The sequence below is a fragment of the Mangifera indica genome, chromosome 14 (assembly GCF_011075055.1).
Source record: "Mangifera indica cultivar Alphonso chromosome 14, CATAS_Mindica_2.1, whole genome shotgun sequence".
Classification (NCBI taxonomy): domain Eukaryota; kingdom Viridiplantae; phylum Streptophyta; class Magnoliopsida; order Sapindales; family Anacardiaceae; genus Mangifera; species Mangifera indica.
In genome coordinates this window covers 12,381,123-12,452,985 of record NC_058150.1, presented here as the reverse complement: position 1 = coordinate 12,452,985, position 71,863 = coordinate 12,381,123, and the positions used below count along the sequence as shown (strand labels likewise).

The 71,863-nt window shown below is 33.8% G+C and overlaps 7 protein-coding genes across 18 annotated transcripts in view; 3 read left to right on the top strand and 4 right to left on the bottom strand.

The window, feature by feature from the left end:
• Window positions 1-5,024, bottom strand: part of LOC123196636 — a 14,220-nt gene extending 9,196 nt beyond the window's left edge. For 3 of the 6 annotated variants that reach the window (XM_044610689.1, XM_044610691.1, XM_044610690.1), the window contains exons 1-6: window positions 4,887-5,024; window positions 4,233-4,685; window positions 3,395-4,090; window positions 2,305-3,132; window positions 542-675; window positions 349-426 (exon numbers count right to left, since the gene is read on the bottom strand). In XM_044610689.1, the coding sequence (XP_044466624.1) occupies window positions 2,629-3,132; window positions 3,395-4,090; window positions 4,233-4,685; window positions 4,887-4,943 (1,710 nt within the window). In that variant the 5' untranslated portion in view covers window positions 4,944-5,024 and the 3' untranslated portion in view covers window positions 349-426; window positions 542-675; window positions 2,305-2,628. Of the gene's footprint in view, window positions 135-348; window positions 427-541; window positions 676-2,304; window positions 3,133-3,394; window positions 4,091-4,232; window positions 4,686-4,886 lie in introns of all 6 variants that reach the window. The other 3 variants (XM_044610692.1, XM_044610687.1, XM_044610688.1) reach the window with 3 other exon arrangements.
• Window positions 5,025-6,221: 1,197 nt separating this feature from the next.
• LOC123195670 (disease resistance protein At4g27190-like) lies at window positions 6,222-8,090 on the bottom strand. The gene has a single exon (XM_044609487.1). The coding sequence runs from the start codon at window positions 8,088-8,090 to the stop codon at window positions 6,222-6,224; it is 1,869 nt and encodes a 622-aa protein (XP_044465422.1).
• Window positions 8,091-27,262: 19,172 nt separating this feature from the next.
• On the top strand, window positions 27,263-28,727 carry LOC123195669 (probable disease resistance protein At5g63020). Its single transcript, XM_044609486.1, has 2 exons — window positions 27,263-28,036; window positions 28,476-28,727. Exons 1-2 carry the CDS (start codon window positions 27,263-27,265, stop codon window positions 28,725-28,727), a joined length of 1,026 nt encoding a protein of 341 aa, XP_044465421.1.
• A 6,650-nt stretch (window positions 28,728-35,377) lies between these two features.
• Window positions 35,378-40,214, bottom strand: LOC123196654. Of its 3 annotated transcripts, none has more exons than XM_044610717.1 (3): window positions 40,021-40,214; window positions 39,116-39,912; window positions 35,378-38,495 (listed from the first exon to the last, which is right to left on the bottom strand). In XM_044610717.1, the coding sequence occupies exons 1-3, from the start codon at window positions 40,212-40,214 to the stop codon at window positions 37,933-37,935; spliced, it is 1,554 nt and encodes a 517-aa protein (XP_044466652.1). In that variant the 3' UTR covers window positions 35,378-37,932. The 3 variants fall into 3 exon arrangements, with proteins under 3 accessions (XP_044466652.1, XP_044466651.1, XP_044466650.1); XM_044610716.1 differs by having other exon boundaries at window positions 39,116-39,937; window positions 40,046-40,214; XM_044610715.1 differs by having other exon boundaries at window positions 39,116-40,214.
• LOC123195668 (putative disease resistance protein At1g63350) lies at window positions 35,511-37,723 on the bottom strand. The gene is made up of 2 exons (XM_044609484.1): window positions 36,432-37,723; window positions 35,511-36,339 (listed from the first exon to the last, which is right to left on the bottom strand). Exons 1-2 carry the CDS (start codon window positions 37,721-37,723, stop codon window positions 35,511-35,513), a joined length of 2,121 nt encoding a protein of 706 aa, XP_044465419.1.
• A 7,507-nt stretch (window positions 40,215-47,721) lies between the features above and the next one.
• On the top strand, window positions 47,722-50,974 carry LOC123196472 (disease resistance protein At4g27190-like). Of its 3 annotated transcripts, none has more exons than XM_044610524.1 (2): window positions 47,722-47,874; window positions 48,067-50,974. In XM_044610524.1, the coding sequence occupies exon 2, from the start codon at window positions 48,081-48,083 to the stop codon at window positions 50,967-50,969; it is 2,889 nt and encodes a 962-aa protein (XP_044466459.1). In that variant the 5' UTR covers window positions 47,722-47,874; window positions 48,067-48,080; the 3' UTR covers window positions 50,970-50,974. The 3 variants fall into 3 exon arrangements, with proteins under 3 accessions (XP_044466459.1, XP_044466457.1, XP_044466458.1); XM_044610522.1 differs by having other exon boundaries at window positions 47,722-47,933; window positions 48,052-50,974; XM_044610523.1 differs by having other exon boundaries at window positions 47,722-47,933; window positions 48,015-50,974.
• A 348-nt stretch (window positions 50,975-51,322) lies between these two features.
• Window positions 51,323-55,649, top strand: LOC123196474 (putative disease resistance protein At4g10780). 3 transcript variants are annotated; one of them, XR_006497701.1, is made up of 5 exons: window positions 51,323-51,453; window positions 52,213-52,686; window positions 53,613-54,428; window positions 54,584-54,924; window positions 55,020-55,649. XR_006497701.1 is itself a non-coding variant. In XM_044610525.1 (4 exons), the coding sequence occupies exons 1-4, from the start codon at window positions 51,433-51,435 to the stop codon at window positions 54,638-54,640; spliced, it is 1,368 nt and encodes a 455-aa protein (XP_044466460.1). In that variant the 5' UTR covers window positions 51,323-51,432; the 3' UTR covers window positions 54,641-55,649. The 3 variants fall into 3 exon arrangements, 2 of the variants coding, with proteins under 2 accessions (XP_044466460.1, XP_044466462.1); XM_044610525.1 differs by having other exon boundaries at window positions 54,584-55,649; XM_044610527.1 differs by lacking the exon at window positions 51,323-51,453 and having other exon boundaries at window positions 52,439-52,565; window positions 52,663-52,686; window positions 54,584-55,649.
• The last annotated feature ends 16,214 nt before the right edge of the window (window positions 55,650-71,863 follow it).

Sequence of the window (71,863 nt, the reverse complement as noted above, 5' to 3'; positions counted from 1 at the left end):
CTGCCATCTGCATTAAAATTACAGCCCTCTGCCATCATGATTTGCTTTCCAGTGTCCTCCTCTGCACGTTCCTTTCTTCTTGCCTTCCCTCCTTCTTTCTTTTTCTTCACATATACTTGGGCCGTAACAGAATTCTAATAAAAGTTGGAGAAAGCTAGCAGAATGTGTCAAAACTTAATTTCAAGATGCAGCATACAACTGAGAGAAAGCTACAGATGGAATAGTATACTATATATTTTTCTATACAGGAACAAATAAGGAAATATTAACCTGATAATAAATTCGTATGAACGACCCTTGTAGCAAATAAATTAGAAGAAATTCAACTACGATCATAATTAAGCTTACCTGCCCCCTTCACCGATAACTTTCTTAAGGGAAAAAGCAGCGTCGACTTTAGCGCTTTGATGCAGTCAGCATTGTCAACTGCAGATTACAACGTTAAATTAACTGAAGATTGAAGATTAAAGGCATAAAAGCCCTAAACATTTGTAGTCGCTACAAAACTAATTGTAAAACAACAAATTGAAAAACAGGATACTTTGACAGGACTGAAGTCGGCCTCGACGTCATTTTTGATGCAATCAGAGTACTCGTCGTTGTCGTTGCTAGATCTCAGCATCAAATGGAAAGATAGCAAAAGTTTCGGAGAGTCAGAGTCTGAGAGTGTAAGAGCTGAGATTAGGGATCAAAGAGTCAAAATCAATACAGCAAATCCATCTACATTGTCAATTAAAGGATGCTAAATGACCTCATTTTGATTAAAACAACTTAAAAAATATTACAGTTTAGTCTAGATTGAATGCACATCAAAATTGCAAACTAAACTGTAAAATGTTTTTTCAATTTTTCCAACTCAAACTGAACTATTTTTTAGATCAAAACAAACTATATTTTTTGCATGGTTTCAACCGAACTTTACACATCCCTACATTTCATACCAATAACCTATATGATGAATAATCTTTTAGCATAATCTGAGTATAATATATACAAACTATTCATTAAAACTGAATTCACAGTTATATATAATTATAAATATACAGACAAACACTACTATGTTTGATACTTTATGCAACAACCATACGCATATTTTGATTCAAGACTTATTTCTAAGTCTTAACACTCCTACTTTGGCTTAAACATTAGAGAGGTAACGTTGGAAACTCCATTCAACACCTCTCTAGACATTAGATCACCTTTTTATGATCTTAGATAAACAAATCCAGCTTAGCTTGAGAAAGAATTGGATGACCACAATTTTCTTGAAAAAAAAAAACCCCTGCATTAACAATAATATAAATACAAACACAAATGCTGATATATAATTATGTGATTGAGTGATTTTAAATTAGAGATTAAATAACAATCAATCACATAATGATACGATTGTATTTGTATCCATGTTTATGTTTATTATTAACGCATATAGTATTACTCATCCTCAAATAAGTATAACAAAAGATATTATAACACCAATACTCATTCGCGAAAATGTGTTAAAGAGGGTAATTTTGCATATATAAAATATCATCTGGCATCATTTATATTGCAGACACATCCAAGGGTCAACCAATCAACTGCTTGCTCTATGCATTAATTTCTCCAAAATTCCTCCAGGTAAAAATGATAGAAGTCTTTGAGCACTAAGTAAAACCTTTCAGTAAAATATTTACTTGTAGTCAAGTCTTTTAACATGTCTCTTTTATACTAATGTTAAAGGATTTTGCATTTGTACCCTTTATTTATATATAACATTAAAAATTTGGAAAAAATATATTAGTCTGCAACCAAGATGTTGCTCTAAACACTAACCCAAAATCAAGGATAATTTTACCACATAAATCCTAGAAATTAATAATATTACTCCATTTCTTAAACTCTGCATAAAAATTGATAATTTTAGCCCAATTCATTTATATTAAGTCTGAAGCCTTGTCGTCCAGCAAAAATATAGCACCAGGCCAACAACTTCCAAGAAAATATTAACGATTGTATAAAGGAAGACTTAGACTATGAATATTGAACAATCTCTTAGATAAGGATGAATTATAGCGTGTCCAGAAAAATTATTTGTCAAGGAATTTGAACCCTATAATTTCAAAAGAGACACGAATCATAATGCTTTGCAAACTACATGTAAGATGAACTTAATCTTTACAAGTTTTGACATTCTGTAACCATAGCAATTCAAGGTGAAACCACGAATAACAGATGGAAAAATAAGCTAGATATTGTCAAAGTTGCTCTAAAGTTCAAAAATAAATGAAAAAAACTGAGTTAGCTCAGGAAATCAATACAAACCATTTTCTTATGCAACTGTCATATGGTTGTATTAAGATCACCGTCCCAACGCCATAGATCTGCTGCCCAACTCTGTTGTACTGCTTGTAGATTTGGTGCGCTCAAAACTCCGTTCGAGAAAAAAGTCATATTGGAACATTCTATTATGAATACTTCTTCTAATAATGGGAATATGAAAGTACAATTCCCAGAACAGAAGCTTCTAAGACTTTCTAAACCAAAAAGTGTTAAGCTCCTCAATTTGCCAAAAGTTAATCTCAACTTCTTCTATTGCATATCCCTCATTTGCTACTACTTCTACCATCATTTAACATCCACAAATCTTCATTCTTTGAGTTGCACCAGGGTTTTGGCTGTTGAAAGTGCCACTAAGTTCTTCAATTTTTTGCAAAACCATATTTCCAAAACTGTTAGATTGTGGAAACATGTCAAGGATGGCACTAAATAATTCAAATTATGGCACCACCATACCTCAAGAAAGACAAGATTCTGAAGTAATGTGCTAAGTTTTGACTCTTGTTTCCACATGTACTTTAGTTTAGAAAGTTCAAACAACTTTATTTCTTTAATCTGTGTCAATATACTGGCATGTCCGTCTTGTTCGTCTACCTCCTCATGTGAGAATATCTCTTTGTATGAACCATGACTTAGGATGAGCTTTTCCAAATTGTGAAATCTTTGAAAGGCATGAAATGGAAAAACATCTGACTCATCTTTAACAACGAGAAGAATTTCAACTCTGCGAAACAGGTGTTCTTGAAATGCCCCTTGCCATATCATTGCAATGACTTTTCCACCAAGTTTCAGTTCCTCCAAATTTGGGAAGACCTGGTAACAGATAAACAAGAGGACGTTGAAGTTAATCCTGTCAACCCCAACTATTAACATGATTTCAAGCTGCAGCAATCAACTCATCTTTTAAAAAGCCTTCAAAAAAAAATGTGAAACATACCGACTGATTGAAGTTGATATAGTATTTTACATCACTTAATCTGGCAATTAAAAGAAAATCATTCTTTTGACAGAGATAGAGGTTCCCATCTTACATCAATTTACTGATTTAAAGGACAAATAGTAAAGGGGCTATTACCTTTTCAACAAAGAAGAGGGGTTGTTTTGCTGGTACATCAAGTCTGTTGCTGAGAAATTTTGAAGTGAATATTTCCACATTGTCACAATCACGCACTTCTAACTTTTTTAATGTCATCCATTCTGAAGTGTGTGTTCCAGGATAGAAACATCTAAGTTGTGGCAGCATTGAGAATTTAAGAAATGTTATCCATGGAAAGACAAACCTAATAGTTGATTCTCTGCTTTCCTCTTTTGAAAAAATCTCCTTCATTCCACAATTAACCAACTCAAGCTCTTCAAGTTCAAAAAGGCTCCTGGCAATGGAGGCTGGAAATAGATTTTCTAGACCCTGACATCCAATAATTTTCACCAAGCAGAGCTTTGGAAATGAAAGCTTTACTTGGGACTCCATTTTCCATATATGCTTCACTTTTGGTAGATCATGGATATACAATTCTTTTAACTGAGCTTGAACATTTAACCTTGGGAGATCAAATATATCTACTAACGAACCACAAGCAGTAACAGTTAGTGTTTCTAACTGCCAGAACCTTTCAAACATATCTAAAGGAAAAATAGACAATAGCTTATCACAGTTCTTGATTTCAATTAGTTTTAGTCTTTGAAAAGGATGCCTAAGGTGTTGGTGGTTCCATATCACCTTCAAGTTATCCATGCCAGACATTATGATTTCTTCTAAGCTAGGTAACGCAACCTATAGGGTTTGCACCAAAGAGAAAGTAAATTATTTAATATCTACACAAGTAATTGAAAAAACTTCCATGCAGATAAATTAATATCTAGAAGATCATAAGACCAGTACAATGACAAATTGAGGACAATTTAATATCTAGTACCTTTTTATTGAAGAAAGGTTGAATCTCCTCTGAGTTTGTGTTTATGTTCATCAAGATGAATGACTTGAACTGGGGGCATTTCTCTATCTCCAAGTGTTTCATGGATGGAAATTCAATGAGAATTTCTGAGCAAAAACTTGTTAGTTTTTCAAGATCTTTTATCACCAGGCGCTCTAAACAAGGGAAGATTATTCCCTCGCTTACTTCTTCACTGAGCTCTTCCACGAAGATGACCTCTTCCAGAATTTCACAATGGCATATTTCGAGGTGTTGAAGTTTCACAAAGCTTTGTAATATAGAAGATGAAAAAATATGGTTTAATTTACCACACCCTCGCAAGATTAAATGTGTTAAATTTTGAATGGAAGAAGACTTTGATGGAAGTTGATTGTGCCAAATCTTCTGAATATTAATTTCAGCCAGTTCCAGTACCTGCAAAATGGGAAACAAAACCTGCAGAAAGTTGTTTGTTTCAGTAATTACGTATAAATCTAAAATGTAAAATTTTTGTATCATGAAACATGTGGCATCCCTAAAGCTTACATTTCTGTTGTTTTTCCCTAAGCAATTTATATTTCCTATATTTGTTAATAAATGGAGTAAAAGAAAATTGAATAAAAATGAAAAAAGGAAAAAAGCTTCAGATTAACTTACCGTTTCACTGAAAAGTGGCAGGTTTGATTCAACCAAAATCCTCCAAAACATCTTCATAACTCGACGTCACTTTCAAGCAAGAGCTTCTGAGTTTTGGAAGTGATTTCAAAGTCAAGGAGCGTATCTGACCAAAATCAATCTTATTCACCACTTCATTGATTTCAATGTCTTCTTCACAGTCATCAACATAAATATCTGCAACTGTTTCAGGAAAAAATAGATGTTCCATATTATTGCATTCATTAAATTCCAGTGTTTGAAGTCGTGGAAGCCCTCTGGCAATAGAAAATGAAAAGACATTTTTTAACTTATCACACTTTTCCACCTTTATGATTTTTAAATTGCAAAACGACTTTTTAGTGAATCGACCTTTAAACATCATCTCCAAGTTCATCAAATTGTGAAGAAACATTGACTCCAATTTGGGAAAAGCATGACCAGGTTCACGATCCGTTGGGTCAACAATACATTGCAAGGAGGAATTATTCTGAATATGGAGATGCTTCAATTGCGAAAAACCCTCACCATCTATTTGATAAAGAACATTGTCAACATCCAGCAATTCATCTAAATATAATTCTTCAATTCCATTCAATTGCCTGGTAATCCAACACTTAGGAAAAATGCTAGTATTGGCCTTGAGTTTCAATGTTCTTAAAGTCCCATACTCACTGAACCAGTCCCACACATCACCTATGAATATCCTATATCTTCTCAACTTAGAAACAAGATCTCTTGGTAGAATATTGGCATCTTTAACACATATTTCTAAAGATGTCAATTCAGCCAAATGCTTCAACTCATTAAGGCTAGCATTTCTTCCTTCCATACTAAGCCCTTCAACTTCCCATCGAAGAAAGCTATTACTCATATACAATTCTTCTAAGTGAGATAAACTTGATATAGCATTTGGTGAAATAACTTCTAGTTTGGAACAACCACTCATATCTAACATCCTCAGCTGAGTCAATTGACCTATATCTTTAGGTAAAAACTTAATATCAGAATGTGATAAGCTGAGGATTTCTAGGTTCTTCAAGTCTCCAATACCAGATATATTTCCCAGTATGCACTGATCCAAACACAACGTCCGAAGGTTTACTAAGATACAAAGTGAGAAAGGTAATGGTGATAAGTGCATTTTAGTCAAGTTTAGAACAGTGAGTTGTGTCATTCCACTGAAAAAACTGTCTGGAATTTTCATAATTGAATTTTGTCCAAGAAGATAGAAAAAACTGAGTTGTGGACATTCCAAACCTTCAGGAAGCTCTGTAATATTACTGTCCCATATGAAGATTGCCTTGCATTTTCTAAGTGCACCTTTATCTAGCCAATCTATGGCCCCCCATTTCTCAGTGTAAATGCATGTTGATCTCTAAATGCAATTGTTAAGGCAACAAGAAGAACAATATCATGAATAGAAAACCATTCATTGGAATGACCATCTAGTAACAAACAACAGCATTTGAGTTCATGAATCAATGTATATGCTCTATTTCGTGCTTCTTCCACACTAGAAATTTCCTTAAATAAACCCAAACCCATTCCATATTTTAACAACCCCATGACGGAAGTATCACCAGAATACTTCATTAGACTACAAAGCAAAAAAGTTGACTTGAGTTCCTCACCTTTCAAAAGATTATAACTCAACTCTATACTTGAGTAAACTCCCGCAAGTATCCCACTGAAGTTATTCAATAACGGCCGTCCCAAACTTCGCAATGCATAGCGCCATGTAGCTATGTCCTTGCCTCTCAGTGCAGTTGCAATTGAAGAAACGGCAAGAGGCAAGCCTCCAGATGCCTTGGCTATGTCGATTGCTAAGGGCTGCAACTCCTGGTCTTTAGCAGAATCGCCTGCTATTTTCGTAAATAGACCAAAAGTTTCTCTTTCATCTAAAACACCAACAGCAAAATTATGTTGACAACCTATCTGGCTTAATACATCACGATCTCTTGATGTTAGCAACACTTTACATCCCTTGTGATCATCTCCAACAGGGATTCCAACTCTCCTCAATTCAAGACTTGTCCAGATATTATCTAATATTACAAGGACGTTTTTCTTTTCCTTCAATCCATCAAATAGCCTAATTGCTCTTCCCACTTCATCCTCCTGACGGAACACCAAACCTAGATGATCAGCGATGTCTCCTTGAATCTTTCTTATGTCTTGATATGGGGTGACCTCTGCAAAAATCACTACATCAAAGAGCTTCTCTGCCTCGGCTCGAGCTGCTAATTGCTTCACCAACACAGTCTTGCCAATGCCACCCATTCCATACACACCAACTATGTTGATATTAAGATCCTGTAATGTGCTGTACAGACCCTGCAAAGTGGACATTCTTGATCCAAAATTCTCATACACTTTGGTAGAAGTAGGCCATACGTTGGGTGGAATGATAGTGTAAGAAACTCTATCGAACACTTCTCCCCGGAGTTCAGCAACAGCCTTCAGTTGCCTCACTGCTTTGTTGCCGAGATTGTAACGGGCTTTCAGATCAGGATACAACCCGATGAAACATCGGCCATTTTCTTTCTGTTCAAAGGCTTCAAAAGTGCTTCTTGTATCATCAACAAGCTCTCCAACACTCATCATCCACTTCGAAACATCTTCATAAATCGATTCTCCGTTTCTTCTAGAAACCTCCATCAAACGCTGCACACGCTCCCTGTCATCCATCAGCTTCTCAACTTCAGTAGCAAGTTTCTCATAGTATCTCTTGTAGTTCCGCAAAGAAATAAAGGGATTTTGGCTTGAAGTAACCAAGCTGGAAATGTCCTCTGGAATGGTACGGGAGGAGATTTCACGGAATTTTTCTCCTTGAGACAGGAGTAAAACCATAGCCTTAACTTCGTTAGCTGCTTTCTTGCTAAGCTGATGGCGGGTTCCCAAATTAGGACATAACCCCCCGAAACATCTCTTCTTTCCTTTCCGTTCATCTCTAAAAATCATAACTGCCTCTTCGATGAGCTCATCGACATGATCCAACCACTCTAGAACGTCGTTATCAATCTCTTCTCCATTTCTTCTAGCAACCTCAATCTTATGCAGCACACGCTGTTTGACAAGGGTAAGTTTCTCAACTTGTGCCTTGAGATTCTCAAAGTTGGTCTTGTAGTTGTGCAAATAACTAGACTGATTCCTGATCAAATCAGTGCGGGATAGGAGAGCGGTAGAAGAATCCGATTCCAACATTTTTAGCCACAAAAGTAAGAAAACTAGCCTGTTATGTTGAAATGATAAATGTTACTCGGATGTGGACACAGAGACAATGGAGAAGAAGAGGGTAAAATAGATATTTCAAAATGAAAAAGAAAACCCATTTCAGAAAATTCCTTTTCTGGAGGTAGCCGAAGACAAAGTGTCCTCCGCAATCAAAAAGTCTTACATCCAGCTGAGGCAACACCAGCACGCAACGCGCCCCCCCCCCCCCCCAAAGGTATTAGTGCTGTGAAGTTTAAAAAACCAAAAATTTTACCCATATGCTGACTTCTGTTGAAAAGATGAAGTCAAAAAAGATAAGGGTAAAATTATTATTTTATAAATAATATTAAAAAATATAAAATTTATTATGTATTTCTTTACAATTTTAAAAACTAACAACTTCACTTTTACGTAAAATTTTCTAACTTTCAAAAATAACATTCTTTCTCTCAAAACCTAAGGTTTATTTTTCAAAAGTTCTCCAACCACCATTTTTGCCCACCAGAGAAAACGTTTCAACCTATCATCTCGTCGGCCACCTTTCATCTCTCTGAAGCTTTCAAATGATGCAACGAAAATGTGTCTTCATCGATTCCAGAATAATCGACAGAGACTCATCTTTGTATACTCCATCAATTCTTCTGGAATCGATAAAGACGAGGGTATTCATTGATTCCAAAAAAATCAACGAAAACACTAGTCTTCATTGATTTGTCAGGAATAGACAAAGACTTTCGTGTTCATCGATTTGTCTAGAATCAATGTGTCTTTGTTGATTCATCTGGAATCGACGAAGACACGTCTTTGTTGCTTCTTCTTGCATCAAAGAGTGAAGATCTAGTGACCAGAGATAATGGGTTGAAGTGTTGTCGTCAGTGGTCAGAGAGAGTTTAAAAAATAATCTCTAAGTTTTATGAAGAAAATATTATTTTTGAAAGTTAGAAAAATTTAAATAGAGGTGAAGTTATTAGTTTTTAATACTTTGAGAGAAAAATAATTAATTTTATATTTTTTAAATATTATTAATAAAATAACGATTTTATCATTGTCTCTTTTAATAGAAGTTAACTCATGTGTGAAATTTCTAATTTTTAAAACCTTACAGATATGACTTTGAAAATGCAATCGACTATGTTTGGGTGTAGGGGTAATTTTTATGAATCTGTACATAGTCATACCATGAATCTAGTTTACGAAACATCTAGGGTGATTTCTAAAACTCGTCAATTTGCCATCCCTCAAATCTGATTGTTGGCAATAAAAAGTCTGTTTTAAAATATGAACCAAAGATTCAGGTGCAGGAAGCCACAAACACGGCAAAACCTGTTTTTGTTCAATATTATTCAGTAAATATATAAACGCAAACAATGCAAAACTTTTGTGTTTTTTTTCAATGTTGTTTGCTAAATATAGGCCAAAAAGTTTTTTTTTTTCTAAGTTTTAACTCAATTTTAAAAATACATCCACGATAAATAAAAAACTTAGGTCAGATTTCAGATGAAAAACTTTTAATTTGTTATTTCACCAAAACTTGTCTGAGAAGTAGTCCCTTGGCCCATAAATATATATTGCAGTAATCCTTTTAATAAATGCAACAATTGACCTTAAGATTAGCAAATGTGGTAGGGCTATAAAATTCTTTGGACGTGAAATTGAATTGTATTAACTGTGAAACTCTAAACTATATCTGATATAATAGGTCCAATCATTATACTCAGGATTTTATGATTTGAACAAATCAAGTAGGTTTCTGTTAAAAAAAAAAAACTACGGTAACTTAATAATGAAAGTGGAAATACCCATCCTCTTATCTATTATTAAAGATACAGAGCAAAAAATGAGGGCTCCAAGCTTAAAAAATGTACCAAGCCAACTTCTATGGAAAATATTAAAATTTGTGTGAGAGCACCAAGCCAACAACTTCCTGGAAAATATAAAAAAATTGTGAGAAGAAAGACTTGGATTAAATATGTTGACAAGTCTCTTCAAAAATACAATGTTCCAAGATTAATTATAATATGTGGACTAAAATATTCAGGAGCATCTCGATTGCGATCTAAAGTTGAGATTATGTGCGATCAATGAAAGTTTTAAATTATTACACATAATGCACATTCTTTTTTTTTTTTAGTAGAGATGGAAGGGTAGGAGTGTATATAATTTGGTTCAAGTCATACAACCAATTAGAATGTTTAAAAATTACAGTTTGGTTTGATTTGAGTTTATAAATTTTTAAAAAACAAATTTTATTTTGGGTTACAGTTTATAAAATTTTTAAACTTAACTAAACTGTAAACTATATTTTTTAAAAATACATATATGAAACTATATTTAATAAAGTTTTTTAATAAACAATTAGATATACAACTTATTTTAGATCTAATAGTTCGTGTCATTAGGTTGTGTTAGTTCAGGTTTTGCATTAGAGACTTTCAACTCCAATCTAATTCGAATTAGAATTGTATTGAAATTTTTAACTTTAACCAAACTCTTTAACATTCAAGTTGACCTGACCCAACCCAAATTGACTTAAAGTGTTTTTATTATTTTAATTTCTTTACCAAATTACCCCAATATATTATTAATAAAACACACAGTATAACATTTTATTTTATTAACAAATAGTCTAAAAATTTACATACTAAGACTTTTAAAACATATCGATAATCTAATTAACCAAATCAAATTCTTACTACTTAATAATAAAATAAAATATTTAAATAAAATTAAAAATAATATGAATAATTATAATTATATAAAAATACAATTATATACAATCTATAAAGATTTTAAATTCTTACTATAAAGATACAATATATAATTATAATATGAGCAAGAATTTTAAAAGTTGTCTATCATCTGACTAAAAAAATTAAATTCTTACTACTTAATAATAAAATAAAATATTTGAATAAAAATAAACAATAATATAAATAATTATAATTATATAAAGATACAATTATTTGCAATCTATAAATATTTTAACTACTATTGATATTGTCTTTTAACATTTCTATAATTTATCCCTAGCAAATTCTATTAAAATAACATTTCTCCAAAATATTTGAATTGATTCGGATCGTATCGGATTACTTTTGTGTAAACTTTAACACTATCCTATTTAATTTCAATTCATTTTGGGTTGACCCGAAATAAATTTCGTGTCAGAAAATTTATCCCCAACCCAATATTTTTTGTGTCATGTCATATTAGGTTAATGGGTCGTGTTGAAAATTGTAATCTTTACTTATTCTTTTCATATTTATTTAGTCATTTTCTTTACATGTATATTATAGATATATTTTATATTTATGTTATATGTTTATTAGAGATGGCAATTTGAACCATATTTTAGAGGCTCCGACCCTCCCGGATAAAAACGGGGAAAGGGACGGGATGGAGATGGAAAAAATCCCCGTAATCGGGGACGGGTCAGGGACGGGGATACATATGTCCCCGCCCCGACCCACCCCACTCTGCCCCTCCCCTCCCCTCCCAGCCCCGACCTGCCCCATCCCCTAAATCTAATAACTAATATAATTTTTTTTGAACTATTAAATTCTATAAACTTTTACATTATAATTTATATAAATTGATGTCACATCAATATTTTACTTCATTAACAATCACACAAAAAATATTAATATTTAAGACTCAACTACATGAATTTTTCATAACTATATATACTGTAATATATGGACCCTTTTATAAGTTTTTTTTTTTTGGTTTTTTATGACAACCGACTCACACAAACTGATTATTCTTTTTGGGTTAAGTTAATTACACCATATAAGTAATATTTAAATTTAATAATTGGTCTAGACAAATATAAACTATATTTAATTTGGACACCTCTTAGTTTGAATAAAAAATAATTCAATTCGAGTTTATTAAATTAAAATTAAGTTTAATTTAAATAAAAAATAGTTTAACTTGGTTTATTTTAAATTTAACTTGATTTCATAGTTGTAATCTGATTCAATTTGAATTTATAATTCAAATTTAGAACTCAAGTTTGTGTTTTATTAACAAAATAATATTATTTTATCTAAATAATATTTAAAATTATTAATTTGAATAATAAATTTAAATTAAATTAAGATACAAATTCGAACCATCAATTCAATCATAAATTCTAATTATTAGTTTAAAATATGAATTTAAACTAAATAAATTAAATATCTTTTAACTCAGATTTAATATAATTTAAAAAATAAATTAAATCTTTTAATGTAAATTTATTTTAAATTTAAATTAAATAAATTTAAACTAACCTGCTAAAATCCTATCCAAGCCTAATTGTACCAGTGTTGTTGTAAGAGATTCGTACTACAACATTTGCAAGGAAACCTTAGCTAATGGACAAAATCAAGCTTGATTCTTGTTGGCTGGTCACATATATTACTAATAATTTTTATTACAAAATTGCCACCCATCTTTTAACCCTAAATCTAAATCCCCTTTTCCTTTCATTTTTCCTCCACAGCCGCACACTTCCTCTTCCAGCCAAAGCTTCCATTTTTCACTCCACAGCTGCACTACGCACTCCTTCTCCTAGCCAAAGCTTCTTTGTCTTGTAGTTGGAGGTAAGTTTCTTCCTTCCATGATTGCACTGGCATGCAAAGACTTTTAATATAAATATATTTCCTTCAACATTTTTTTCCCCAAAAAAAGAATAATTTTCAGCTGCTATATTTTTTTATGCAAGGACTCTAATTGTTGTGTTGTGCAATCTATATTTTTTTCAGCTGCTTTGGGTTTTTGCTTGCTGGATTTTGTTTTTATTTTATCTAATTATGCTTACAATTCCTTTATATTATGATGTTACCCGTCTTTGCGATGAGTTTATCATAGAAATTGACAGATTTTACTAACAAAATTGGAAAACAGGTGAGAAAATTGACTGTTACACTTCAAGGGTGGAAAAAGACAGCCTGAGTCATCTGAATTCAGTATTACAAACCTGTCAGTGTAATATTTGCTATACTCCTGTACTTGGGCAAACAAAAGGATTCCTATGATTGTCTTTCAGTGTTATGTAACTATTTAATCCCAACAACAGCCTCCAAAACGTAATGCAAAAGCCCCATTTATTGACTGGCTTGTACATTTTGTACAATCATTAATACTTGAGCGTGAGACTCACCAACTATGTTGGCTTTTTACCACATAATGCATCCAAGCTCTGTTGTTCTATTCTGGAGTCAGCAATATTGGCTCCAACAAAATTTAATTAGTCTACAACATCAGCAATTTTTCAATTATGACATGTATTTTTCTTGAAAAATTTTGCAAAAAAGTAGCAGATAGGTCATGGGATCTAGTTAAGTGGAGTGAGATTGTTGATGTTGTAGCAGCATTGTCTATTCCAGTTATTGCTAATGCCTATGTTTTTGAGTATGCTGATTTTCAACGCATTAAAAGTGCCAGATATTGTCTAATTGTTTTCTTATTTCTTCAAACTTCATAGTGTGATGGAATTGGCAATGTCAATTTATGAAGCAATGATTTGGACATTTTATTATACATATTTTATTTTATATTACAGGAAATTTTGCTTGAAAGATTAAAATATTTTCTATAAAAGGTGGAACATTATACAAAAGTTGTGAGATCTCTTTGATATATTTTTGTTTAATTAATTTCATTCTAATAAAAAAGGTACTCTTTTGTAGTTTCATAAAATTTATTTATTGATTATTAGAATTATTAATAATGCACCATTGAAGAGTGTATATTTATAAAATATTGAGAAATTAAAATTTATTGGCTAGGGTATGGGGAGGGGATTTTTCCCCATGGGGACAGGGAGGGGATTTTCCTTCGCGGGGAGGGGACGGGGATTTTTTGTTATCCCCGTAACGAGGACGGGTCGGGGACGGGGATTGATATCCCCTACAGGGACGGGGACGGGGACGGGGATGGGGACGGGGATATCCCCGCCCCTCCCCGTTGCCATCCCTAATGTTTATATTATGTTCAAGAAAACTATAATTAAATTTTATATTTATGTTACATGCTTATATTTATGTTTATATTAAATAGTATAATTTAGAAGTGAATGATTTTAATAAGTTCAAACCACAATCCAAATCAGACCAAATCATATTTTTTTAGTTTAACTTAAAACCTAAAGTAGTTTTGTTTGGTTTGTAAATTTTTAAACCATTTTTTTCAATTTGGTTTGAAAAAGTTCTCAAACCACACTAAACTGAGCTGTGCACATCCTTATAGGAGGGGAAAGTATGAGTAAATTTCTTTGCGATGATGGGGAAAGGAAGGGAAGAGAAATTTTTCTATAAAGAGGGGACAAGGATTTCCTGTCATCCTCGTATCGAGGACTGGGTGGGAACGAGGATGTGGATTAAGGTATTCAGCCCTACCTGCCCCATTACCATCTTTACTAATTAAGTTGACCAATAGTGCAATTTATTGGTGATAAGATTAGTTCCAACGAGAAGTATATTGAACTATGATGGAGTTCATTACAAGAAGATGAAAAGACATAAGAAGATCAAGAAGACAATCAAGATACTTAATGTGGTTCGTTTTGAAAACAATGATATTACACATGTGATTATGATATTGTCATAGTACTTTAATACAATGCTTGAGTATTAGCAAGTCATTGGAATTGTTTTTCACTTTAGACTTTTCATTGTCTTAAATTTATATTTGTAGAGATTAGGGCTACGTGTGTAACTATTCAAGTAAAATGTAATATTATATGACTTGATAGACATCGTTGTGATTTTGGTATGGTAGGATAGTGAAAGCTTTGATTGCAAGTTGAAATTGCTGAAGTTGTGATATTGGTATGGTTAGTAACTTCTCAAGCGACTATCAATCACTTATGCCAATGCAAGTAACAACTAGGTGTCATTAGGCAGGGGATCCTGAATCCTTTCCAAGGCATATAACATTCTAGGCTTGTTGCCTCCCATTAAGGGCACTCTCAGTAAAGACGACATTAAGGCACTTCCAAGAAATAAGTCTTAAATTCTTATCCAATATGCAACACAAATTGAAATTACGATTATTCAACAAGGTAAATAGTGGGTAATGAGTATGATGTCTCTCTCGTTATCTAAAGACATTATCTACTTAATGTCATGTATGTTGACACCCTAATTGACCAACTAAGCAACCAAACTTATCGAACCCATGGAATAGAATGACAACTTCAGAATACCATTTCTGGTGTAAAGAGTTTGTCTCCTTTCATAGTGACTTGATCTACTTAGCCACCTTGAAACATAATTAGCCTTGATAATTGAAGCAACCCTAACTTATTGATTCCGATGACTAGACTCTCATCACTCCATAGTGACTCAATGTTTGGCAACAACAAGGTGACTTACATTGTCGAACCAAGTATAGAATGATTAACATGACCCATCCTGACCCGCTAGTCTCATAACCTCTGAAAAATACCGTTATGGGCTTAGAAGGGCAAAATGCATCTTGTATCTCTGTTCAAATTTCCTACATCATATAACAACATTCAATTTAATATCCTTTATAGGCCTCCGACCTTTACATGATTTCATAACAAAATGCATATATGTTAAAATTAATATCATAACATAAAACTTTAATCAGACCTCTGGCCTTATCATCTACATAACCAAAAAAATTACATCGTCAGTCATTTAAAAAAAAATCATGAAAATAGTTTAACTAGGCCTATGGCCTTTCAACATTTCATAAGTTTCTTAAAAACAAAAAATCTACATGGATGTGTGCAATGAAGACACCTACTAAGGATGCTATACCATGGCACAACCCAACAAAACATTATCCAACATGATCTAGAGGATGTCTTAGAGGGAAATATTTATAAAAGTGAGCTGAAAGGCTCAGTGAATGGGCAATTTAAATCCATGAGAATATTGAATGCATGTCAAGAATAACAACATGTCATAATATCAACCACACACAATGTTAAGTTTAAAAGGAAGAATAAGCAATCCAACTATGGCATACTATACTTAATCCAAATAATGCTAATTATGCTTTAGACCACATGCTTATCATGTACATTAACTTAAAATGTTCATAAGACAATAACACCACGCAAATTGTCACTACAAGTAAAGTTAACAATATTAACTTATCTCATATGGACATATTCTTTAGTCACAAATTTTCACGTTTAGTTCAATAATCATTATAATGTAACATCCCTCCCTAAAAATACTATCCACCGAAGGAGAAATGTTATGAATTAATATCTGGAGCATCTATTTATTTTTTTTTAAAATACTTTAAAATAAACGCATCACTAAAAGTGTTTAGAAAATATTCTAAGAAAACTGAAAATCTAGAAGCGAACAAAAGATGTATATACTCATATGAAAACTCATCTGAAAGCACTTAAAAACAAGAAGTAATCATAGAGAACTGTACAATCATCTCAAAAAGGCCAAAAGTTAATAAGAACATGCCACTGTATGCATGTAATATAAACTAGAGATAACATGCTCTAGCCAGATCTATCTTCGCTGACCTGACCCTGCCTCGTAGCTACCTCGATCACCTGTACCTGTAATCAAGAAAGAAAAGGAAGTGAGAGATAAAAACACTCAGTAAGGGGAAAGAATTAAGTAAACTATCTCCTTTCCTATTCTAATTCACTCTCGGGACTTAGTCTCACATCATAACCTCTATAATCAAGCGAGGAGATAATCTAGTTCATTCTTTACTATTTGGGTCATATTTTGTCCCATCTAGTGTCTATTTGATACTTTCTGGAAGCTGACTATAAGGATTTGACACTTTTCTAAGCTCGAGCTCTTCTTTTCTCTAACTACACCATTTCTGAATCTAAATTAAGCTCTACTACAAGCATGCTCTATTACGAGCGGACCTTACAATGGATCTATGTCTTACTACGGACATGCCCTACTATGGGCAGTGTAGTGTAAAGTGCCCCCTTATAGTTCATAGCATGCATGCGTGCCTTATATCTTGCTAATCTTGCTTCCATCTAAATCTATTTATAACTCACCAAAACATACTCTTAGGACGACCCCTAAATCTTGAGCCCCAAATTCATTTTCTTCTTATTTTCTTTTTCTCTCCTTTCTTTCCTTTCCTTTCTTTCTTTTTCTTTCCAAAACTGTGAAATACTGTTCACAACCATGTTCATTTGACAGGGCAGCCTTCTTTTTCATACAATTTCACAGTCTAAACGGTTTCTAATTCATACAAGATATATGTTGTTGAAAAGAGGATTCAAAGAGCTTTCCAAAAAGCTATAATAGCACTAATCATTTATTAGATAAGACAGTCAAAACGTGAGATGAAATCAGTGGCAAAAATTGTCTCCTCTATTTTTTTGATAAAGCAATCTTTGTGGTTCATACAATATTTAATAGTCCAAATTATTTCTAATTCATACAAGCTATATATCATTGAAAAGAGTATTCAAAGAGCTTTCCAACAAGATATAATAACACTCATAACTTATTAGATAAGATAGCTAAAACATGGGACGAACTCAGTGGCAAAATTGTAAATATTATCCAACTCTCTGCCATCAACAAAATCACACACACAAACACCCCAAATGGCAAAACAATATTTCTCAACTTCAAAATCATCATTTATAACATAGATCCAAGGAACCAAAAACCTAAAACATCCAACATATCAAGGATGATACCCCTTACCTTATTTCAAGCCAATTTTTGCAAGTTGGCTTCCTTTTCCTTGTCTTGCTTTCTTTATCACCAAAATCACCTTAAATCAACACCAAAACATACTAACATATTCATATAATATGTATCCAATACATATATAAACATAGGTAAAGGGAAAAAGAAGAGATCTTTTGGTTACCAAGTCTTCCAAAGTGCTTTCTTTTTTTTTCTTTTTTTACTTGTCTTCCAAAACTCCTTTAATTCCTTTCTTTATCTTCACAAAACAAAAGAAAATGGCATGAAGAGGGCTGGCTGCTAGATGAGGCGGAGAAGATGATGGAAAAAGGATAAAAGTTGTCTTTTTGACTTTTTCTCTCTTTATATAATTCTTATCTCATTTCCTTTTTCTTTTCTCTCTTTCTTTTTTTTCTTTATGTATATCTATATAATATATAGATATATATAAAAACACACACACATGCATGTGAACATATATATATTTAAAATTGAAAATATCTAGAAATAAGGTTAAAAGGCATAAATGCCCTTAAAACGTACTTGAGGGTATTACATATAATGTAACAACCAATATACATCTATTAGGAAAATTTTATATTGAGGAAAATCTGTCATACCCAAGGGCGTCTCCACATAGGTAGAGCAAAAGGAAAACAACTGTCATACCCAATATATTATAATCTCACACAAATAAAGCACTCAAATCTGTCATACTCGATATGAAATAAAGTACAAGCAAAGCATTAAAATCTATCATACCTGGGGTAACTATTGTACAGGCAGAGCATTTAAATTTGTCGTACCTAACATAAATATCACACAGGCAGAGCACTAATCGCATAATAGATAATAACAAAAAACATTTGAATGATACAATTTTCTTATCGCCATATATACAATAAAATGACTTGATATTATGAATTTTTAGGACAATAATCATCGGCAAATGCCACAACCACCATAAGCAAATGTCAATCATATATAAGGCTAAATTAACATTTCTAACTTAGCTATAACACAAAACATCAATTTAATAAATCTCTAGAATTTCACTTAGTCACCAAATTGAAAATTTTTCTTCTTCTTCTTTTTTTTTTTTAAATTCATTATGGTCATTAATTTCACACAAAATAACTTAACTAAGCATTCTGAATCTACATAATAACATAACCTTTACTCTATAGCCATCCATAACCTAAACCCATAATATACATAAAGGAAACTATTATTTCCTCTTTGTTTTATAAGAGATTTCCACCAAAAATCTATGTTACCATTTCCAAGGGTTCACAATAAATACTATAAAATTTTATAAGCCTATAATGCAAATTGCACAAAAGACTTTGGAAAAAGTGTTATTCCCACTCACTGATTTAGGTAGTCTCTATGCTGATGTTGAAATCTCTTGCTATTCTTCCTTCTTCTTCACCTATTCAAATCAATTTGAAGTAACATAGTTAGAATTTTGGAAATCCCTAAATTGAACAATGAAATCAAACTCTAAAATTATTTAAACAAAAATTGAATACCCCATCCTCTTTTCCTATCAATTTCTTTTTCCCTTCCTTCTCATTTTCCCTCCTTTTCTTCTTTTTCTTCTTCTTTCTTTCTTTTCTTCTTCTTTTCTCTCTTTTTCTTTCTCTCTTTCTCTTGTTGACGCTTCTGGTTCTTTCCTTTGAAGAATAAAAGAAAACAAGCCTAACGGCTTTCTTAATATTTACTAAAAAATTTCATTTAAACCCATACTTATAAAAAACTTTCACATTGCCCCCTTAAGTTTTCCATAACTAATTTTTTTGGGTATTTCAATGACAATCAATAGATAACACCTCTTAACATACAAAACATGTCTTCAATCAAAGGATAACATCTGCTTAATGCCCTACACATTGGTGCTTTAAACTTTGATAGTGAGATGACATTAGTTACCACGCCTATAAGTCAAACATGTAAGACCACCTGAATGTATGTTGACACTCTTCAAAGAGGTGGTTCGATACAACCACTAGAATCAATCTCGATATGCTAGACTACAATTTCCATTAATAGAGGTCTTGTCCTTTAGTATATAATGCATGTCTTAAGTATAAGTAGCATCGAATAAGTAGAATGCACCCTGTGTCTAGGCGGTCAAGACACCAACGTTCGATGGTCAAGAGATAGTTGACATTAGGTCAATGTCGCCCTTAGGCATGCTATAAACTCATGTCATGAGGTGAAGGTTTGATATTAGATGTACAAAAATAACTTACCACCTTGTAAGTGTAAACATCTAACATTTAGAATTTAATTCTTATCTAATTGGTTACGTCGATGTTTGTGGTACAAAGTATAACTAGCTCCAAGGACGATTCAACCTACATTTGCTAAGCAAAACTTATGCAAAGAGAGGATTGTGTAAATTTGTGATATACAAAGGTTACTCATGCCAATAAAATTTTGTCTGTCATGAGTATAACATCCAAGGATATAACTCATGCTAACTAGGGGCATATATATTTATGTCATCATTCTGGCGTGTTAATCCTAAGGGGATAAGTAGTCAATAAAAGTGAGCAAAAGCTTGAAAGCTATTTTGTAGCCCATCTTGGCAATTAACTTTCACTAGTCTCACCCACTAACCTAATGCAGATTGCTCTACAACAACACTACTTAAAAGAGGGATCATTATGGGTTTTGTCACCACTTTGGTGACCACATGCTTTTATTAAGCCATGTTGTTGCCCTCGTGATCATAGGCTCCTCACAAGATTTGTCGTTGCTGTAGTGACCGTAAACGTAACATTTAACAACAAAAAGATTTTTACTCAAAAAATTATAGAAAAATGAAGCATCGCGATGACATGCCTAATCATAGTTGGGGGTCATCATAACCTCCCCAAACTCATTGACTAAGTCTAAGCTTTTACAAACACTCGAATCCTAGTATATACATTTTAAAATATTTGCTTCTTGTTATTGTATGCTAGTCACCAAAAGATGTAGGTCAAGATTCTTTAGTACACATGACAATAATAAATAGAGTGCACCAAAAAAACTTGTAATTGTAAGTTTATTAATTGTATCGTTTTATAATGATAAGTTATGAAAACATACCATGAAAGAGGAACGAAATATGGCATCATTAGACTTCTTTTTTTTTTTTTTAACTAAAGAAAAAAGACAGTTTTCTTCATTAGAATCAATAACCTACACCCTAACAGGTTTGAGCTTGAGATTCGACACAATGGACATTTCTTTAGTTTTTATTCTTACTGATTCCTAAAAGACTATCTCGATATGGAGATGACTCTCTATCACAGCCTTTTTCACACAACTCTCTCATGAAAGTAATATCTTGGATAGGAAATTGAAACAAAAGAACAGACTGAGAATCTTAGCTCCAATTTTCTCCTCAGTGTCACTTGCCTTGTCCACGACCAACTTATCCTTTTGTTCCATATCCTCTATAAGAACTCCCTCAAAGGGTGATTACTAGATTGTTCTCATGCTTCAATAAAATTTAGAGTACCATTTTTCTTACTTCAGAAGCCCATCCTACTTGATCAATTTGGACTGTGATCATTTAACCCCATGGTCTACCTTATAACTTCTTGACTTGTATAAAACGAAGATTGAAATTCTTCTATCATCAATCTCCAATTTGAAAAATTTCAAAGCAATTTACACAGTTACTTAAGAATTGTCATCAATTAACAAAGCTCTGTGCTGAAGTATGAGATCTTCATAGTCTCGAAATCTTTGACTTACATAAATTGAAAAGTGGTTGAGATTTTTTGCAAGTGAAAACAGCCTTTATGCAGCAATGAGCTTTCGGTTGAAGCTTTTCCTGGTGCAATTTTAAAAATATTGAAGCAAGCATGCTCTTTTGAGCTAATTGATGATACCACTTTTCATGCAATTGTTGCATGGTTGTTTTTTTTTTTTTTTAAATAAGCTTCTCAATAATAATCTATCCATTGCCCAATATGAGGCATTCTAGTATAAATAGTTCTTCCAAAGACTGGATTTTGAAAGCATAATTCCCTAAGCAAAAAAGCATATAGAGCTTTCTAAATAAAAAAGTATTAAACAGTTCAATTTACTAAAGGTAATCTCAATTATTATTTTATTTCTAGAGACCTATATTTCTTTTTAAGTTCACCACAGTCTAATAAATCAATTTTCTGCATTCAAGATTTAAAGTATATTTTGAAATTGTGATTATTTTGATGTTATGATGTATAAATTTTTATGATTAAATACTAGTTTGAAAACAAGATTTTTATTTTTTATTTTTTTTGAGTTAGGGGTTCAGTTTTATATGTTAAATTTCTTGGATTTTATTTGTGTTTAAGGTTTAGGCTATTGTGATTGTTGTTGAGATTGAAGTGATAAGTATTTTAATGAAACAATACTACGCGTACATATTTTAAAAACATAACTAGATACATATTTATGTATGTTATCACGTGATTAGTTATTATTTTATTTTTAATATAAAATCTTCTACTTACATAATGATATATATGTACTCATTTATATATTTAAAATAGATATATATATAATTTTATTGATTTTAATGTATCGTTATGTGATATTATTGGTACAAAATTTTGGATACTAACATTAATGTATCATTATATGATTATGTTATTTTATCTCTAATTCAAAATATATAATCATATAATGATAAGTCAAATTTTGTACCCACCATTTTTAATAAAATTATGTGTAAAGACTTTGAGCACACAAAATAGATACACATATGATGTAATATCATAAAATTATATAATTGTAAATAAAAGATAAAATAATATTCAATTATATGATTATATATTATCTGTATATTCATTTTATATACATAAATATTTATATATAATATTGCTCTAGATATTTTCATTTATTTAAAAACTTGTAAAATTAGAACCAAGTCAACCAAGATAAAAAGTGGGGTACTAACAACAAAACTCTAAATCTTTTAGCCTTGAATAAAATTCATTTTAACAAAAAATAATTCAAATGATTAGCTAATAATAAGGGGTTATAATTGTCTATATTTGAGGGGCTTAATAATATTCTTAGTAGGGTTTATAGTAATTTAATTTTTTCTTAAGAAAATATAGGGTTAACTGTTTGTAACATGACTTGTTAGCTGCACATAATATGTTGAAAGAAAAAAAGTTTGGATTAATAAATTTTAACATGAATATAAAACGAGTCATGCTCACAACAATCTGTTTGCTAAATAGATTGTGTTTGGGCTAACCTCTCATAACCTAAACAAACCTTGTACAAATAAAAAATATGTTGTATCTTGTCAAAACAAATCAAATTAGCTTAATGGGTTTAAGTCAGGTCAAGTTATGCCACAACATGACCTATCTCTAAAATAGGTTAAATGAGTTATGTAATTCAACTTACTCACAAAAAAGTTGGTGTTCAGGTTTGGATATTGTCAATACAATTCTTGTTTGGGTTGAATGTTTCCGTATTTGTAACACAAAGACATATGATACCAACACAATTCGATTATGCATCCTGCCAGCGCTCGGAAAATACAACACACTTTATGGATTCCGTCAATATACAGTGGATAGAGGAGGTGAGAAAGAAATTTTTAAATCAAATGCGAGATGAGGGATGCTATTTTAAACTCGTCGAGTGATTTGAAAACTGAAATCTTAGGGGACATTTGGGATAATAACCTTTAAATAAATATATAAAGAAAGAAAGACGGGCTGTTCATGGCCGGCTTGGAAGTGAAATTTAGAAACACTGGTTGACTTACTCTGGTTTTTAGCTGCTTTCCATATTTTGATGGCGAGGAGAGGGCTGTAGCCAGGCAATTTTCCAGGTTGGAACAAGAGCAATATTCTCTTTTTCTCAAAAATTTTCATAATTAGAAACTTCATTATGTTGTATTATTACATCTGTTTGATTGTTGAGATTTGTAGTTACTAATCAGTTAATGCTGAAGATTTAATGCCATTTTATTGTGATTTAAGCTACTTTTGAGTTTTAAACACATGGTTGAAGCAATTAAAGTTGGACAAAAATGTAAAGTCAAGACTTTTTCTTTCTTCTTGTCTTTCGATCATTTTTAACAAAATTTGAATTAAGAGTAAACTTTAGCTTTTAGGGTCCATAGGAGTATTTTGCTGATTGATTTGGTTTTGAGAAAAGGAGGGAACTTTGTAAAAGTGTCACATATATTTAGTGCTGTGTGGTTGGGTACCAATGATGATTTGTCTTGATGTGATTGGGTGTTATTTTTATCCTTAATTTAAAATTAATTAATCATATAACTCATTATCATTGATACCTAAATTGTAACTCATTATAAGTGTACATAGTTTTATTTTATATTTTATAATGTAATACTACATTGCATAAACTGCGATTGTTAACAACTATAAACAAACCAACGTGTCATCTTGTAATTGGGTGATTTAATTATTTACTTTATTTTTGATTTAAAATCACCCAATAACATAAGGACACATCAGTTTATTTATACTTGTTAGTATCATCGTTTGTGCATGAAGTATCATTGATATTCTATACATAAGCAAGCTGCAAAACTCTATAAATGGATGCTTACTGCATGTAATTCCAACATAATATTGAAATAATTGTGTTTAATTGAGTGAAAACGGAACATTTTGTTAGTTGGAAAAATGGATTCAAAAGTACACAAATAGGATTGGATCCAATATGAGTTATGCTTCAATTTGAACAAGTTGATTTTGAGCTGGAATTCCAACTCGATTTGCTCGCTCGAGATTGACTTATTTCTTCATTTGACAATATTGTTTATCCCAATGGCAGCCCTTCAGTGATATTGTTCGCAACCACAAACGAGCTAGAACCCAAGTATTAACTTGGCATTTTGGCTTCAATCCAAGATCAAGCCGGCCCCAAGCTCAGCCTAGCTTGGATCGAATCCGCCCTTACATACAAATATAAGGTTAGATTAGCAAGCAAATGTTTTCAATAAACCCTCTTAAAAACAGAATATGCAGCTGCCTGGGAATTTAAAAGATTATATGGATAAAACGGGCTTGTTGATCTTGGTTTCACAAACTGAAGTTCTCACCATTGTGGTGGGGACTTTGTTGTTCCAAAATTAAAATTAGTTTACTCATTCCAGTGCCGAATAATTGTCTTATTTATATTTTAGTTTATGTGGATGACATATCCAGGAGATGTTTTTACAGATAATCTGCTAGTTTGGTTCGAAGACTCTAGGATTAACCAGCTAGATTATTATGTTTGAATCTCATAGGCATTCTGCTTGCGTTTTCACTAACTTAAATCAATTTAATAGGCAATCCAAAGTTATCTGCAATCAAAAAACCTTGTGTGATAGCCCATTGTATTATTAAAAGGCTGCAAAATCTCAGAATGATGACACTGAATATTTCTTATTTTGTGAACAAGCTTAGTCCACTCTTTCATGTCCCCAATAATCACCTTTGGCAAGCTTGAAAATAAATTCTTAGTTATTGCAAAGGATAGCAATCTATGGCTGCATTTCTCTCCTGCAAATGCTTTAGCTGTTGAAGGTTTTATAGATGTTAATTGGGCTGGTAGTGTTGATGATAGATGATCTAGTTAAAGATATTGCATCTTCTTAGGTTGTGAATTGATTCATTGAACAGAAAGTGGTAGCTAAATCATGCACATAATCTACATAGATCAAAGATGGTGGGATACATAGTGTTTTTGCTAAAATGGAGATCAAAGTTCTTGGTTCTCTGGTGGGATAAATTAGGTGCTTCAAATCTAAATTTGAACAGAACATAAAGTCTGCTATGTTCCAACTTAATATCAGTTAGCAGATATACCAGGTCTCTTGCAACTGCAGATCATGGAGAAAATTTGACTGTCATAACTTCTAGTACAGCTTGAAGGGACCTTTTTGGCTAATTCTTATCTGCAGTTAGTAACACTAGGAAGTTAGTTAACCAACTCATCATCTGCTCCTGGGTCATCAATTGCTTTCTAGCTTTATTTTTCTTTTATATGCAAAACTCATGACATTTGTTGATAGATAGATCATTAATCATTTTCAATAATATTTGCAGGATGCTTGTTGATCCACTGACAGCAACGCAAACAGGCGTAGCAGCAGCTGATTTTGCAATTAAACAAGGTACAGGCATATTCAACTATCTGAAGCGTAATTATGGTTATGTGAAAGATATGAGCAAGAACCATGACAAACTTATGAAGGAATATAGAGAGCTATGTGGTGAAGAGGATGATGTGAATGAAGAAGTGGAGAGAAATGAGATAGAAAAAGAGAAGACCAATGCTTGCAAAGACTGGTTGAAAAAAGTACAAGAGATGAAAAAAGAGGGATATTAATTAAAATAGGCAAAATTTTTCCGCTTAAACTTTTTTAGGCAAACGCACAGTAGTTTTATTTTTATAAGCAAATTTTTTTGTAACCCCAAAAATACCCTCCCAGCCTTGTATACGTAGGCGTTGGAAGGAAAACTTGAGTGCGTGAGGAGTGCACGCGGTGCGTTCGTGGTGCGCGCAGTGCGTGCGCGGTGCGTGCAGTGCGTGAGCAGTGCGCGCACCCTGATTAATATATATAAACAAAGTGTGAGGGTGCGCGCGCAGTGCGTGCAGTGCGCGCACCCTTTCTTTTAAATATATATATTTATATTAAATAATATAAAAATATAATAAATAAATAAATATATATATTAAATATTATAATATTTAATATAATATATATAAATAATAATAATAATAATTTTTAAATATATATTATATTATTATATATATAATATTATAATATAATAAATATATATAATAATATAATATTATATATATATATATTGTGAACAGTGCACGTACTGTGCACAATGTACAGTGCGCGCACTGCAACGCACTGTGCGCGCACTGTGCATTGTACACAGTGCACGCACTGCACACGCACCCATGCATGCACCCACGCACTCCGCGCGCACTCCACATGCACCCACGCACGCACCCACGCACTCACGCACTCCACACGCACCCAAGCACTCAAACCTTTCTTCCCGTGTCTACGTATACAGGGCTGGAAGGGTATTTTTGGATTTACAAAAAAATTTGCTTATAAAAGTAAAATTACTGTGCGTTTGCCTAAAAAAGTTTAAGCGGAAAAATTTTTGCCTATTTTAATTAATATCCCTGAAAAAAGATGTCAAAGAATTGGAGGCGAAGTATAAAAAGTCCTTCAGCTGCATGTGTGGATTATGTCCATTTTGTTGTCTTGTCAAACTTGGTGGCCAAATTGTCAAGAAGACTGAGAAGGTAAAGAATCTGAAGGCTGAAAGTAGGACTATAAGAAGTTTAATGGTTCAAAAGGCTCCAACTCCATATATAACGAACCCTACCAACAAAATTAGTGCCTTTCCATCCCTGGAAGAAAATGTAAAAGAGCTCCAAGACTATCTAATAGTTGAAAATTGAAAAAGGATTTGTGTTCTTGGACCAATAGGAGTTGGTAAAAGTACTACAATGAATCATCTCCACCAAGCAATGAAGGGATCTAAAATGTTTGAATTTCTTTTCTTGATAGTTGTAGGCAGAAAAAGAGATGGAAGATACATACAACAAGAACTACTAAAGCGCTTACAAATCAAACCGAAAAAGTTCAGTGATGAAGAAAGAAAGAGCATTATTCATGAACAGCTGAAGAACAGGAGCTATTTATTGTTACTTGATGAAGTATTTTCCAAGATTGATTTGGAACAAATTGGCATTAATGATGAACATAAAGGAAAGATTGTCTTTGCCTCCAGGTATTTAGATGTTTGTGAGCAGGCAGATGAACAAATTGAAGTAAAGAGATTGTCAGACATGGATGCACAAAATATGTTTTGGGAGAAAGTGGGCATGCATTTGAAGGATAATCCACACATCAAGAGAGAGGCAAAATTGATTATCAAGTTCTGCAGTGGCAATCCACACTTGATAAAGTTGATAGGAAACCACCTGGCAACTAAAGCGAGAGTTCCTACAACAAGTGGGACAGATCCTGCAATATGGCGGAACACATTGCATGAATTAAGATCACCAACTGGGGAACCAAAACAAGATTTGGAAGAAGTTTACAAGTCCCTTGAACTTGAAGTCGACAGGCTACAACCAGATGAGAAGTCTTGTTTTTTATATTTGGCTATATTTCCAACTGGTCATGAACTTCATCGGGATTACATAATTGAGTGTTGGAGAGCAGAACAGTTTTTGAAGCGCTTCGAAAAGCTTGGGGAGGCACGTGATCGTGGGAATGTTATATTATGATATTTTGTCGACAATTCTCTATTGGAAAAGGAAACCAAGGAAGAGAGATATAAGATGTTTGAGTTTTATCAACAAGTGGCATTTAGATTTGCCAAGCACAATGAGAACAATTATGTTCAAGACAATGAAATGGTCAGAAAAATAAGATGGGAAGATGCAACTAGGATCTCAATGATTGGCGATTCATGTCTCCCTCCATTGCCTGATGAGCCCAATTCTAAAAGAATCTTAACACTGTTACTCCAAGAAGTTAGTTGCTTGGTGAAATTTCCAAGATCATTCTTTGTGCATATGTCTACCCTACAACTTCTTGACTTCTATAAAACGAAGACTGATACTCTTCCATCATCAATCTCTGGTTTGAAAAATCTAAAAGCAATGTTCCTTAAGAATTGTGATCAATTAACAGTGCTCCGAACTGAGGTAGGAGATTGTTAGGGCAAGGGTCTATGTAAGGAACAGGAGCAAGAAGAAGGGGACAGCAAGAGAGGTCCCTGGGGACCAGCAGACTGGAGCAGAAGCCATAGGCCAACTTCAGCTGAAAACAAAAACAGCTAGCGTGCGCCAGAAGCCAGAGGAAACTATAAAGGTACCCAAAGCTGATGTGGCAAGGGAAGAGCGGGAAAGCAACATTGAGGAGCTTGATATAAAAGGAGAGGAGGAAAGAAATGGAGGCTAGCAATTAAGAAGAAAGAGAAGAGCAGGGAGAGGTAGCCTCTCGGGGAAGGGAAATGTGAAGGGATTTATTTGTATGTACTTTTGGTTATATGAACAGAGAGAGAATTAATGTAATTTAAATGCTTGATGTGCAACTGTAGATGAACATTGTATTCATTGCAGAAAATTGAATCAATACAAATCTTTTGCTATTTGTGTTAGTAACTAATTCTCTGAGTTTATTACATTCAGTTTGTCTCTATTGTGTGGTGATAATAAATCTTGAACACTGCTGCATACTGGAACTGGGTTTCCTCTGGGGAAGTTTCAATTGTGTTATTCTGGTCTTGCTGGGTGGAGCATCATTCCATGAGAGTTGCTGGAAAAACCTACAGGGACCACCAGGTTCGTATCAACTAGTATCAAAGCATGACGAGAATGGAATCGAGAGTAGAGAGTTTGGAAATAGAAGTGGGTGCAGTAAAAGAAGGTATCGAGACACTAGGGTCGAGCATGAAATACATGACAGGTAGAATGGAGAAAGTGGAAACGAGCATGGAAACAATTAGGGAATACCTGAGGGAGCTAAGGGAATCAGTGGTGGATAGGGAGGGAAACGATAGGAGACAGACGCTGAGAGGATTGGACCCGTCGCCATCTTATTCTCCACCAACGAAGGATAACTCAGCGATGCCACAGGGTCGAGCAGAAGACGTCATGGAAGAAATGGGGGAAATGGCAGTCGAAAACAGAAGGGATTGGCAATACAAGCGACTGGAACTACCCTGTTCCATGGAGAGGGGGCTCTCGACTAGGTGTCGAAGGTCGAGCGGTACTTTCAGGTCAACCAGTTGACCGAACGAGAGAAAATGACAGCGGTAGGTATATGCATGGAAGGAGACGCCCTACACTGGTTGTAGTGGAAGGAGAAACACCAACCCTTTGACGGATGGGAAGACTTTAGACGTGAGGTTTTGGAGCGTTTCCCTCCAACCGACGAGCGAACGGCGCAAGAGGAGTTCTTCGCTCTTTGCCAGACAGGGTCGGTACAAGAGTTTCGAAGTTGATTCGAATTGTTATCTGCGGCCGTTGAAGGGCTATTGGAAGAGACGATAAGGGTGATCTTCATGAACGGGTTGGTTGAGGAAGTCAGGGCGGAGGTGAGGATGTTTCAGCCTCGAACGCTCATGGAGACGATGAACTATGTGCGCCAAGTGGAGAAGAAGAATGCAGTAATAGATGAAAGGTATTCGGGTCGACCCGGGAGAGGATATCCGAGACCAGTAGCCCAGCCTGCCCGAACCTATTACTATTCCCACCCCAGCCCAATACTTATCACCCCACAATCAGCCACTCCACCCATAAGCAATCGGCCTAACTCCGGGCCCAGTAACCCCCAACCCAATCGAAGCTACATCAGCCCAGCAACCGAACCGACAACTAGCCCAAACCGTTTCCAACCAAATATACGCCCTCCCCTTTCTCAAACCCGAACAGATGCCACATCCGCCAACTCCAATTCTCACAACGCTCCAAATGTGCGACCAACGGCCGGTTCCAACGCTTCCCCTTTTCCATCAAGACGAGACAGTAATTTCCGACAACTTTTGGACGCCGACTTCCGTGCGCGAGTAGAGAAAGGATTATATTTTCGGTGTGACGAGAAATTTGTTCCAGGGCACCGTTGTCGATTCCGCCAGCTAAAGATAATGATTTCTGAAAGAGAATCGGATGAAGAAGGAGACGCAATGGAGGATGAGAGTCGGGTGGAAGAAAACGAGGGGGAGGCTAATCTGAACAGTAACTCGGTAATGGGGGTTAATTCGTCGAAAACAATAAAATTGATAGGGGAAATTGAAGGGAGAAGGGTCATAGCATTAACTGATAGTGGGGCGACTCACAATTTCATCTCCAAAAAATTAGTGGCTGAGCTCAAAATTCTGGTGCACACAGCAAGGTATACGGTAGTATTGGGCGACAGTAGGAAGGTTTCGGGAGTGGGAAGATGTGAAGGGGTTCAGCTGATTTTTTCGAAGCTCATAATCCAACAGAACTTTCTTCCGTTCTGTCTGGGAGGGATGGACATCATCCTAGGAATTGAATGACTGAAGAGTTTAGGGGAAGTCAAAATCAATTGGGGTAGACAAACTATGAAGTTCTGGTGGGAGGGAAGAATGGTCGAATTGAAAGGGAAATCCTCGTTACGAAGGGTAGAGACGTCCCTCAAGACCCTGTTTAAACTGATCAGAAAAAGGGGGGAAGCCTTCTAGGTGGAATTGAACGCAGTTTCGGAACAAATTCTTTTGGGGACTGAAACCAATATGCCTGAAATTGCCAACCTGCTGGAGGAATTTGAAATGTTATTCAGGGAGTCGTAAGGTCTCCCACCCAAGAGGGAACAAGACCACACAATTTGTATACAGAGGGATTCCCAGCCGCCTAACTTACACCCGTATCGCTATCTGTATTACCAAAAGAACGAGATCGAAAGAATAGTGCAAGAAATGTTATTGACGGGGGTTATACGACCTAGCATTAGCCCGTTTTCAAGCCCGGTAATATTGGTTTGAAAAAAAGAATGGAGAGTGGCAATTCTGTGTAGATTACTGAGCCTTGAACCGCATCACCATACTGGATAAGTTCCCTATTCCCACTATTGACGAATTTTTAGATGAGCTGGAGGGAGCTAAATCTTCAGTAAGTTAGACCTCAAGTCTGGGTATCACCAAATCAGGGTCCGTGATGAAGACATCGAGAAAACGACTTTTCGAACACACGAAGGGCATTACGAAATTTTAGTCATGCCCTTCGGATTGACCAATGCACCTGCCACCTTCCAAGGGCTGATGAATAAGATATTTCAGCCGTACTTACGCAAGTTCGTCTTTATATTTTTCGATGACATTTTGGTGTATAGTAGGGGGCTCCAAGAACACCGTGATCACCTAAGGTTGGTACTGCTTACCTTGCAGAGGCACCAGTTAGTGTTAAATAAAAAGAAATGCTTGTTCAAGCAGAGGCAAATTGAATATTTGGGGTGGTGGAAACAGATGCGTCGGGAACGGGCTTAGGGGCGGTTCTGATGCAAGGTGGGTGACCTATCTCCTATCTCAGCAAGTCTCTCTCTCTCAGGAACCGAAACAAGTCTGTATACGAACGAGAGCTGATGGCGATAGTCCTGGCGTTCCAGAAATGGCGGCATTACCTCCTCGACAGGCGCTTCAAGGTACGGACTGATCAGAGGAGTCTGAAATTCCTTACAGAGTAGAAGATATCAGGACCTGAGCAACAACGCTGGCTGGTTAAGATGCTAGGGTACGATTTTGAGATTATCTATCGGTCGGGATGCGAAAACAAGGCTGCTGACACTCTATCACGTAACCCCAACTTTACAGAGGCACTGCATGCCATTTCGGCCATCCAAACAGAAGGATACGGGTGGGTACAGCAAGAGGTCGAAGGAGATGAAAAGCTGAGGGAGATAATTCAGAGGCTACTGTGCAAATCGCCGTCATATCCGGGCTTCTCTTTGAAGGGAGGTGTCCTGTTCTACCGAGGCAAGCTGGTAATCTCTAGGCGCTCCAGGTACATTCCTCAACTCATCTCCGAATTTCATTCTTCATCTTACGGAGGCCACTCTGGGTTCTTTCGGACCTATAAGAGACTGACCTCCATCTTATACTGGGAAGGCATGAAACTGGATATTAAGAAATATGTGGCTGAGTGTGATGTGTGTCAGAAAATGAAATACGAAGCAGCCTCGCCAGCGGAGTTATTACAGCCATTACCGATTCCATCGAATGTATGAGAATATTTGTCAATGGATTTTATAATTGGGCTGCCGAAGGTGAGGGGATTAAGTGTGATCATGGTGGTAGTGGATCGATTGACGAAATACGGGCATTTCATGGCTGTGCAGCACCCGTTCACTGCCAAGGACGTAGATGAATTGTTTATCCAGGAGGTTGTGCGCCTCCACGGGTTCCCTCGCACCATTGTGACGGACAGAGACCGCGTCTTTATGAACATCTTTTGGAAAGAATTATTCAGAGCCGCAGGCACCACGCTGAAATTCAACTCGGCTTACCATCCGCAAACAGATGGTCAAACCGAAGTAGTCAATCGGAGTGTCGAAACATACCTTCGTTGTTTTTGTGGAGTGCAACCGCGAAGCTGGCCATGCTGGTTGGCGTGGGCTGAATATTGGTATAATACAACATACCATGGTTCAGCAGGAATGACACCGTTTAGGGCAGTTTACGGAAGGCATCCACCACCGCTGCTTGGATGGGTGGAGGAGGGTTTGAAGGTAGAAGCAGTGACGACTATGATTCAGGAGAGAAATCAGATTTTGGATGAGTTAAAGAGCCAATTGAATAAAGCTCAAGAAAGGATGAAGAAGGCAGCCGACAAAAACAGAAGAGAGGTGGAATTTCAGGAGGGAGATAGAGTTTTTTTAAAATTACAGCCCTATCGTTTTCGCTCATTAGCAGCTCGCCCGAATGAGAAGCTTAGCCCCCGCTTCTACGGTCCGTATGAAATATTGGAGAGAATAGGACAGGTGGCCTATAAGCTATGCCTACCCGAAGGAGCCAAAATACACCCTGTTTTTCATGTGTCGCAACTGCAAAAATGTGTCATTGAAATGGGATTCATTGGAGACATTGAGGATTGATTCATGTATGGCACTAAAAACTTTCCCAGCTACTTTCCAAAGGGCTGAGAAATTGATAGCAATCTATTGCACTCTAAATCTGTGGAATCAGGTGGATTGGCTAGATGTTACGGATGTTACAAAAAATCGATTTCAGAATCTGTATAAACACGAGGTATCCCAAAGAAAAACTCTTTCAAATGTATTTCTTTGCTTTTATTTCAGATGACAATTACAAAATTTTATAGGACTAATGTGCTGAAATATTTTCTGTTCTTTTTGCAGGCCCTGGATTTGTGGCTGGGTGTTAGCGGTTTGCTACGGGAAAAGTGTGATTTTCCAATGATGTTTGTTCCATTGCTGCAAGATATCTTTGGAATTTATCACATTACTCGATGGCATAAAACATCGATGTATTGGAAACGTCTCATGGGTTCAAGCTGTGCCACTATAGAGCTGTTGCTGTTGAATTCTCTACCTTAATTGATCTTTGTTCAGAAGTTGTTGTTTTTGACCCTTGGCTGTTGCTGGACTTCAGTTTTTCCAGATTTATGCTTTTGTTCTGGGTATTGCAAAGTTTGTGAGTTTCCTTCTAAGCAGTATTTTCTTGTCCAGATTTTTCAGTTTGACTTTGTGGTAAGAGCTGTATATGTAAAATTATTTTGTCTTTTTTACCACAATTTGTTGGAAATGTTATTTTCTCGTGTGTTTTACTGTATAGTTGACATTTGTACAATTCTCTTGAATAATTTTCCTTTGCACATGATGATAGAAGCTAAAACTCGGGAAATTACAATATATCTGTTTCAAAACTTAGAGCGGCTAATCGAAACCGATTCAAGTTAAGTCGTAAACTCAATTTAACCACAGATGCTAGCATCAACAATACTCAACGTAAATTTTCTTTTGCAATTTGGGAAGACGTGTATCATGCCACCATACTACAATTTTATTTGATTATATATTAATTCAATCCTATGTATATCGAGAGTGTTGATATTCTAATCAATCAAAATAAGAGGATATTCAAACTGAACTTATTCGAATTTCATTATCAGCTTGGTTCAAATAAATTTGAAATACACTTAGCTTATATGAACTCAAACTTAGGGTTTTTATATTGTAAAAGCTTGAGTTTAAGGGATGCTCGGTTTGCCGAGGTTATGAATCTTCAAATCAATTAAAACAACAACATTTTAATCAATATATATCTAAATAATATTGTTTTAATCAATTTTTTATTCAATTACAATAATAAATTAAACTTAAACTCAAATCTTTTTAAATTAAGTCAAATTAAAATTGGTTTGAAAAAAATTTAACCCTTGCAAATTAATTTAAACTTAAACTCAGTTTAACTCAAAAAAAAAAAAAAAAAGGGAAAAGATAAAGCTAGATCGGCCCTACACCATCTGAAACCTTTATTGTATTTATTTATTTTTCGATTGTCCCACCCATTGCTTACACGTAAAAAGAAGTGGTTAAAAAGGCAAATCATTTTTATTTATTTTTAGCTTTATCTACGTTGATATACAATTTTCAACCTTTTAAGAGGACGCTCACCATATCAAATGAAACTTTGGCTTGAATTATGCCAAAAATAAATGGCAAATAAACCTTGATCAATTTCATTCCATTTACATCAATCCAGGAACTAATTTCAAATGATTTGCTACATACCCATCCCCAGTTTCATTTTCACAATGAGTCCCTCTGCTTAAAGTCCTTATTTTAAAAAAGCTCAGATCTTAATATATCATAACATAGTTTAAACAATCAAATCATCTATACTTATAAGTGTCAATTTGAATACTAATGATGATACGTCATATAATTTTAAATTAAAGATAAAATAACAGTTAATCATATGATGACATATTATTTCTAACATCTAAATTAACACTCATAAATAAAATCTCTTGAGCTAAAATTCATATATGGATAGATTACCAGATGCAAGTAATCATCCATTCGAAGCTCAATTTTTGATAATATCTATTAATTCATGCATTTAGCGATTTCAGACTCAGACTGTAAAGATAAAGGTTAAAAAAATGATAATTCAGATATACAATATGTACAACATGGTTAAAACTATGAACTCGTACTGAATCTATGAACTCATTGAAAAAAATAAACCAAAATTTTTACTTACAGATGATCTTGAAAGATAATGGTGGAGTAGTTTTCAATGTGCAACCGCAATTCATCATCTTCCCACTCTAACGCATCCCGCCAACTCTTCTCAGCCTTTATTATTACATCTTTGAACCTGGAATCAGCATCAATCTTCTTCAAGTTTGGGCAACAGTAGAAGCTGACATATTCTAATTGCGGCCAGGGACTACTCGAAATGGTAATCAATCCAGGCAGATAGTGAAGTGTTAACTTCTTCAAACTGGGAAGTGAAACAGAACATGAATCTGTTATCTCATCATCGAATATGATTTGTTCGATGGCTTGACAATCTTCGATAATCAGTTCCTCTAATTTACAGAGATACTGAATCATTGAACTTCTAAAAACATACTCCATCTTTGGACATCCATGCAGTGACAAAATTCTTAACTGAGCAAAACTTCGTTCTGGTAGAATCCCCTCCCAAATAGCTGTTAAATTCCACAAATGATGGATACTTAAGGTCTCTAGGAAAGGAAAAACAGTATTAGTATCTTTTTTCACTTCATCCACATGCACAACCATTTTAACCTTGGGGCAGTCACTTATTATACAAAACTTCAACCCATTGATATTGCCAACACCAAAGTTGGAAAGGCTCTCAATGTCAAGATGATTATCCAAATAGAAAGCAGTGCTGCGAGCTAATATTTGAAGAACTTCATCAGGTTTCTTTTCACCATTTACAAATCTCAAGCATTGACCCTGCTGATTATAATCATATTCCAAATACTCTGGGACCTGAGAAGAAATACTCTTGACATTAACTCCGTTAAGAGTCTCTTCTTCCATGGTTCGCTTTCTGTGAGGAATTCTTGGACATGCTCAACTTCTGGGAAATGAAAACAGAGAAACTTCAAATTTTTCAACTTGCTGACTTCAGTTTTGACATACTTGACATCCTCATGCCACCTTTCATCCCCTGGATAAAGAACAATACTCAAGGTGTCCAAATTACGCAACTTTGATATAATGCCACTCAAAATCAAATGACATGGCAATTTAACATATTCACTGTCATCGATAGATCCATAGAAGGACACTGCCAAACGTTTCAGGGATGTCAATTCACCAATCTTATCAGGCAAAACTTTAATTTTAGTACCTCGGAGATCAAGCACCTCAAGACAAAGAAGAGATCCAACATCAGAGGGAAGCATAAACAGACGTTTACAATCACATACAATGAGAATTAGGAGGTTTTTAAGCTTAAACAGTCTCTCTGGCAGGGACCTTATTCTAGTCTCAGATAGATTCAACACTTTGAGAGAGGTCATGCAGTCAAAAAAGGATGGAGGTATCACTCTCAGCAACCGGTTTCTTTGTAAGAACAATGCCAAAAGTTCAGGGCAATTTGGTTTCTCAGGTAACATGGATAACTCATTATCACTCAAAAACATCATTTTGGCCTGTTTCCACTCTTCCGTCAAAGGAGGTTCTGTTAGACCTGCTCCAACTCTCAACAGAAATTGATTACCTTCTGGTATACACAATCTACTGCTTTCAAGGATGTTCAATGATCTTGATGATGAACTACCTCCCGCATTAGGTAGTTCGATTGATCTTGAATAAGCACTCAACAGAAACTGAATTCCTTCTGCTCCCAACGGAAACTGAATATCTTTTGGCATTGAAGATATGATTCCTAATGCTAAATCTCTGATTAAATCATGCATTTTGATGGAACTTCCACCTTCAGTAACTTGTAAAAATGAAGCATGTATAAGAATATCAACTATATAACGACCCCTTCTATGTGCATCAGCTTGAGCACCAGTGATTAAACCTTCTTGTATACAATATTCTATGAATTTATTTATACTGACCTCCTGAGCTTCTGAAAATAGAGCACAGTGGAGGAAACAACTCTTCACATCATTATCACTTAGTTCGTCAAAGCTGAATTTCAATAATTGGAGCACATCTTCAATTTGACATTTTCTAGAAGTTTTATGCAGTGAGAATTTTTTTGAAGCATCCTTCCATATGGAAACATCATTTTTCTCTCCTAGGGCTCTTCCAGTAACAATAATCAGCAGTGGCAAACCACCACAGCCCTTAACTATAGTTTCAGCAAAGGACTTGACATCTGACAGTGGAATGTCTCTACTCACTTGTTCATAGAACAGTTCCCTAGCTTCCTTCCAAGAGATACTTTTTACTTCAACCACCTCAAACAAATTCATGTCATGACAAACATCACGCTTTCTGGATGCTATTACTATCTTGCAGCCATTTTCTGAACTGGGACCAGGAATACCCAGTGCCTCTAAATTAATCTGCTCCCAAACATCATCCAAAATCAACAAAAACTTCTTCCCCTTCAGAACTTTATATAATCTTTCTGCAACTTCAGCATCAGTTTCAGAATACTCACAACCTAATGATAACTGTCTTAAAACCTCGTTTGGACCTTTCTTGTGTTCCAATATCTAGAAACAGTCACTGAAATTACCACATCAAACATACCTTTTGTGCCTGGGAAGTTGATCAAGGCCTTGAGCACAGTAGTCTTTCCAATACCACCAGTTCCAATAACAGCAATTTTTGTAGTTCTAACACTATTTATGTGGCTGAAAATCTTCTGTACAGTTGTCTTAATTGATTTCTTTGCAAATAAAACTGATTCTTGCAACAACTGATCTTCCATTGAAATTTCATTTTCTACAGTGAGATGTTCTACTGCAACTTCAATGGCTTCTTTTGTGGCAACCGTAACTGATTGCTGGGCACTTGCCTTCAATCTGCACTTCATCTTATGCTCTCCTTCAGTTTGAGAAGGTATAATCTCAGATTCCATGTTATAAATAGATGGCATCTTTTCTCTTGCTTCAAGAGATACAATCTGAATTTCAGATTTACGAGCTGGCGGTGTACCCATTTGTGGAGGAAATGGCACCACATCTTCTTCCACAATCTGTGAGCTGGGATCAAGATCTTGTAACAGTTGGACAATTGCTGCAACAAAAAGAACAATTATTAGAATGACACCCCAGTCATGTAAGAAGATAAAGTTTTGCCACCAGTAATGTTTCTCACAAAAGTAAAGAAAAACCATCTCCATCATCCTTGAAAAAGAACCAAGGACAAAAAGAATGGAATCATAATCTAAACTCCACTAGCAGAGGACAAGATATCAGTAGAAAGACACCTTTGCACATTTTCTAATCATTAATTATAACAACTTATAACTTTAAATTGTACCATAGCAATTAGCGACCTCTCCATTAATAATTGTATTTGAAGAGATATCTGTCATGAATTTTCATAACAGAAGTACCATAGCAATTACTAACCTTTCCATTAATAATTGTATTTGAAAAGATATTAACTATGAATTTTCAAAACAGACTAACAGTCTTTCCCCCATCAACCATTAAGCTACTTATCATAACTGATAAGCGAATAACTGTATAAAGTCTACAAAATGTAAACCAGCTAACACCTTATTGTTTAAAATACCAAACTCCTTATGACACAATTAAAGCTCAAGGCACAATTAAACCTTTCAACCTTATGCTATTTTAGAATACTCAAATTTCCCATCATAAAGTAAAAGCATGGAATAACAGAATTACCATGATGCCCTCTGGTTGCAGCAATATGCAAGGGATCAAGCATGGACTTATTCTTCCTTGTAAGACCCTCTTTGGTCAAATACTTCAACAACTCCTTCACAACTTCTATATGCCCTTTATCAGCAGCTGTAAAAAGTGCAGTTTCCCCAAAGTCATTCACCTCATTCACAACTGATGCCCTTATCTCTGCAACTTCTGCATCAAAATCAGCCCCACTTAAGGTATCCACCATTTGGGAATCTATGTCAGTAAGAGTCTGTTTAACTGCTCCTAAATCTCCACGCTGAGCAGCCAAATGCAGCTCAGTGTCACTGTGATGACCTGTTACTTGTTTCACATACTTCTTCTTTTCTGCTTGGTCTATGTTTTTACCTGAGTTGGAAAGGACCAAAGCTGGTGCTGTTGCTGAAGAACGTAAAAGGGATGGTGAAGCTGTCGATGACCTCTGCGAAGGTTTACCTATTTGTGGAGGAAATGGCACCACATCTTCTTCCACAATCTCCAAGCTTGATGTAGGAGCCTGATACCCAAAGGTCAGAGATGTTGTATCTGAAGCTTTTATTTTCTCATCCCGAACCTCAAAGTGACCTGCCACAGCAGAAGTTGGCTCATATTTACTTCCACAAGATGAAGCCCACGCGACAGCTTCCTGTGTCAGAGATGTACCTGCAGCTTGTACTCTCTCACTTTCAGCCTCAAAATCCAAAATAGCAGAACGCCATGGATCTTTACTTTCAGAAGTTGAAGCCATTACCACAGGTTCTGGTGCCGGAGATGTTGCGAGAGCACTCAGCAATCTCTCACTCTTAACCTCAAAGTGACCTGATACAGCAGAAGTCGACTCAAAAGTTGAAGCCATTACCACAGGTTCTGGTGCCGGAGATGTTGCGAGAGCACTCAGCAATCTCTCACTCTTAACCTCAAAGTGACCTGATACAGCAGAAGTCGACTCATCTTTACCTCTGGAAGTTGATGCCATCCCTACAGAGTATAATACCACAGGTTCCAAACCCTGTTCATGTTCAAGCCCTGGAGCTGGACGAAGCAAAGGAACTTCAATTGAAGAATACGACAAGTGCTGCTCTGGTACTGTCCCCATGACATCAGCCACACGTCTAAACCGAGTAGTCACTAAAACACAAGATCCCTCGACTTATAACCACTTCTTTAACCATGATTTTAATTTCTCCAATCTTATATCATCTGCTTCCGAAACATCATCCAATACAAGCAAGAATCTATTATGCGGCAACACATTCTCGCTGCTTCGAGCATTGACTATTGCCTCTACAATTTTATCGATTTCAAGATTTTCACCAACAGAAACCCAAGCCCTAGATTGGAAATAAGATTCACCATCTCATCATTGTAAATTCTTTGAGCAAGAAGAGTACTCTTCTCAGCTCCATGTATCCCCACAAAAGGAAAAAAACGCAAGATTTGCTCATCGTTCCGTAATAACAAAGAAATTATAGTATTAAAATGCAATAATTCAAGATCAACAAAATCTCCTAATCCTGGAAAACTCACATCAGGAATTGCACTAATTTCTTCATCTTCACCAGCAATAAGTTTATGAAACGATTCCAAGACACGTAACAATCGGACAACGATTCTCCGGACCTGTTGCTCGATTTTACCTTTTGACTTTTCAGATTGCTCCCAGTCATCAATCAATTCATCGACTCCATATGCAATTTCTTCAAGTTCAGAGAATCGTGAGGCCACCGACGGAATTTTTTCGTCAAATTCAAAGAGGTGTCTGTCCTGATTTAGCAGATCTTGAACTTCTTCCAGTTTTAGACGCAGCAGCTTCCGTTGCTTGGTGTTCCAGAAAGCTTTAGTGTGGGAGTCCAGTCTGTTGCAGACCGTCTCGAAGACAAGCGCCACTCGATCGGCCATTGATGACACCAAGAGTTTACAAACGAACGGAAGAAAACTGGTTTGAAGTGTTTTCCCGACTATGATGATGATGGGAAAAGTCAGAAGTTTCGATCTTTGTTTTGGAATCTAGTGAACCATGAAAAATTGACCGTACGTGCTCAGAAAATTTAACTGTTTAATTTTGAATTTCGAATTGAATCATATTCCTCTCTAATATTATTTATGATATATCTAAAAATAAGTAAATTCGAATATCCTATAAAAATTTAAAAAATTGGAATCAAAATTGACTAATTCCTTAAAATAGACATTGAACCTGGAATTAATAATATAATATAATATTTAAAAAATATAATATATATATATATAATGAGTACGTACAGATGTGCATATTTCTTCTCACTTGTGCATACCTTTGCACACCTGAACGTACCTATATGTATCTACCTACACTTGCACGTAATTGCATATATTCACATGCATCCGAATACATCTACACACACTTGTACATATTTGTGCATACTTGCACATACTCACATGTATCCGCTCGCACTAGTATCAATTCTTTACACTTATGTTTATTTTTTCGTTTTGATTTATATTATACCAAAAATTAATCTATTTGTGATTTATATCATGATTTATCAAATATAGAGTATGCTTTGAAAGAAAAAATTGTCAAAAAAATATATCAAATCTAACATAATTAACATTGAAAACAAAATTAAATTTACTTAGAAAAGTAAAATTACTTAAAATTTACCTAAAATATTTAAGCAAAAATTTTTGTACATATTTTAATTAATATCCTCCTATTTTTACGGGTTTTAGATAAATTCTTAAAACTTATATCAAATGACATAAGAATTTAACATTTGTTAAATATTTGTTAAGATAACCATAAAAGTTATTACTTAAAAAAAAAAAAAAAAACCCATTAAAGTTATTGCTTCATTTTGGAATTTAACATTTGTTAAATTTTTTTTTTAATAAGTACCTATTGTACAAACAAAAAGCAAGCAAGAACATTTGTTAAATATTTATTACTATAACCATGAAAATTATTGCTTCATGAAATCAACTATATTTGACCATGCTAACCATCCACAATCCATGAAACCAAATAAGTAAATGTTAATAATAAAAAACATTTACAATTAGACCAAAAGACCTATTCTTATATAATGTTTTGTCCATTATCAAATTTTATTTATTAAGTTTTAAAAATCTAAATATTCATTTATTAGTTTTTAAAGTTAACAAAACTTATTCAATTTAAGAGTATAATTATAATTTAATTAATAATATTTAAAAAACTAAAATTTTATTTTGTTTTCCCCTTTGTATTTTAAAAATTAATAATTTTCTTCAGTCTAAATTTTAAAAACTTAACTTTTTTCCTCTTGAGAATTTTTTTCTTCCTTCTTTAACAACTAGATTTTGATTGGTCGACTTTGTCTTCCCACACATCTTCTTTGTCGGTTTTTTTCTCTCTATTTTCAATTTCATTTCGTTAAAACTAAATGTGTCTACTATTCCCCCAAACAAAGATGAAGTCGATGCTATTCGTCCATTGGCACTCTCCCCCCAAACATCTACTCTTCATTTGAATTGAGAGTGACACATTTGTTTGCTCTTTTGTCAACAAAACTAGAGCATTGAATTTGAATAAGAGCGTTGAACATGTCACTCTTGATTCAAGAGAAACCAGAGCAAACGAATGTCGAACTGGACGAAAGCACTGTCTTCGTCTTTGTTAGGTGGAAGAGCAGACATGTTTAGTTTCGAAGGAAAAAGAATATTGGTTGTGGTCGAACAGATTTCAATTGTTGGAGAAGGAAGAAAAAAAAGCCCTAAGGGGGGAGTTAAGTTTTTAAAACTTATGTTGGACAAAATTTGCTAGTTTTAAAAATTTAGATAAGAAAATTAGATAAATTTTATATTTTTAAATATTATTGGTTAAATAACAATTATACCTTTAAATTTAACAAATTTTGTTAATTTTAATAGTTGACAATTAAATATTTAAATTTTTGAAATTTAGAATGTGAAAGTTTGACAATGAGTGGTGTTTGGTACATAATTAATGTAGAAGGAAAAGATTATTTTTTCAACCATGTAAAATATTGAACAATTTGAAAGAATAAGTATTAATTTGAACAATATTTGAATTTACCAATTGAGTAAACATTAATTAGAAGACTTTTAATATTTATTTATAGGTTTTGGTTTTAATTCCGATTTTTTATGAGGTGGAATTAGAATCGGGTCAGAGTTGGCCGATTCCATAAATTGGGAATCAAAACCTATTCGAGGAAAGCCATTTCCAAATAGAAATTGGAATGAAAAATCAAGCACCGACAGTTTTGGTTTTGGTTCCCTTTCTTTCGCTTACCCTATGGTAAAATTGTTTTAAAGGATTAAAATAGGAAAGTGATCTCATGTGTATTCTAGGGTATTATTATAATAAAAGCATGCAATATACAAAGTAATAGTATATGTATGAACAAAATTTAATAATTTAATCGTATGTAATCATTTCAATTTGTAATTCATGATAGTAGAATTGTGTATTATATTGTACATAAAAAACCTAATTTTTTATATTGTATATCGTATCATATAATATATATTTTTATAAAATAAAATAATAGAAATTTTTTAATTGACACGTGATTATTTTGGAAAATTTCATAAATTCTCTTAAAAATTTAAAATATGTCATATACACCTTAATATATTATCATTTTCTCTATAAAGTGTATCAATCCACATTTGTAATTTGTATTATACTGTAAAATATGTATCATATCATATAATATATTCACTGTGTTATCTGTATCGTATCATATCGTATTATAGGATGTATATTGTATATCATAAAATACTGATAACTATAATTTGTATAGATAAGTTAGACTAGTTAGTAATATTTGTTTGTACACTTAATTATATATATAGATACTTAGGACTACAGATGAGACAAGTAGCTCACGAGTTGCTTATGGCTTGATTTGTGTTGAGTCAAACTTGATTTAATTATTTACTTGAGCGGAAGTCAAAGCAAGGTATGTCTCTACTTGATGAGCACACAAGTTTAGGCAAGCAATGCAATATCAGTAAATTTTTAAAAGTTTGAATTATTACATTTATACTCAAAAGCCGACCTAGACCTTTGTTAGGATAGCCCCAAGCGCACACTCAAATAAAAATAAAAATGAAAATTTGTCTCTAGGCCCACCATCACTTAAAAAAGGCCAAAAGACTTATTCTCACCCAGGTTTTAGTCTAATCCCAAGAATCAATCTGTGGAGTTTCAAAAACTTAAATATCTATCTATTATCTAACTTTTACTAAAGTTTTCGGTTAGTTATCAGGGTAAAATTATTATTTTATAATTAGTATTAAAAAATAAAATTATATTTCATTTTAACCCCTTAGATTAAAAAACTAATAATTTTTCTTTATCTAAAAATTTAAAAAGTTGTATTTTCCTCTAAGGGCTTGATTTTTCTCCATTATAGTGACTACTCTAGGAAGGTCATTGATTGACCTTCCCACCATCTTTCTCTCTAATGGTTTCTCGATATGAAAATAATCAAAAAGTCTATTAAAATGGTTGGCCACATTGCACAAATGCCACATAGATTTGTGTGACATTGTATGGATTTGTGTGATGTTCCACCATTTTTGTGTTGGTTAGATGATGCATAGACATGACTCACATGTTTGTGCATTGTTTGACCAACACACAAGATGATGCACAGATGACCAAATGTCGCACAAATCTGTGTAATGTTGTATATATCTGTGTAATGTCTATGCGATATCGTCGACAATTTTAGTCTGCTTTTTGATGATTTTCACATCAAGAAACCATTGGGGAAAAAAGTGATGGAAAGGCCAGTTGACGACCTTCGTAGAGTGGTTGCCAAATTTGGAAACATCAAACTCTAGGGGGAAAATGCAAGTTTTCAAACTGTTAAGTAGAAAAAATTATTAGTTTTTTAAACTACGAGAAAAATGAGATGTAATTTTATTTATTTTAATATTAATAATAAAATAATGATTTTATCTATATAACTAACTAAAAAATTTAATAAAAATTGAATAATAAATAAATAGTTGAGCTTTTAAAACTTTGCCGGGGGTTTTTACACATGGAGTAAAACTTCGTTAGGACTAAGTCTTTTGACCCTTAAAAAAAACATATTCCTCTCATCTGATCTCATTGTAACCCACTTCAATTTTAAGATAGGACCAAGCCCTCCTGCCATCTTAAAGATTATTCCCAACCCAAATTGGTGGAGCCCACAAGCAATTTCTTTTAAATAAAAAATTTGAATAAAACAGCAAAAATTTAAAAAAAATTGAAATAGAATAACAAAAAAAAAAAACCCTAATATTCCTATAAATTAAACAACAGAAAAAAAATGAATTTGAATGCCCCAACTCCAATAGAAAAAAAATTCTGTTTGATTATTAGGAAGATTTTTAATTTAATACAGTTTTAGTTATTATTGGAGATTTTGATTTTAAGTCTTCTAAATTATGTTGATGAATTTGTTATTATAGCAAGTTGTAATATATATATATATATATATATATATATATATATATATTGTATTTAGTTTATTAATTTGATAAATAAATTGATTATTTTTGGACTTGTTCTTTAATAAATGATGTGTAAAAATATTAGAAAGGTTAAAGCTCACAACTGTTTGATATTGCAACATTTGATTGATATTTTTGGTATTTATATTATTTTTAGACTTTATGTGTCTGATATATTATAAGTTGAATTAGAAAATTATATTTTAATTTGAATGGTATTTTGGCATAGTTGTTAGTTGATTAATGTTGACATTCATTTATAAAATTTTTCATTTAAATGTTTTTAGCTTTGTGCTTGCAGATTAAGAATTTGTATTTGCTTCAACATAACAAAAACATATATATACAATTTGCTATTAATTGTAAATGACTTTATGTAAGTGTCACCGAATACCATATAGTACAGTTAGTTTATTAACGTAAATGTTTGAGAATTAACAAATATATTACGAAATAGACTCTATTTTTAAAAGTGAAAATAACATATAAATCCATTAACAAATTTTATAGCTCTCTTCACTTTAAAGAGGCTTTTCCATATAGAAAATTACATGGGTAATTACATTATTTCCTTTCAATTTTTTTTTTTGATATTGAATCATTTCCTTTATTTAAGATTAGATGATTTTTAAAAATTTTTCACTAATTGATTGACAAACAATGATTAAGGTTACACCTGAATCGCACTGGATTAATTTCAAAAGTTATCTTAACATGTTTTGTTTAGTTTGAATTTGTTTCAATTGAACTCAAGTTGAGCTCGAGTCAGAAGAGTCAATTTATTTTTAAAACTTAATTAAACTTGAGTTAGAAAAAGTTCAACTCGATTCAACTTACAAATTGGACAGATAACTTGATTTATTTTAAATTTGACTCGTGACTCGATTGAAATTATGTCAAATAATTATCAAAATGACGTCCATTTATTCGTGATTGGATATAACAACATCATTTTGTCTATGAACTATGAACTTGAATTATGAATTCAAGTCACAAATTTGAGTCATGAGCTTAAGTCAAATGCTAACCGAACTATTTTTTATTTGAACTATTTTTAACTTTAGTTCAATGAACTGAAATCCAACTATAACCCAAAGAATGTTTAGATTTGATTCGATTTGTAGCTATCATTAACAATGATAGAGTTACAAAAACCCTGTTTTCAATTAAAATCCTAGGTCCCGCCACTATTTATACCTTCAAAATCTTTTATTTACCCTTAAACTGTATAATTATCCTCCAAAAGTATGACTTTTAAAATTTGCTAATACAACCAATGTCGATTTTGAAATAAGAATATAAATTGTGAGCTTTTATTATAATCTTTTGACTGAAGTTCAAGTCAACAATTCTTACAACTCCCAAACTCATTGAGCTCAACTCTTGCAACCTATCAAATTAAGTTCAAGCCAAAAAACAATTAACTTGATTCAAAACCCATTACAATCCTGCAATAACAAGTATTAATTACTCGAAACCCTTTAGGTTTTAAAAAGCCTTCAAATAGCTCATAACCTTAGCATGTAAAATTTTTCTTCTAAGAAGTTATATAAGATATGTTATTTTTAAGATAACCCTAATATTATTATTTTATTCTTTCTTATTTAATTTTTAATAAATATTACTGTTTTTAATTAAATACTACAAACCACCCAATTTATTATGATTATTTTATTTTATTTATTCAATTTTTAAAATAGAATGTCCCTATTTTTAATTAAAATAACAAACCGTCTCACCTTCATTATTGTACAAAAATATTATTGAGTTTAGAGTAATTCAAATTCATTTAAAAAAAGAGTTAAAACTCAAATTTATTTTAAATTCAGTTTAATTGGAAAAAATAAAAATCGAGCTTATATTTGATTTTATTTAATTTTTAATTTCAATATAATTTTAGTGGTTAAACTCGAATTCTATTTGAATTCATCTACACTATGGGGTTTAACTAAAAATTTAGTTTGAGTCCTATAAAAAAAAAAAGTGATTAATCAAAATAAAATTAGTTTAATCATTTAAAATGAGTTTGTTCAAACTGGCAAGTCTACCGAGCTTAAGTTTGGGCTTCAGCTTGTCTAAATTACTTCACTCAGCTCCAGCTCGCCTAGGATTCTCGGCTCAAATCCAGCCGTCAACTCTATTCTTATTGTCAACGAAGCCCAAAACGCCATTTCTCCGTCGGATCCGGATCTCTTTCCTCCACCAAGAACCGCGTATTCTACTTTTGGAGTCAGAGGTGATTCGGTTGCTGCTGGAGCTGTGAGTAACCCATTCTTCGTTTGGATTTTAGTGGAGGTCTGAGGGACTTATTAAAGAGGTAATTTAAGTAAATATAATTGAAGTTAGTTGTTTCAATGACTGCTTCTTGATTTCTTCTGTTTGATGATTGTGGTTGTAGTTGTACTCTTACTGATTAAGGCTCGAATTTCCTTCAGATTTGCATATTGTTGTGTTATTGTTGACAATGGTCGACGCTGGGGTTGGAACTGTTGCCAAGAAGTTGGAAGAATCGACAAGACTTCGGTTGAGTTATTTGTGGAATCACAAAAGCAACCTTGAGGAAGTTAAGAAAGAAGTTGAAAGGGTGAGGGATGTTAGAGCTGATTTGCTGAGTTCAATGGAGAGAGCTGATCGCCGAGGGGAACAGATAGAAAATGATGTTGAGAGGTGGCTGAAGAATGTTGAAGAGTGCATCAATAATGCGACGATGATTATTGAGGACTTTGAGGGGAGAGCAGGTATTCGATGTTGCAAGGGGCTGTGTCCAGATTTGACAACCCGGTATCGGCTTATCAGGAAATCGGTGAAGGAGTTGAAGGCTGTTAGTGGACTCTTGAAAGATAGAAATTTTGATAGAGTTTCATATGTTATCCATCAACGGGACATATGGTCTAGATATTCTAAGGATTATGAGACCTTTGAGTCAATATTGTCCATTTTTAATGATATATACAACGCTTTATGCAATGATGATACCAACATGATTGGAGTGTATGGGATGGGGGGCATTGGCAAGACTGCACTGGTGAAGCAAGTTGCCTGGCAAGCCAAGGAAGACAAGTTGTTTGATGAAGTGGTTCTGGCATTGGTAAGCCCGACTCCAGACATAAGAAAGATCCAAGGAGACATTGCAAATCAGCTAGGTCTTCAATTCCATGAGGAGAATGAATCTGGAAGAGCAAGGAGGCTACGTGATCGATTGAATCAAGAGAAGAGATTCCTTTTAATCTTTGATGATATCTGGGAAATTCTTGATTTGGAGAGAGTTGGAATTCCTTTAGGAAACGATCATCAGGGATGTAAAATTATGCTGACATCAAGAATTCATGATGTATCAGGTAAGATGGGTTCTCAATGTAATTTCTTGGTTGCTGCTTTGAAGGAAGAAGAACCTTTTAGTCTATTTAAGAATATAGTAGGTGATTCAATTGAAAGTTTTGAGTTCCAATCCTTGGCAATTGAATTTGTCAAGGCATGTGGAGGTCTGCCTATTGCCATTGTTAATATTGCAAATTCATTAAGAGGCAAGAGTCTATTTGAATGGAGGGAGGCATTCCAGACTTTGAGCCATCCTTCATCAAGGAAATTCACTAGAATGCTTGAGGATGTTTGTTCAACAATAGAGTTGAGTTACTATCATTTAGAAAATGAGGAACTCAAGTCAATATTTTTGCTTTGTGGTCTAATAAATTATACTGATGAAGCTTCTGTTATGGATTTATTGAAATATGGAACTGGTTTGGGTTTGTTTAAAGGCATCATTACTCTGGAAGAAACACGAGATAAGTTAAATTCATTGGTTCATGAACTCAAAAGCTCTTGTTTACTGCTTGATGGTCATAACCGTGAATGGTTTTCTATGCATGCTATTGTTCGTTATGTTGCCTTATCAATTGTATATAGAGATCAACATGTTTCTGCACTGAGAATTAAGACTATCCCCAAGGATTGGCTAAATAGGGATACAGTAAAAAGTTGCAATGCAATCTGCAGTCATGATGGTGACATTAGTGAGCTTACTGAAGGATTGGAATATCCAGAAGTTGAATTTGTCTATTTGAATCTGAAGTATTCTATTTCCAAAATCCCTGACAACTTTTTTTCAGGAATGACAAAACTCAGTGTTTTAAGTTTGACCAAAGTGCATTTAGTGCCACTACCTTCCTCACTTCATCTCTTAATAAACCTTCGAACACTTTGTTTCAATCAATGTGTACTGGGAGACTTAGCTGGTATTGGAGACCTGAAGAAACTAGAAATCCTTAGTCTTGTCTGTTTGGATATTGAGCACTTGCCAAGAGAAATAGGTCAATTGACGAAGTTAAGGTTGTTTGATTTGAGCAATTGCTCTAATCTAAAAGCTATATCATCCAATGTTATATCTAGTTTATCACTATTAGAAGAATTGTATATGGGTAATAGCATTGTTGAATGGGCGTATGAAGGAATCAACAATGAAAGAAATGTTAGCCTTCATGAGTTGAAGTTTTTGTCTTTACTAACCACTTTAGAACTTCATATTCGAGATGCCAAACTACTACCAGTGGGCTTGTTCCCTAAAAAGCTGAAAAGGTACAAAATATACATTGGAGATGAATGGGACTGGCATGATAAGTATGAGTACAAAAGAACTTTGAAGCTCAAACTCAATACCAACATTGGCCTGGAGAATGAGATTGTCATGCAGTTGAAGGAAATCGAAGAACTTTATCTAGATGAAGTCCAAGGTGTCAAGAATGTACTTTATGATCTTGATGCAGGTGGTCTCCCAAAATTGAAGCATCTCTCTATCCAAAATAATCCCTACATTAGGTGTATAGTTGACTCAGTGGAGTGGCTACCTTGTGATGCCTTCCCACTCTTGGAGTCATTGTTTCTTCGTAATTTAATTAACTTGGAGAAGATATGTCATGGTGAACTGACAGCAACATTTTTCTCTAACTTAAGGATGATAAAAGTGAGAAACTGTGATAAATTAAGAGATTTCTTGTCGATCTCTGTTTTTAGAGGCCTCCCAAAACTTCAAAATTTTGAGTTGATTAAATGCAAGAATATGGAAGAGATTTTCACAATTGAAAGAGAAAGTGAAAAGATTGTGATAGGTACCTGGGTAATCCGGCAGCAGCAAAGCCTTGCCTGGTTACTTCCTCAGCTCTCACAGCCTCTCCTGTGTACCGATCTCAGCCACAACACAGCATACACTGGAACAGGAATGGCAACACAAACATACAAGACAATGAAAATATGTATTGTATTGAATACTTTTTCCAGGAATGAATACAAATTAGTTCTCCAATACAATGACTATTTCCATCTATTGCACTGCTTAATCAATTACAATTCTCTTCACTAATTTTTCCAGAAAGCTACACAAAAACCCAACTAAATCCCCCCAGTAAATACTCAGCATTCGAGAGAACCACTCTCGCCCCACCTTTTCCTTAGTTTTTTTCACCCCTCTTCTTTTTTCCACACCTGCTCCCTTTTTCAACTCTTTCCACAGCCATTTCATTCTCTCCTGCTCTGCCACATTTCATATTCTTAGTGGTTGGATTTGCAATAAGGTGACAGCCTTCCAATTTTGCCTTTGGGTCACAGCTTTTTTTTATTTTCTCTTTTCCTACGGAAAATATATATATGAGTTCTAACAGATTGACTTTCATCAATTATGCTTCTTGAGTCTAAAATTTCTTCCACAGCTCACAAGCTTTTACCATGAAGTGAAGTCACATTCTGTTGTACAAATTACGCACAAGGAATTGACAACTGATAAATTATCTAATGAAGTCATTTCGGGGGATGACTTTGATGCTCCTATGCCATTTTTTAGTGGAAAGGTAGGTTAACAATAATTTTGTTCTTTATCATTTTATCTTTCTTGTTTGCATTTTTTTGTAGATATATATATGAAAAGGAATTCCTTGGAGAAAAGTAAAAGTAGTCCTACACATTCTTAAGGATTTGCACTATTTCTTTCTATTCCTTTTGGGTTTTGGTCCTTTTCATTCTTTTTTTTCTTGGTAAGTAATTTTTCCAGTGATTCACAAGTGTGATAGAGATTCGAACTCAAATTTATTTGAAAGTTCTAATGCTCCACTAGTTTTGCTAACCCTTGGTTTTTATTTGACTGAGGTCCTTTTATTCTCAGTCTCCGTCAATTGTCAAAGACTTTTCTCCTTAGTAGTTCTTATATGATTTTGGATGCAAAAAGTGCATCACAGTTCAAGAGCTTGTGTTTGCATATTTACTGTGTTATTAATTTCTTTGTGGCTTTTTTTTTTGAAGTTATCTGGATTACAGTAAACCTCAGCCTTCTATATGCTGCTTTTACTCATTAATCTAAAGCTACAATTAGGCATGCAATTGGTATGTTTCTATGGTGGTTTTGCAAAATGAATATGACCTTCTCTACATTTTAAAAATGAAGGATTCTAACTTGGATGTCATAGGCTAAACTTTATGGTTGATGAAGTTAAATATTTGCTTGTCTCAGTAGAAGGTTTTCAATCCTTACGGCATGTCATTTCTCCATGATGAAAAGGAATATTTTATTTTATTTTATGGAAGAGTGTTAAAAAAATTTTTTTTCTCTGCAGGTTATGTTCCCTAACTTGGAGGCCTTGGAACTTTGTGCAATTAATTGTGAAAAGATTTGGCCTTGCCAACCTCCAGTACTGCTTTCTTTTCAAAATTTTACAAGCTTGATTGTGCGAGGCTGTGATAAACTAAAGCATCTTTTTCCATCCTTCGTAGCCAGAAGTTTTGTCCAGCTCCAACATCTTGAGATAAGTAACTGCAGGGTTTTGGAGGACATTGTTACACAGGAAGACGAAGCAGAGTTTACTAAATTTGTCTTTCCACAAGCAACCTTTCTGAAACTCTGGGACCTACCAGAACTTAGAACTTTCTACCGTGGGAGGCATACTTCAGAATGGCCATTATTAAAAAGGTTGGAGTTAAGTGGTTGTGACAAAGTAAATATATTCACTTCAGAGCCTTTTAACTTCCAGGAAATTAACGAGGCCCTGCTGACTATTCCCGTGCAGGAAGCTCTCTTCTTGGTGGAGAAGGTACAAGAGTCATTTTCATTTTCTTCTTCAATTGACTGTGATTAGATATAAACTGAAAGGTGCTGCACTTTTGAATTGAATGATTTGTCTTTTTATTGCCATACTTAGATACCTAATATTTTAACATAACCACTTCAGCAAGTGTGACTCTGTCCATATTAAATGAAGATTTCTTAAAATTAAATGATCTATTGGTGGTACTTGCTGCAAATTTAGAGACATTTTAGCCTTAGTCAGGGACATTGGTTTGCATTCAGTCTAGAAGTGGCCCTTAAGGGTGTAAATTTTGTGGCAATGAATTCTGCTAAAGGCTCAATCTGATCCAATTTTCGTCATTTTATTGAATTTCATCCATATTTAGATTAGTCAAACTAAATTTATTCCAAATTTAACTAGATTGAAATCTCTTCCTTTCCCCTCTAACCAAATTGAGCTCGCTCTTTGCTTCATGAATGGTTTGGTTCATACAGTTGCTTGTTATATGTTGCATCCTTTTTTTTCCCTATTGGTTTGGGAGGTTTAATAATGGAACTGATAAATTTTGATTTCAAAAGCTCTGATCCAATCGAAATATATTTCAGAATAGGCTGATATCAAGTCTACTTAATTTGAAAATCCATTTGATAACAAGGGAAGTGGTAAGATTCTAATTTTCTTGTCTCTTCCTTTGATCCTCAATATGGCAGTGGAGAAAATTGAACTAGGACAGTCTAATCACATATCTTTCTCAGGCATTTCATATTTTTGTGTAAAGTTTGGGCTGGTCCTGGCTCAAACTTTGCCACATTAGTTGGTCCACGGTCATACCATCAATTCTACTTATTCCCCTTTTTTCTGTTGGTGAAGTATTAAACAAAACCACTATAACTACTATATTCTATGAAATTGAGGGAACTCCAACTTATTTTTTTCTGATTGGTGTTCAGGTTGTTACCAACTTGGAGGAATTGAAATTAAGTGGCAAAGAAATTACGATGATTTTCCAGGGCCAATTCCCAGATCACCTTTTTCGCAATCTTAAAATGCTTGAGATCATGAATGATAGGTCAGAAAATTTCCCACTTGGTATCCTTGAGACATTTCGCTGTCTGGAAAAGCTTGAAGTAAGATCAAGTTCATACAGAGGGATATTCCCTAATGGAGACGCTGTGAGACATACTCCAATGCTTGAATGCATAAAAAGTTTGAAGTTGTGGATACTTCCTGATCTGAAGTACATCTGGGAACAAGAATCTGAAACAGATTCTATTCTTCAAAATCTTGAGATTCTGGAAGTATGGTGGTGTGATGATTTGATTAATCTGGTGCCATCCTCAGTTTCTTTCCAAAATCTTACAATTTTGGAGTTATGGTGTTGCAGAAGATTGAAAAGCCTTCTAGCACCATCCACAGCCAAAAGTCTTGTGAGACTTGAAAAAATAAGTATAGAAGGATGTGAAATGATGACAGAAATAATAGCAAGTGAGGTAGATGTGGGAGAACGTGAGATTATTTTCAGAAAATTGAAGTTTTTGTCACTTGAAAATTTAGAATGTCTCGAAAGTTTCTGTTCTGGCAATAGCACCTTCACATTCCCATCTCTGGAAGATTTGTTTGTGATAGAATGTCCCAAGATGAAGATTTTCTCTACAGGAGTCTTAGAGACACCAATGCTAAATAAAGTTAGACAAAATCAGGAAGTAGATGAAGGGTTTTGGCAAGGTGACCTTAATGCAACCATAAAATGGTTAAGCAAAGAAAAGGTATGAATCAAGTTTACAAAATATTACATTATTTTTATTCAAAGATACTTAGGACGTTAAAATGCCCATGACACTATTTTAATTTAAATAGTATGAAGTAACACTTTGGTAGTTCATAGGTGCGCCCTAAAATGTGTTATCTTTTGTGGTTACAGAATGTCCAGAATTTTGAGGAAGGTTGTGATCATCCTTTTATTTATCATGTGGAGTAAGGCCATTTTGCAATTTGATTTTCGAGCGAGTGCCACAATTTGCTTTTGTTCATCTTATGCAGCCCTGTGGCTTGGCACTATTTGTATATGTAGTCCACATTTGCAAACACTGAGCTTTAGACTCAAACATGCTGAAGAAAGATAGGACCCATCATATGTACAGCTGAGATACGCAATGATTTTCTGAGCAAGGCAAGCAGAAGTCTGTAAAGAAACAACATTCTAAAGAATCTTACTGCCAGAAGCCTTGAAGTGCAAAAATTTCAGCTGGCCATGATAATCAGGTTCTGTAATTGCAAGATGAGTTATTGCTTACTATATTTCAACTCAGAAAATGCACCAAAATGAGACTTCTGAATATGGCAAATTTACTGTCCAGCTTTAGATGCACTAAGTGCTGTTTGGAAGATGGTGAAAGGTAGGGGTGGCTTTGAGCCCAGCTGGCCTCAGGCTTGAATCCACATTCGGATTGAACATGCTGAACTCAAGCTGGAACTTCAGTTCAACAGCTTGGCTCAAGTTCGGATCGATTTGCCCATCTGACAACACTGTTCTCTCCCCTAGCAGCATAGCTCATCCCTCCGATGACATTGTTTACCCTTAGTTGGCGGTACTGCTCACTTTGTGGTAGGCCTAAGAAGATACGATACATCAGCACAAATGAGCTCGAGCTCGACCTCAAGCTCAAATACGAGTTGGGCATTATGGATTCGAACCAAGTTTAAGATGGGCCCTTGTTCAGCTTGGTTAAACTCAAGTCCACCCCTTGTTAAAGAGCCTTTCTGTATGTGTCAGCTGGAGGGATTGGATTTATAGTATACTTATTAAACGTAATGGTCCCAATCTACCATATTTATGGGCTCCTGTATGACAAATTCAGTACCATTTCTACATTTGTTCTGGACTTATTTGGTTATGGCTTGACCTTTTTTTTGGTTTATCTGATCAGAGTGAAAAACATCAGCTATGCCCACAATATTGATAGATTTTAGTTCTTTTTATTTGTTCATGATCTATGATTTCCATACAAACCTTAAAAGAGTCTGTTGGTTAAGGCCAGAAGAGAGCTCTGAGTTTCAGCTTTAACTAAAATTTGGACAATATTTCTATATCATTATATAATTTTTTTTATAAATGTTTTTTTTTATATGTTTTTTTAATATAAGAAAAAAGGTTTTTTTCACATCTTTGTAATAAAACTAATAAATATTAATAAAAATTCTACCTTGACCAGCCGAACTTTCATAGGCTCTATCAATCAGATCTAGGACATCTAGTCTACTAACGTTAGGAGTGTTTTTGCTATTTTCAAAACCTTGGGAGGGAATTGTAATATAACCTTTTTTTTATAAACCGGAGCACGCTTTTGAAAAACCCCAAGAGCCCACAATCGTCTAGACCCCTAACTATGGATCGGGCAAATCAGGGATAATTTTATTGTAGAATATTATACGGATATCATTTGAATCCTAGATATTTTGCGAATAATCTTCGACCCTTTAAGAGTTCTTTTATCTGTATTTTTTAATTATACAATATATGTTAAAAATGATATGTATTTTAAGATAAATAAAAAATTGATATAATATAATATGATGGTTATATTGTGCAATATGATATATCTCAATTTGTATAAGTAATTTTACTATTCTCAATACATATTTTTAAAGAAGTGATAACATGAGAAGGGCACATTTATAAAATTTTAGAAAAGGTATGATATTTTCTAAGACTATTTTGTGATCATTGAAATATTATTCAAATAGGTTTTTGTGATAATTAGGTTTTTTTTTGTTTAAACACAATGTCTATGGAGATGTCTGAATTATTCAAATATCTCCCAAGATACATGCCTAAGGAGGTCTGGGAAAGTCAGCTAAAATTTTACATATAAGATTTCAATATGAGATGTAAAATTCCATTTTTAGATTTCATTATTTTTTTATTGACCTTTTATATTTTTAATAATATTACGTGTATAATTTTTGTATATAAATAATGATGTGTTATTATATGATTGTGTTGTTTTATCTTTAATTTTTAATTATCTAATCATTTGATGACACGTTATTATTTGTACATAAAGTTGTACAAAAAAATTGTTCACATAACACGACTCTTACATTTTATTTCTTCAAAATTTGATTAACTGGAGAAAATATTTCATGTTCAATCCACTACCATAATATAACCCTTCAACAACTAAAAAACACTTGACATAGAGAACAATGAAGTGTTTGATATGCCTGAATTAACTTTGAAATCTCTTCCACAACATAGGAGATCTTTGAAAGAAATCTGGTCTGGAATGTGGTCAAATGAAGCCGTTTTGGAGTATCACCTATCAGCCACTTAGTCAAGAAAGTGAGATGCACACGGGAACCACTGCCTGGTTAATAGGCGGAGGCTCCAATCTCCGGTGATAAGTATATATACATATTATTCTTACAAATGAATGATATGATAATTTACTGGCAAACACATTCATTATAACGAACGAAGTTTGAAGATATTGATATAATATTCTCCCAATTGATTTGACCAAGACTCGGTGGCCAGTTTGGCCTGGGTGGCAGTCTAATGGCTATGTGGTGGCTATTCTGCTTTGAGTGAACGGTCTAATTGCTCTAGTCATTAGACCACAGGGAACCGCAGTTCAACTTAGTTAACTGCATCAATTCACAGTTGAAGTTGCAAATATTAAGGCTTGAAGTTTCATTTGTGGAACTGCACAAACAAGCTTGATTTGCTAGACATAGGTAGCACCATCAGACAACAAGTTTTACTTGCGGTATATTATAAAATATTTGTATATTTATGCAGTGTTATTTTCCTAGTGTTAGTTGAATTGATCAGATCTGAAAAAGCTAAAACTGGGCCTTCGACTGGGGCAAAGATTGGTCCGGTAATTTAAAATATTAGAGTTCATAAGTTTAGAACAAAAAGTTATTACTTTTTCGATTTATACAAAAAAATATTGAAACAATTTCAGCAGGATGTTTCCAAGTTCAGGGCTCTTGGAACTGCCTGAAATTAATATTCAAAAGATGTCACAATAAATTTTAAAGAATAATTTGAATGATAAAAATGAGATTTCCCGACAAAAAAATAAGGTATGGGTGTGGGTTAGCACCTATAAACAGTGAAAAGGGCAAATATTTTTCTAGTAAGACGGATTTGATTATTGCCACCATTTAGTGAGATATGCAAGTCAATGGAATAGACACTTTGCCAAATTCAATGCGAAGTGCCTATACTAATTTAGTAACATATTAAATACAAAATGATTGAGTCGATCAAATAATGTGTATCACAATATAAAACGATAGCGATACACTCAACTATTTCTAACATGTATTGATCTTGACTATACACATATTTTATTAATTAAATGAACATACAGACTGAGGATAACCTCCAAACACTACTTGCCCTTAGATGATGACAATGTTCTCTCCACTTAGGTAAACCAACCAAGAGGGAGACAATGGTAAGAAAAATTCTATTTATTTTTTTAAGATTATTCTCCTTTCAAGAAAGATATTTTCTAAATTGTGTCTAAGATTCCTTTGAAAATCTGTAAGACTCAATTAACATAAACACTCTTCATTATTGTTTCGGCGAACATATTATAAAAAAAAGAGTAAAAACATAATAATGGATCGAAACATTGTTTTATTGTTTTGTGTTTCTCACACACATGCCCTCTTCAATGCAATTTTATCACAAATCTCACTTATCATCTCCAGATAGCTACACATTACTATGTAGTTCAATTTTCCGCATCAACATACACAACCGTCTATCTATACTTTATAGATATTTATTATGCTGAGTGCAATACATATAATATATATATGGGGGGTTCATGACTAACAATGAAAGTTGGGGTACTTTGTTGGAACAAAAATTGGGCTGTTGTGATATTGTTGTCTATTAGACTTGCTTGAGAAAAACATAAAATCTCAAATCGGTTCATGAGTTGACCGTTGGGTACTCATAAAGCCAAAAATTCTGAAGGCATCCATCTCCATCTAACTCTCGAACTCAGCCTTTCTTCTCAGAATTTCATTTATGTATTGCGATTTGAATCCGCTGAGTTTGAAGAAACGACTGCGTTTGAAGAATTGGGCAACGGTTGATTCAACGGAAACAAATTGTTTCATTGAAAAATGCTAGGGGATTATACGAGGACATTTTGCGAACGCGTAGCAGTTAAGACGCTTCAGATAGAATCTTTTAAAAATGCATTTTGTAATCAATGGAATTAGTTTTGAAAAAGTGCACGGGAAATTCACTGTTTTTCTTCCTCCTCTGTCTCTGGTTTTCTGAATTCGTTCTTTCTCTAGAATTCTGCTTCTCTCATCATTTTTCTGATCTGAATTGTCTGGATAATTGTTTAATTTGTACCACGATGCCAAGACTTTCTGGTAACAGTGGTAAGTTTAAAAATACAAGAATTCCTGTTAATTTTGATTATGTTAATTCAATCCTGTGCTAGAGTATTTTGGATTCAGTTAAACTTTTTTATGTTGTTGATTCCTTTGAATATGTTACAGTTGTTTTGTTAGAAACAAAATGTAACTTTTTGATATAGTAGCCGGGTCCATTGTCAAAATATTTTCCTTTTTACACACATTCTTGCCAAATTGCTGATTAGTAGTTAACAGTCTATTTAACTAATGTTTTGTTATCATCCTCAAGCCATGTGAGATGTCCATTCTCCTAGGATTTGCTTAGGGTTTTGCACAAAAAATTAAAGAAAACTAAGGGAATGTTAAGACTTTTAAGAATGGACAATAGTAGAGCTTGTTGACTACTTTGTATTGTAATTTTAGTTTATGAAGTGTAAGCTTGAGCTACTCAAATCATTAATTTATCAATAAAACTATGTATACACATTTTTGGTACACAATTTATGTACATAGATGAGGTGTTATCATGTGATTGAATGTTTCTTTATTATATGATGACACATGTTTTAAAATCACCTAATTACGTTATGACACATTATTGTGTACAAAAAATGGGTATACATAGCATTGCTCTTAATTTATACAGACCAAAAGATTTGTTCGCACCTAAGATATAGTGAAATCTCAAACTCTTATCTTTTAACTTTTAAAAACTCAAACACTTATCCATGAGTAAATTTTTGTGAAAAATCTTAGTTAGGATTTGGGATAAAACTGTCATTTAGTAAATATTTAAAAAAATTAAAGTTTTATCACATTCTTCTCTCCAGGTTTAAAAATCTCACAAGTTTCCCCTAACCCAAAGTTTGAAAAGTGACAAATACCCCTTAGGGTTTGTTCCTCTCCTCTTTGGTGCTCATTGGTGGTCTCTTACCATCAGTCGTCCTCCCTCCCGCCTTATCTCTCCCTACGGTTTGTCTCCCTTGTCTCTCCGACCGTATTTGGTTGAGACAGATTATTTCATCTTTTTCTTGATCGAAAATGGTTGAAGAGCCAAGAGAGAAGGACTGGAGGGAGAGATAAGGTAAGAAGGAGGATGATCGACGACCGAAGACCACCAATCGGCGTTGGAGAGGAGAGGAACAAACTCTAGGGGGTATTTATTATTTTTCAAACTTTCAATTTGGGGGAAATTATGAGATTTTTAAACTTGGAGAGGAAAACGTAATAAAACTTTAATTTTTTAATGAAATGATGGTTTTATCCCAATCCCTAACTGAGATTTATAATAAAAATTTGTTTATGCATGGGTATCTGGGTTTTTAAAAGTTGATGGGTGGGAGTTTGACGTTACGCTTTGCCTTGGGTGGGAATAAGTCTTTTGGCCATTTATAAAAGGGGCTTTGAATTTTTGATGATCTGACAATTGATTGGCACAGGTACATATGTATCAATCATCTTATTATTTATACCATGTTACATATCATTCGGACACATTGTTGAGATACTTAATAATTGTAATGCATATTATTGTTCAGCTAGCAAAAGCCTAATAATAATATTGAAGAAGTATTGTAGTGCTAATTACTGATATTGTATATGCTTCTCATAGATTGTTCCTTTGACCTTTTTATGAACTTTGTAGGTCACATGGAATTAACTTGGTGTGGGATGAATTCACCTGCAGTTTCACATTGTCAGGGTATTGGCTGTCCTAAAAGGCGTGGAAGAAATTTTGATTTGCTTTTACAGAAAATTGAATATTTATATGATATGAGAGATTCTGTTAAGTGAGAGCAAGTGAAAGAATTGATGCATGGGATGAATGAGACGATGAAATGCCGTAGATGGCTTAACAAGGAGATCGAATAGTGTGTTAATGACAAAGTTAGATTGAACCAAGTGAATACGGGTGTTTCAATGTTCTTGAATGAAACTACCCAGTGGCAACACCGTGAACACACTTAACGAGCTTACTTGCCATTTAGAGAATGCTCCCGTAGGGCATCATTCTCAAGCACTGCATAGGGCTACATAGACATTGACCGGTGGAAGAATTGTGTGGGAAACTTATGGACAGGGTGAAAAGACTAAGAATGTGAACCAGAAAGAACTTTTTAGACAAAAGGTGAATCAGATGTGGAAGTTCTTACACAGGGAAAAGTAGCTGCATAGAGGGAAGAAGCTTCATCACCTGGTGAACCGGATGCAGAACCTGAAACCATGGTATTCACTAAGGCATCACATGATTCTGCAGCTCATTCACCACATTGGATAAAGGAGACATTAAGCAGTCCAAGAATCGGAAGCAAGATACATGAACAAAATGAAACTAGTATTTTTAGGAAGATGAGGAGAATTCAGCCCATAAAGACTAGAATAATTAACACATCAGCATCGTCATTTAAATTTATGGTTCAGGCTTTTGTAGGAGTATATTCAACTTTTGGACTTAGAGATGAGGTGGATCCTGCTACATCAGGTAATGAAGTAGTGTTAAGAGAGAAAGTAACTACAACAGTTACAGAATCTTTGCCGGCTGTAGGAAAGGTTCCTGTGTCACAGATAGAAATTGTGACTGAAGATATATCAACAATGGATGAATCTGATATTCAGCAAACTTTTGAGACAGTTTCTATTGGAAATAAGAGGATTCAGCCAATTGTTGGGGTGGGCCTGAAACTGTACCTTCTCAGTCTGAAGGAGGTCTGTTGAGGCCTAAATCAGGCACAATTATTATAACTGCATTGGATCCAGTGAGTGTTTCTCCCTTAAAAAAGGATGTTCAACATGTGAATAAAGCTATGACCGAGATAGTTAGGAGGTCAACTGAGAGAGCTGTACTGAAGATCCTGAGCTGCATGAGCGATGTTGTGGCTAAAAAAATTGGTGTTCATGGAATTGGTGGGATTGGCCAGACTACTGTGCTGAAGACTTTAATAAATTACCCCAGAACAAAGTGCATGTTTGACTTGATCAAGCAAGACATCTGGTTATTTGCTCAAGCTATCGTTGAAGGCTGTGGTGGTTGGCCACTCTTGATTATGGTTACTGCAAGAGCATCAAGTGAGGAAAATGATATTTCTATATGGGAGCATGCATCAAGTAAATTTTCACTGCCTACTGTGGGAACATATCTTGTTGAAGATGTAATCCAAACACTGCAATTCAACTTTGACCAATCAAAAGATCATGAAACGAAAAGTTTTTTCTTGCATTGTTGCTTGTTTCTAAGAGAAGGAGAGGTTAATATTTTTGAATTTATTGAATATTGTATCCAGGAAGTTATTATTACTGGCAGTTGGGTTGATGCACATAAAAGGAGACTTGATATTGTTGAAATTTTGGTACATAATCATCTATTGCAACTTACTGAAGGTGATGATTCCATCAAAATGCATGAATTGATTAGAAATTTAGCTCTCTCAATTTTTTCAGTGGCAGAAGGCAACCAGTATATTGCCTACTGTAAGCTTTTGTTAGCTGATATTTATGAAAATTCTCTGGTGTTAGCCTTTGTACTTTATTTTACTGAGTTTCCACTTCATTCTTGAAGCCTCCAGTTCTTGCACACACGACTATGTAGAAGTAGCTAGCTGAGTAATGTTGGTATGGGAAATGGTGTTTTCTGCAGGATAAGTTGACATTCTTCAATTGAATAACCTGTAGGCTGTTGAGTGAATAATTTGAGTTTTCCTTCATGGTTTTGAAATTTGAATTTTCATCACTTGTTTGAGGAAAAATTACGAAAGCCTAAGAAAAATCTAACAAATAGTTTAATAATCTATCGGGAAGAGAATGTTTGGATGCCTCCATGCATTGTTGAAGAAGAACTTCATATTCTCAGGATTTTTCATGGGTCAAATTTTTCAAGACTATGCAATCCCTTTCCTGAATTCCTGTTCGAAAGCTTTTCCAGAGGCAAAGAGAAAGTAAACTTTGGAGTCAAATTCCAACATGACTAACCAAAATTAATCTTACTTATCAGTGAGCAGGTTGCAGGTTTCATTTATAGATTTAACAGGCTTTTATTCTGCATGGACTCCCATTTTATAGTTCCAGATAATCAATTTTTCTTATCAATGTGGAAATTGCTTGTCAAGAAGTAGCAGCTGTTGCTTGTGTGCATTTTCTGAGAAGTGTGACATAATTAACCATGTGATTATGTTCATTATCTTTTTTAATTAAAACAAGTACAGAGAAATTAGTAGCTTCAATTTTTAATTACAACCAAACATTACTTAGAAGATTAGCTCCACTGTTCATACAAAATCTTTGTTACATTGCAAATCGATCAACCACATCTGTATACAAATATTTCAATAGAAATTACGTTAAAAAACAATGAGAGAGTTGTACACTGAAAAACACAAGCCTTAAAATGAATTTCAACACCCAGTATATAAGTTTCAGCGTCTAAGGAATGTCAGGCCATCCTTTTTAACCTTTTACATCTACTAGGATCTTAATCCCTACGATAAAATGAAAAAAAAAGTCAAAAATGTTAAAGGATAATTACTTTTTTGTAAATAACATAAATTAATTACACTTAAGAGAAAAAGATGGAACATACGAAGATGTGATTGAAAGGACTGCTAGCATCTAGTAAGTTACTAATCCGATCATAACATAATTCAAATTTTGTGTTGCTTCTTGCATTGAAATTGATGTTATTAAGGATGAACAACTTGGAGAAGAAAGAGAGTGGAGCTTTATGGAGCTCAAAAGAAACAAGTTTAAGAGTGTATGCAGTTGAGATGCAATGGCGAAAGAAACTAGGGCAAATATTTATAGTAACATTGAAGTATATTATACCATTAATATTTGTTAGGAATCTGCATTGGTTGGGAATTGAGTTGGGATTTTGTGGATGCCTCAACAAGTGATATCTGAGCCTATGATTCCAATTCTTGATGTATACATGACTCTATTCTCATTTTTGGGATCCAAGTCATCATCAAGTCTTTGTGCAGCCTTTGAAGCTAAGAAGAATGAAGTTTTATAAAATCTAAAGCCAAAGGAAGCATTGCACCTTCAATTTTGGCTCAAAACCACTTTTGGGTATAGTCTCATTACATGCACCCAAGGTCCAAGTGAATAGCTTACTCTAATTTATCCAAAAGTGACTTTGGAAGTCCATCAATGGCGCAAATGTCCAAGCATCATTTTGAGAAACCTAAATAACCCAAAATTGATTTTTAGTTATATTGGAACTAAATTAGAATTTAGTTGTTTTAGTTAGAAAATATCATTCCTAAAGTTAAGGAAAAAACAACTAATTTTTGTTTTTAATTAATTACTATGTATGAGCTTGGTTTAGAATGAATGACTTAGCTTAATTTATGTCATTTTTAGTTGACTTTTGTGGGAAATATTGTATCATTGTCATCCATGCCTCCTATATAAAAGGGTGGATCTTCATTTGTAATTGGTTGGCTGTCATTTTGAATGAAAATTTGAATAAAACTTTGTTGGTTTTTATCTCATTTCCTTTATCCAATCATTCTTGGTGGAAGATTGGTGGTGGAAGACCCCAAGGTTGGTGGAACTTCTTTTATGCCTTGGTTACATTTTATGTTTCCTTAGAAATCCAAATTAGAGTGTATATGTGTGTTAATTTTGCTTATGACAGAGAGTTGTATTATAATTATGTTTTCTACCACTAACTTTGATCAGCATTTTGACTATTTTATCTATTGAATCTTAAGGGCTACCATAGCTTAAATGAAAGTTCATTGTGTTGTGATTATGATGATATGAATTTGGTTGGATTTGGAGTTGATTTGTTTGGTTAAATTGAATGAACAAAAAAACTGCACATACCAAATAAACAATAAAAATAGTTTTTGATTCTTTGATTTCTTGTTGCATGTTTGGATGAATATACACCATTTGGTATCAGAGTCTAGGTTATTTTTGTGATTAGTTATTATAATCTTCTTCCCGGAGCTATTGTTCATGGTCAAAATTTACTGTTCATCATAAAATTACTATTCACAAAGCCATAATTTACCTAAAAACAATTCTTCTTTAGCCTAAAACACTTACCAATACTCACCCCACCCTTAAAACACTTATAACCATTAGCCTTTACCCACTAGTCATTACCAAAAATGTCTTATAAAAGAACTTCATCCTTATCCTCCTTACTTCTTTATCCTTGGAAATCTGCCCACATGACACTAAAAGAAGAGGTCAAAGCAGAACTTAAGGCCCTTAGGGACCAAGTGAATCAATTGATGCAAATGATGAGAGACTTGACTCTCACTCAAAGTCGGGTAGCCTTATCACAACCCCAAACGTCAACACAAAGCCAAATACCCCCTCCTCCACCTCACCTAACCCAACTACATCACCCAAGAAGAAATATTAGACCTTTCCCTCCTCTTCCTAGACATACTAGAGAGGAATTGATGCTTTATGATGATTCAAGTGAAGAAAAACAAGAGAGGGCACCAAGAAGAAATAAGGATAATGATAGGGGATTAAAAATTGAAATTCCAAAATCTGAGGGTAGTATGAATCCGGATGACTTTGTTGATTGGTTACATGCCATAGAAAGGGTTTTTGAGCATAAAGGCTATTCGGATGAGAAAAAGTGTAAAATAGCCACCCTAAAATTTAAAGACTATGCTTTTTTGTGGTGGGAAAATTTTAAAAAACAAAGAGAGAGGGATGGTAAAGAGAAAGTTAGATCTTAGGAGAAACTTCAGAAGCTTATGAAAAGGAGATTTCTTCCCGACAATCATAAGCAAGATCTCTACCTCAAATTACACACTCTCAAACAAGGAAGTGATAGTGTTGAGCATTATATAAGGAAATTTAAGAAGCTATTGATGAGAAGTGACCTGTTGGAAGCAAGGGAGCAAACCATTGTAAGATTTATTGAAGCATTGAATCAAGAAATTGCTCATATGGTAGAGTTACAACCATATTACACTTTTGAAGATGTGTGTAAGTTGGCTATTAAAATGAAAAAGCAAAAGAAGGCAATTAAAGTGATAATGTTAAGCATTATATAAGGGAATTTGAGAAACTATTGATAAGGAGTGAGCCATTGGAAATAAAAGAGCAAACCATTGCAAAATTTATTGAAAGATTGAATTAAAACATTGCTCATATGGTGGAGTTGCAACCATATTGCACTTTTGAAGATATGTGTAAGTTGGCTATTAAAGTGGAAAAGCAAAAGAAAGCCATGAAGCCCATGGTTTCTAAGTCATTCTCTAAAGGGATATTATTTAACAAAAACACATCTTTTACCAAGGGAACTACCTTCCATAAAGGATCCCAATCCTACACAAATGCTGTTGATTCTTCTTCCAAGGAGGAAAGCAAGGAAAAAGTGGTAGAACCAACTAAGAACAAGCCTAATATGGTGAAAGCCAACCTCTCCAACAAAAAGTGCTTTAAATGCCAAAGTTATGGACACTTCCAAGCTGAATGTCCTACTAGGAGAGTTTTATCCTTGATAGAGATACAAGCCATTGAGGAATCCCTTTAAAAAGAATAAGAAAGTGAAGTTTCCAACCATGAAAGTGATGAAACCGATAAGAAAGAATAAGAAATTCTACAAGGAGTTGATGAAAGAGAGTTGCTAGTTATTAGCAGAGCTTTGCATGCCAAGCCTTTTTCTCATGAAGAGCAAAGACTCCACATTTTTCAATCAAGGTACACCATTGGAGGTAAAATGTGTTCTTTAATTATAGATAGTGAAAGTTGTGTAAATATAGTTTCATCTACCTTAGTGGAAAAACTTGGATTACCTACCATACCTCATCCTCAACCATATAAGCTCTAATAGTTGAGTAATGGGACCAGTCTCTAAGTTGTAAGGTAAGTGCTTATTTTCTTCTTCATTGGCAAGCATTATATTGATGAAATCTTGTGTGATGTGATTCCTATGCATGCTTGTCATTTGTTATTGGGCAGACCTTGGCAATTTGATAAGGAAGTGAAACATGATGGCAAAAAGAACACTTTTTCCTTTAAATTTAATGGCAAGACTATCACTTTAACTCCTCTTAGTCCACAAGTTCATAAAGCTATTAAGGGAAAAAGAGTCAAGAAAGAGAACTTATTTATGAATGGTCAGCAAATTGAGGATAACCATCTTGAGGATTTGAGGGAAAATTGTTCTCAACCTGGGGAGGATAATGTATACACGACTCCATTGTCATTTTTAGGTTTCAAGCCATCCTCAAGTCTCCATGCAACCTTTGAAGCCAAGAAGAATGAAGTTCCAGCAAATCCCAAGCCAAAGGAAGCATTGCACCTTCAATTTTGGCCCAAAACCACTTATGGGTATAGTATCATTACATGCACCCAAGGTCCAAGTGAATGGCATGCTCCAGTTGATCCAAAAGTGTGACTTTGGAAGTCCATCAATGACCCAAATGTCCAAGCATCATTTTGAGAAACCCAAATAGCCCAAAATTGGTTTTTAGTTACATTGAAACTAAATTAGAATTTGATTGTTTTAGTTAGGAAACATCATCCCTAAAGTTAAGGAAAAAGTAACTAACTTTTGTTTTTAATTAATTACTATGTATGAGCTTGGTTTAGAATGAATGACTTAGTTTAATTCATACCATTTTTAGTTGACTTTTGTGAGAAATATTGTATCATTGCCATCCATGCCTCTTATATAAAGGGGTGGATCTTCGTTTGTAATTGGTTGGTTGGCATTTTAAATGAAAATTTGAAGAAAACTTTGTTGGCTTTTATCTCATTTCTTTTATCTAATCATTCTTGGTGGAAAATTGGTGGTGGAAAACCCCAAGGTTGGTGGAATTTTTCTTTATGCCTTGATTACATTTTATATTTTCTTAGAAATCCAAATTATAATATGTATGTGTGTTAATTTCGCTTATGACAGAAAGTTGTACTATAATTACATTTTTTGCCATTGAATTTGATTAGCATTTTGACTACTTTATCTAATGAATCTCAAGGGCTACTATAGCTTGAAAGAAAGTTCATTATGTTGTAATTATGATGATATGAATTCAGTTGGATTTAGAGTTGATTTGGTTGGTTAAATTGAAAGAACAACAAAACCGCACATGTCAAATAAACAGTAAAAACAGTTTTTGATTCTTTGATTTCTCGTTGCATATTTGGATGAATATGCATCAATTCTACTTTTCTTATCAATGAAGGCCCAATTGAGATGAAGTTTCGTGGTGTCTAGGTTTGGTGGTTTAGGGAGTGCAAGTTCGTTTTGTATGTTTAGGAAAGAATTACAAAGAATCCCACATTAGTTGAACAAGTTTCTGGAGTGGAGGAGACCTAAAAACACTTTATACATTAAAATAAGAAAAAGTATGAATTAAATATTTCAAAATAATAAGAAATATAAATCATCAAAAATGTAATTTAGTTTACAGATTCTTTGGTATCCAATTATTAAATGCACTAAATTTACTTCCACATTAGCTAAAAACTTCCATACCTAACATAAATTTTTTAATAATTATTAATTTTAATTCCATAGAAACTCAATACAGTTAAATTAAGGTAAGGACATTCTTAAGTTCTCTACAGGTAGATCTAACAGCTTGTGTTATTGGGTCATATTCATGTCATGTCAGTTTAGATTTCGTGTCAAAGACCTTCAAATTTAACCTAATCCAAATTAAAATCATACTGAAATGTTTTAACCCTAACCCAACCCTATAATGTTTGAGTTGACTCGACCCAACCTAATTCGATCCAAAATTATTTATTATTTTCATTTTTTGAAGTATTTTTATCATTTTAATTTCTTCAGCAAATTACTTCAATCTATTAATAAAACATACAATATAATATTTTGTCTTATTAACAAATGCTCTAAAAATTTGCATACTAAGGGTTTTAAAATATGTCAATAATCTGATTAATTAAATCAAATTCTTACTACTTAATAATAAAATATAATATTTAGATAAAAATAAAAAATAATATGAATAATTATAATTAAACAAAGATATGGTTATATACAATCTATAAAGATTTCAAATTCTTATTACAAATAAACAACATATAATTATAAAATGAATAAGACCTTTAAAAAACACATGTATAATCAGACTAACCAAATCAAATTCCTATTACTTGATAATAAAATAAAATATTTAAATAAAAATAAATAATAATACGAGCTTGAAAAAGCTTTTTTTTTTTTTTGTAATTGATGAGATACAATTGTGACAACTTTGCACTCTTCAATTTGTAGTCACACTGGTGATAATATACTATTATTGCAAAATTTATATTCAGATTATACATTTTTTAGCAATACTATGTATATCCTCTTTGGCTATACAAATATATACATACTTATACTTGTTATAATATGATTAGATATTGTTTTATCCTCAATTTAAAATTACTCAATCACATGATGACACATACAAGTGTGTATACATTTGTATATCTAAAATGGATACATGGAGTTTTATTGTATATTTTTAAGGTGCATTATACATTGTAGATTATAATTAATGTCATTTAAAATGTAATCTAGCCCAAAGATTTTTTTGTATCACTAATTAAATGTAATAGATTTACTTCCATAGTAGTTATAAGCTTCCATCTTTAACATAGTAATATTACATATTTTTGGTATCCAAATATTAAATGTACTAAATTTAGTTCCATATTAGCTAAAAATTTCCATCTTTAACATAAAATATTTAATGATTATTAATTTTACTTCCACAGAAACTCTATACAATTACATTAAGGTAGGGACATTCTTAAATTCTCTAGAGTTCCTCATAGTTTCTTAATTTACACAAAGATCCTTACCACAGGTTAACTATTAAATTATAAAATGTTTTTTTTAATACATAGAAAAACTTGAAAATGTCTTTAGGAAAATTTACATTCTATGGCAGATTATTTACCTTATACACCTAGTTAATAGAATAAAAATATAAATACAGTTTAAATTAATAAATAAATGAAAGAAATACAATATATATTCTAGTTTAAGCATTTTACTTAAATCTGCTTCCATATAAACCCGTCTCAAAGTAGAGCTTCATTCCTCGGAGCAATAAGAAAAAATGGTTTCAATTAGTTAGCGTTAAAGAAGGAAATATAGACACAGACGATGATGATGAAGAGGAAAAAAATCTTTAATATTTTGTTATCGGATTAGCGGCTTACGAGATTATTAACCTATCATGCAACGGTAAATCGAAATTTTCTATTATAATTCCATCAATATCTCTTTTTTTTTTTTTTTTGTTCAATCTATTTTAAAACAATTATGCTCATATATATATTCCAATCCACTGAGAAACTTGATTGGGACTTCTTGTATTTTTTATAGTATTATCTATGCTCTTTGATATATCTTATAAAAAGAACCATAAATTAAATCCTAATATCAATATCTGTTTCTTTGTATCAAATCAGATTAAGTTCTAATTGAATTCTCTTGCTTCATTGGATGCTGAGATATCGGTTTGAGGAATTAAATTCGATTGTGAATTAGTCAAATCCTGGTCTGAATTTTTCTCAAGAGAGAAAATAACACCCTGGAATCAGAATTTCATACTGCTTTTGAGATGCAATGGTGAAACTGAGACTAGGATTTATACTAACAACGAGGATTGCCGTGCAATTAATTTCTCTGTTGTTACTATATATTAGCACAAGTCACAGCTTCACAATATTGCACCTCAACAGGCAGCATTGAATTTATTTTCTGATGACTTGAGAGATTTATGCATAAAATCTGAACATGCTTGATTGAGCATATAGAAACTCTTAATTTGATCTCTTCATTATTCTATTTATATGTATAAAGATCCAGAATAAAACGCACAATGTATAGTCTGTTGTGTCGTCTGAATAATATTATGAATCCAAATACAGTCAACATTATTCTCTTTCTGAAGATTATTGACCCATCTGAAGATAAGTTGCTTCTCTCATGGGAATTGTTGTTAAGAATAAACGACTTGAAGAAGATGGAGTCTGAAGCTCCATAGAGGTTTGAAGATACAATTTTTCTTTTTCGCTGTAATTGATGAGATGCAACTGTAACATTGCATTCCTCAATTTATAGTCACATTGGTGGCACTGTATCGTTATTACAAATTGTCGATAAAGATTATACAATTTTAAGATGTATATTAAGAATTGTTTCTTCAGCAATGCATCGAGATAATATACAATGGAACTCCATTTTGTCTGGTATCGCAAAGTATCGCCAGAGAAACAATTCTAAAATTATATAATCTTTATCTACATTTTGTAATAATGATATATTATCACCAATGTGACCATAAATTGAAGAGTGCTATGTTTTCAGCATTACAACTCATCAATTACAACCAGAAAGATAAATTGTTTCTTCAAAGCTTTATGGAGCTTAAGTCTCTATCTTCTCTAGTTTGTTTATTTTTAGCATCAGTTTTAATGAGAGATGAAACAAAGAATTAATTTTCTCTCATCATCAGATTAGTAAATTCTCCAAATTGACGATGCCGGCATAATAGTAAATATAGAAATGATGACGTCTGCATGGCGTTTTCAAATCTTGCAGGCTTCCTCCTACTTGTTGCCCAAGAAGATGATCTCCAATCCCTGAAAATCAAGTCTCTTCTTGAATAAAACTGACAAGTTATTGCTGAACTAAATAGCACAGAAATAGAAATGTAATGACGCAAAACGGAAACACTGAAACACAAATATAGGAAATAGAAATTGATTTTGAAAATTTTTATGCAAATAAACACGTTTTTTTTTTTTTTCTGAAACACATTTTGAACTTTTTTAATATTTCTCTACATTTTCATTTCTGATAATT

Coding starts and splice junctions, on each gene's coding strand:
- LOC123195668 (XM_044609484.1), bottom strand. CDS start 37,723: ATGAATTTGTTTGAGGTGGTTGAAGTAAAAAGTATCTCTTGGAAGGAA. Junction 36,340..36,431: donor AGGTGGCATGAGGATGTCAA/GTATGTCAAAAC, acceptor AATTCCTCACAG/AAAGCGAACCATGGAAGAAG.
- LOC123196472 (XM_044610524.1), top strand. CDS start 48,081: ATGGTCGACGCTGGGGTTGGAACTGTTGCCAAGAAGTTGGAAGAATCG.
- LOC123196654 (XM_044610715.1), bottom strand. CDS start 40,214: ATGGGGACAGTACCAGAGCAGCACTTGTCGTATTCTTCAATTGAAGTT. Junction 38,496..39,115: donor TGCAACCAGAGGGCATCATG/GTAATTCTGTTA, acceptor TTTTTGTTGCAG/CAATTGTCCAACTGTTACAA.
- LOC123195670 (XM_044609487.1), bottom strand. CDS start 8,090: ATGTTGGAATCGGATTCTTCTACCGCTCTCCTATCCCGCACTGATTTG.
- LOC123195669 (XM_044609486.1), top strand. CDS start 27,263: ATGAATCATCTCCACCAAGCAATGAAGGGATCTAAAATGTTTGAATTT. Junction 28,037..28,475: donor AGGCACGTGATCGTGGGAAT/GTTATATTATGA, acceptor GAACTGAGGTAG/GAGATTGTTAGGGCAAGGGT.
- LOC123196474 (XM_044610525.1), top strand. CDS start 51,433: ATGCCATTTTTTAGTGGAAAG. Junction 51,454..52,212: donor TGCCATTTTTTAGTGGAAAG/GTAGGTTAACAA, acceptor TTTTCTCTGCAG/GTTATGTTCCCTAACTTGGA. Junction 54,429..54,583: donor AATGGTTAAGCAAAGAAAAG/GTATGAATCAAG, acceptor TTGTGGTTACAG/AATGTCCAGAATTTTGAGGA.